The sequence below is a fragment of the Chelonia mydas genome, chromosome 4 (genome assembly GCF_015237465.2).
Source record: "Chelonia mydas isolate rCheMyd1 chromosome 4, rCheMyd1.pri.v2, whole genome shotgun sequence".
Taxonomy (NCBI): domain Eukaryota; kingdom Metazoa; phylum Chordata; order Testudines; family Cheloniidae; genus Chelonia; species Chelonia mydas.
Genome location: NC_057852.1, coordinates 120,314,266 through 120,386,354, shown reverse-complemented (window position 1 = coordinate 120,386,354; position 72,089 = coordinate 120,314,266). Strand labels below are relative to the sequence as shown.

General features: G+C 41.8%; 1 long non-coding RNA gene across 1 annotated transcript; it reads right to left on the bottom strand.

Moving 5' to 3' along the window:
* Nucleotides 1-48,030: 48,030 nt before the first annotated feature.
* LOC122465588 lies at nucleotides 48,031-62,042 on the bottom strand. Its single transcript, XR_006290531.1, has 3 exons — nucleotides 61,937-62,042; nucleotides 61,778-61,853; nucleotides 48,031-48,513 (listed from the first exon to the last, which is right to left on the bottom strand). It is a non-coding gene; the product is annotated as an uncharacterized LOC122465588 (long non-coding RNA).
* Nucleotides 62,043-72,089: the final 10,047 nt, after the last annotated feature.

Below are 72,089 nucleotides of genomic sequence, written 5' to 3'. Positions count from 1 at the left end.
AAACCCTTAAGCTAGCGGACTGGGAGCGGTTGGGCCAGACATTGCACAAAGAGCCTCGGGCGCCCGTGCAGGCTTTACATGCCTGACACCTCTGCCGCGACGCGATACAGCGTGTCGCCTCAGAAAGGCCCTCCCTCGCACCAACAGAGAGGCTGGTGATCTCGCCACTCCCGTCCGCTCCTGCAGCCATCCCCCCTCCTGGTGATGCGACACAGTGTGTCGCCTCGGAAAGACCCTCTCCCGTGCCAATAGAGGGGCTGCCGATCTCGCCACCCCAATCCGCTCCTGTAGCCATCCCTCCCCCTGCTTCGCCCCCAGTGCCTCAATTACTGCCTCCTCCTTTGTCTTCCCCTCTGGAGCCGGTGAGTGGTCACCGTCCCCCCGTGGGGCCCCATGCTCCGGGGCCCCCCGGGGGGTCATCCGTATCTGCTCAGGGGCTTTTGCTGGTGCAACAAATGGTTCACGCAGCGAAGACTCGCCCAGATCTTACAGCAGAGGAATTAGCTGATCTGGTCTCAGTTTGCCCGGCGACCTGGCAGGATGATGGCCAGGGCAACCAGCTTGCAAACTGGGTCAGTTTGCGTTACTCGGTGATCAGAGAGGTAAAGAAAGCGATTCGCGAGTTCGGCCTCACTAGCACGTATGTACGTGGTCTCCTTGAAGGGCTAGGTACTGGGTACACCCTGGTCCCTGAAGATTGGAAGGCGCTGTTGCGCATGATGCTGACGCCCAGTCAGTATGTTATTTGGCTTAGTGAGTATTGGCAGATGGCGGAACGCCAAGCCCAGGTATATATAGCGCAAGGTGTCACTTATGAGCAGTTAGCAGGGGAGGGCCCGTTTGCTACCGTTCAGATGCAGTCTCAACTCCAGCAGTCTGTCTTCCCCATTATTTCTGCCTGCGCGCAGCATGCTTTCCGGAAGATCCTGGATTCAGGCAAGCCTACCAAAAGCTTTGCCAGTATCCGTCAAGGTGCATCAGAGTCCTTTATGGATTTTACCAACAGATTGCAGGAGGCTATCCTCCGACAGGTGGATAACCCTGCGGCAGCTCAGGAGATTCTGTTAAAAATGGCGGTTGAAAATGCGAACGAGGATTGCCGCCGTGCTCTCCAGGCGGCACAAGCCGCTGGCGTTCTAGAGCTGTCGGACATGCTGCGGGCGTGCCAAAACATCGGCACACAAGCACATAAATCTGGAGTTCTGGCCGCCACCCTGCGGAAAAGCGGGAAGGAGGGGAAGCGTTGTTATCGCTGTGGTAAGGAGGGTCACTTTCAGCGGGAGTGCCGCTCATCGACGGCGCCCGCCCGCCCCTCAAAGAAGTGCCCCAAGTGTCGGAAGGGTTATCACTGGGCTAATCAGTGTCGTAGCGGGTCGGGAAACCGCATGACGGGTCCCCCCCAAACCCAGGGCCAAACGGGGGTGTTCCCCACTCAGACAACTGTTCCTCTGCCTTAAAATCCATAGACTCCATGAGGGCGGCGACTGCCGGAAGTGCAGGGCTTGATTTGATTATGCAGGAGGACGCTGATTTTCAGTTGCCGGGGGAGGTTTGCCTCCTACACAGGTGACAGGACCTACACAGGTGACGGGACCTCTCCCTGCCGGATTTGTGGGTCTGGTTCTCCCTCACTCACACGCTGGGAAACAGGGTTTTTTTGTCATCCCAGGGGTCATTGACACCATTTACACCGGCGTTATTAAGGTTCAGGTGTGGACCCATCTTCCGCAGTTGCTCCCGCGTGGACGGTCAATTGCACAATTGATTTTAGTCCCCTATCAGGTGCCAGCCGCAGAGGATCGAGCCCGGGGCAGAGGCGGCTTTGGATCGACGCTGTCTCAGTCGCTGCCTCACTACACGTCCTCTCAATTTGTTGCTCTAACAATGTTGCTCCGCCCTTCGAAACCTCAGTTAACACTTCTTTTAAATAATTTTCCTTTTACAGGGCTGGTGGACACTGGAGCTGACGTTACGGTGATTCGTGATCAGGACTGGGCGGTCAGTTGGCCAACAGTTCCTTCTAAAGAGCTGTGGGGGATCGGGGTTAGCAAACCCGGGCGCCAAAGTTTGTCTTGGTTCACAGTCTCTAAACCAGGAGGCCGTGCCCTTGCTACAATCCGCCCTTTTGTGCTCCCTGTCCACCTCAATATTTGGGGCCGTGACTTACTTGTAAAGCTGGACACCACCCTCGATATTAATATATAATGGCCCAAAACCCTCCCCCACCCACCTTGCCCTCCGCATTACCATTGGTGTGGCAAACCTTAGAGCCCGTATGGACTGACCAGTGGCCCCTCCCCCTAGAAAAGCTGAAAGCACTTCATTTACTTGTACAACAACATTTGCATGCACAGCGCTTGGAGAGCTTCACTACTCCTTGGAATTAGCTGCTGTTATTTTGGCCTTTCAATGTTTTGCTGATTGTCCCTTTAATTTGATTGTGGACACGCATTATGTTTATCAGGTAATTGATCATTTACCCCTTGCCCTCATTACCCCTCAGATTGATGCGGACCTACTCCGCCAGTTTTTGTCCTTACAGTATCTCCTCACCACTCGTAATTTCCCTTATTTTGTTGCTCATATTCGCAGTCATACCCCTCTGCCTGGGCTACTCACTGAGGGCAATGCGCGCGCTGATCACGCGTTACGTGGTCAGGTAAATTCCCTTTTTTCTGACCCCATCGAAAGCCATTCCTTTTTTCATCAGTCTGCCTCTGTTTTGGCCCGACAGTTTCACATTCCTGCTGATTATGCACGTTCTATTGTTCGTTCCTGCCCCCGCTGTGCCGCTGCTGCCCCTACCTTTTCTTATGCCGTTAACCCCAGAGGTACCGCAGCGAATCAGCTCTGGCAAATGGATGTCACTCACGTGCCACAATTCCGCCCCTATTCGTTTTTACATGTTTCCATTGATACCTATTCGGGATTCCTCTGGGCGACCCCACAGCGTGGGGAAGCCACTCCCAAAGTTATTCACCATTTGCTAGCCTGTTTTGCTGTTATGGGTCGCCCGAGCCAGATAAAAACAGATAATTCCCCAGCCTATTGCTCCACAGCCCTCTCCACCTTTTGTGCCCAATGGGACGTCCGTCTCAAACACGGGATCCCTTATAATTCCACAGGCCAAGCTATTGTTGAACGTGCAAATCGCACGCTAAAAACCTTGCTTGATAAACAATTAAAACAAGGGGAGCTGCGTCTCCGAATCTTAGGAGACATTCAGCAACAATTGCATGTCCTTTTGTTTACTTTAAATAATTTAACACTGAATACAGATCAGCAGACCCCGCGGATTGGCATTTTCATAAGTCCGAGGTACTGGAAAGACCGCGTGTCTATTACCGTCAGCTGCCCGATCCGCAATGGTTGGGCCCAGTACCTTTAATTACTTGGGGTTGGGGATATGCTGCTGTGTCTCTCCCTGCAGGACCGTTGTGGGTTCTGGCCCGGTGTGTGTGACCGGCACTGAAACAGCATGGCGTGGCACCAGGGACTGTCGAACCCCATACCGGAGTTTCAGCTGACCTTGGAGGAGAACGCGGTGCCTCCCGGGTCGACAATGGCGGGACGGAGACGGAGGAGATGTAGCGTCCCAAGCCAGCCCGTGACATGGGGAGCAGTGAAAGCATTGGTCGCCGCGGCTCAACAAAGACTGGCAGCAAACCAACAGCCAGAGACTCCTGAGACTCTGTTTGTGGCCATTCTCGCCCAAATCACTGCTAATTCTGTATTGATTGTGTGCCTTATGTGCCTGCTATTTCCTGTAGGGGTTGACTCGGGAGGGCCTCCTCCGTTACGGGCCCGAATGACATATAACCTATGGGAAAGATTGGCTTCAATAGCAAATGTTACCCACTTTTGTTTATCTGATTTTGTAACAGCTGAAGAATTGTTAGGTACGTGCCTTATTACAGTATGTCATCACCCTGAGGAAATAGGGAATGAGATGATGCTCACTGCTTACGCGAACCTCTCTTCCCAGTACTCTAGCATGGCTAATTGGGGCCCGGCCAACTACACTTTACCTTCTTGGGCTTATTTTTTGCTGTTGCTGTGTGCAATGTATTTCCTTTTTGTTAAGGCTTTGTCGAGACCCTCCCTGGCAGGCTCCACGAGTTATGACCTTGTCTGTCCGGGAGTTAATGGCTTGCAAAAGCAAATTGATGGCTACCATGAGATGGCCGAGCACAAATAAACAAAAAAGGAGGGGATGAAGGATTCATGCAGGGTTCATGCACTTGGCAACATTCAGGGCACACCCTGAGTGTTGTGTAGGAGCAGTGCACACACGGCTCCTCTCAAGGGCATGAACCTTGGAAACTCGCCCCGATGACATGAACCGTGGGAAGCCTCCCAGAACTGGGCTCAAGGCCTGAGAGCAAGGAGTGCGGTAGATAGAAATTGGTAAATAAGAATATTAAACAAAGCTAGTGTATTCCTTTTATCTGTTGGAGTATGTAATGTGCAGGAGGGGGGACAGAATAAAAGAGAGGGTGGAAAGCTGACAAGGCAGACCAGCCTGCTTGCTTGCTTAAAGCCTTGTTCTGTCTTGTATTTGGACCGCAACATGACTCATTAGTGTGCATGCCAGCTACTTTTTCATACATTGATTTATTACACCAGATATCCTTTGATTTCTTTCTACTAGTGTAACAATGGTTTCATATCGCTAGGTTATTTTCAGTTGGTATCATTTATAGAGCTGGGCAAATAACTGATTTTTCAGTGTGCTGGCAGTCCCAAAATAAAAATAAAAAATATTTTGTGTCAAACAGCTACCATAAATTCTGAAAAATTTCAGCAAATCAAAAAAGTCGATACAAATTTTGTATTGGGTCTTATGAAATGTTTTTTTTCTTGGGCATTTTAAAAATAAAATTAAAGGCAATCAAAGGCTAAATCCACAGAGTGGCTGGAGGCAGAATCAGTAGTAGTGATGTCTCCCTTATAACATTTAGCTCAGTGGTTATGACACTCATCTGGGATGGGTGAGACCAAGGTGTAATTCCCTTTGCCAGAGCAGGGATTCAAACCAAGGCCTTGCACATCCCATGTGAGTGCCATAACCACTGGGTTAAAGGCAAGCACCAACTCCAGTTGTTGTTTTGTGAATAGGGCCTCTTGTGACTCTAGCTTGCACTCCCTCACCAAATATTTGGGGCTGAAACTCTTTGGCAAAGTCATGACAAATTTGTAAATAATTTTGGGTTGACTGAAACCGCATTTTTTGGCCCCAAAAAATTGTCTAGCTCTAATCATTTAACTACATAATGTCAGATAATGAAGTAAGCAGCTAGGCACAGCTGAAGTTATGTGCCTTCCCTTTGAAGCAAAAAGATATAGGGACCAAAAAAGGAAAAGATCCTCTCTTTACACATCCAGAATAAGATGCACGGGACTGTCAATCCTGCTCCCTCTCCACATGCTTAAATAAAATAGGAAACACTGTCCTTATTTTTAAAGCATATTATAGGTAATACAGGTCTCCAGGGAGATGCATGTAGCTTTGATGCTAAAGTAATGTATATTCTGGTAGCATAGCATGTCAGGTGTCAAATTACTCTTCAAAAGGATTTTAGATGTTCTCCAAAGCCAGGATTTCCCATGATTTACTCTTGCAGACAAGCAAAACATCCTATCTCAAATCCCCGCATTTCTGTGCATTCCCCCTTAACAGTATCCTGCAGAGAGGAGAGAGCCTCCTGTTTCATTTAAAGCATTTATTATTTGGCATATGCAAAGCGGTTGACCGAAATTCGTGATAATCCTCGAATTCGGTCTGCTAGTCAGATCATCCGTTTTTCCAGACCACAGACAAGCTGCATCTGGGTACTTACAGGGGACGAATCATGAACCCTGATCCATTGTCCCCCATTTATAGCATTCATGTTATCCTTATGACCTGGTATAAACAGAGAATGCTCCAAAATGAGTGATTTCTGAACAGTAGAAACCCTGGTTTCTATAAACAGCACAAGAGACCTACAATCTGTGCCTTTCTCAAGTAAATACAATGTGCAGCATGTCAGTGACTTTGTTGTGTCAATTATCAATTTGTTGGTGACATTTATATTGCATCTTATAACCACATGATATTAATTCTTCCTAACTAGAGGAGAAGGTCCTAGACATCATGTATTTAAATAGATTAAAGTTTCTGGGTTGGATTCTCTTCTGAGATCCATCCACATTGCAGCACTCAAGTGGTGCAAATGGGCAGCAGAGTTCTCTTCTTGGAGGGAAACTCCTTGCTTGCACAAGTAGGGTGACCAGATGTCCCGATTTTATAGGGACAGTCCCGATTTTTGTGTCTTTTTCTTATATAGGCTCCTATTACCCCCCACCCCTTCCCGATTTTTCACATTTGCTGTCTGGTCACCCTATGCACAAGTATGCTGCCACCAGGCCTAGCACTGCCTCCTGGCATGGGGACATGTCAGGGGCTGGCTGGGAAAGAGGGCACAGCAGAGCTCCATTCTTCCATGCCAATCTTTTAATGGCATAGGGTCCATTAAGGACCATATGTCACACTGTGGCATTTTAGAGCTACCCTGCAGCAGCTCAAAGTGGCACTGGAGGTGGGGAATCAAGGAGACAAAACTAGCTCCCTAGTACCCGTGCCTCCCCTCGCGAATCCTAAACAGAGCTCTGGCAGAAGGGAATCTAGCCTCATTTTTTCAAGGCCAGCCCCCGTTAGAGGTAAATCACGGTTATTCTCTTTCCCTGGGGCCATAGCAATGTTAGGATTTCACTGTTACTTTCATGAACTTGAACTCACATTTTCTGTCTACAATTTTATAATTCAGTGAAGCTAGAACTACTGTCATTGTGATGATCATAGTGCTGCAGCGAACTGTTATTTTAGGCTATAGTTTCCCAGCTCTCTGTTGTATTCTACCAAGACTTCTCCTCTTATAATAAAAAAAACTTAAGTCCTCTAATCATTTAATTCTGGTGTTTTAATATGTCATAAAGATGCTTTAAAACTTACAACCAACCATTGTAAACTTTGAGTTATTTATTTTATTCCTTCCACTTGAAAAATGGAAGAGTTTTTAGTGTACTCTAAACACAAGCAACATGTTTGAATCATGAAACAATGGGCTGATGCTGGGCCATTATTAAAGACTATTCTTCAAACCTTGTTACATATTTTAAAGCTGTAGAAACTTTGGTTGAGGCTTTGATCGAAGTAACTTCACTTGTTCCTAATAAGGAGCAGAGTTCTGGTATGATCAGCTTGAAAGAAAAAAAATCAACATGAGGTACAATCCTGTTAACAAGAGAGAGTGTGCTGAGCAAGAAATAGGTCTTGTTTGGCAATCCAGTCAAGGAGGGATGTGATGCCAGCCACAAAGGGATCAGACTTAGACCGCTTGATCCTCCACTCCTTAGGGGCAGTGTTGTCAAGATAGTGCTTTTGGAAATGCAACTCCAGCTTACCGTAGGCCAGGATGCTGACTCACCAGCTGGGGATGGAAGAATAATGTCTCTTCACATCCCTTTTTTCTGGGCTTGGTTCATCTCCAAAACATAAATGCAACACCAGAGTAAATTAACTGAAACTATGGAGTACTAATCACCCGAGGCCCAGGGATGAAAGTAAAATTAAATTCTTACCGGTGTCCGTGGAAGGGGCATGGCCTTGGGCAGAAGGGGCATGGCCTTGGGCAGAAGGGGTGGGGCTGGGGGTCAGCCTCCCCCAGCCAGCCCATCCGCGCTGCCTGTTCCCCATACTGGCCCACTTTCACCTCTGCCAAGGCCTTACCAACTTCAACCAGTTGGCAGGTGAGATGACATAGACTTCCTTTTCAGTAGGTCTTCCTGGCTATACAGAAGGGACCCAGGGCTTCACTGTCTCTCCTCTCCCTACTTAAGAATCAGGAAGCCCTTTAACTAGCTTTCTGTTAGTCATGTTTGCTCCTAGTCGTGTGCCCAGGGCAGACGTGAAAGTAAGCCGATCCGGTCCAGTACTGCATACTGATAAGAGCCGGTACACAGCTGATGGTACTGGCAGGGCTGATGATGAGTGGGGCCAAAAGGGGCAGCTTCCCCGGGCCCGGCAATTCTAAAGGGCCTGGGGCTCCCAGCAGAGGCTGGAGCCCCTGGCCCTTTAAATTGCCACCAGAGCCCCGGGGCTCGCAGTTGCCGCCGCTGCTAGCACTACCCCGGGGCTCCAGCAGTGATTTAAAGGGCCGGAGCCCCAGGGTAGCACTAGCTGAGGCAGTGACCGGGAGCCCCGGGCCCTTTAAATCACTGCCGGAGGCCAGGCAGCGCTGAAGGGCTGGCTGGGGGAGACTGGCTCCAGCCCCACCCCTTCTGCCTGAGACCCCGCCCTTTCCGGTTGAGCCGCCCCCCAACCTTGCTCAGGACCCCGGCCGCCCTGCATACGGGTAAGTCCCTTAAGTTACTTTCACCCCTGGCCCAAAGTCACTCTCCCTAGCTATGGCTGTTTGTGCCCCTTCCCCAGTTGATCTTCCCCATTCCCAGACACTGCCCACTGGAAGGTGTCTTGTGGTACCTGTAATCACTACTTGTGATCTATTAATTTGGTTATAGGATAGAGTGTGCATAGATAAGAATCAGATTCATGGCACTTTACCTGGGAGTGTAAGTTCTTCTAGGGAAAAGTAAAATTTAAATGCAGTTTCTGCTTTGACATGAGTGGGATTTTCATGTGAAACAGCACTTTTCTAGAAGTGAGCTGACTTCACAGGGAGAAGAAAAGAGTCTCATTTTAAGTTGCACACATGTATTGAGTCACACATCACGGGTGGGAAAAGACCTCTGTGGTCATCTGGATCATCCTAGCCCAGTTCAGGAGAATTCTCAACAGTATATTCTCCAGTATTTGGTTCAGTTAAGGTTTTTAGTAGGTGAGAAATACGGCTTTCATTTAATCTCTCTGGAGATTATTGCACCATATAATAGCTCTACAACAATTAGCCATTCTTTCCCACACCTCCCAATCTTCAGTCTATATTTTCCTTTGATAAATTGCATTCCACAGATCCTAGTACATGCTGCTAAGTTGTTTAACTAGTGATAGGCTAAAATCAGAACCATGGATCCGTAACCATCTGAACTTCAGGCTGGTGTAAGATACGAGATCTACAAAACAAGTGAAGTATGATATTTCTGACTTCAGTGGTGGTTGAGCTACAATATTTTATAAGCTCCTCAGGGCAGGGTCTGTTTCTTACATTGTATTTGAGGTCCTGACCCTGACTGAGGCCTCTGAGCTCTCCCTCTAGACAAATAAGGCTTGCAAAGTTTCTGGACAGAACATCTGTTTGTTTTACACACACAAATTAAAAATGGTGAACTGATTTCCATTTATCTTCAACAAACTATATCGACTCAAGCATTAGGGAAAGCATGAGACAGTCCAGCCCAAAAGGAATTAGGGAGTCATGAGAAACTGAAGAGGCCTAACATGGAATCTGAGTTCCAGTCTTCACTAGTGTGGGGTATGAGACAGTCTGGTGATTTTGCATGCTCATACGCAGAGTGTCTATAATGTTCTAAGGGTAATGATTTCACTGTGGTGCTGGAAGTAAGTTGTCAACTGAGGAAGATTTAGTTTTCACTAATGTTAGAGGGAGCTATGTTGCAAAATGTCTTCAGATCATGATAAGAGTTTGCCTCCTAGTGTTTTTGCATTAGCTCCCCTTTGTGAAGGTTAGGCACTGAAAAAAAAAATCATTGTTTTTCAGTGAATTGGCAGGTAGCTTCCCTAAAACATAACTTCAGCTTAATTGCTTTTGAAAAATGACTTGGTGTGTTCTGATATTTTGTGAGACACTAAATGATGTGGAAGATCCATTAGAGATCCCACTGAGATGTGAGCAACATCCGAGGACCATGCAAGTAGCTATGTACTTGTTAATTTCCAGTCTTTAAGGCATGAGCTTTAAAAGCTTTCACATGTACAATATTTCACATGAAATTACATTTCATAAATAAATACTGCAAGCTGATAGTGCTTTGGCTGCAAAATAATTCAAAACAAAAACGCTTTGTGGTTCCTAGATCATCTTCTAGCAGACATAATCTATGCAGGGCTTTTTTTTGAAGCTGGAGGTAATAAGGTTAGCCTCTAGGATAAGGGAATATAAAATACGGCTGCTGGCACTAAGGACCTCGTTCTTTCTCTGAAAGACAGAGTGGGGGAAGAACCTCAGCATGTAAACTTTCACCTGACTTTCTCCTTCCTCAGTGCAAGTTGATAGCTGGAAGGCACTAAAAGTATGATCAGAAGGAAATGCCATTTGTTAAACTAGGAAAGTTTTAACCTGCAGATTGAAACTGAATACAAATATGAGGGGGAAGGACTTCAAAGGATGAGAATCAAGTGATAGTTTAACTGTGCACTGATATGGTAAGTTTTATCAGAGGATTCCAAAATGCTGTATAGACTTGAAGGTTCTCACAACGCAACTCTTAGATCCTCAGCTGCCCCTGGAAGTACAGGTGGCACTAGTGGGAAAAACCACCTTCTTTCCATCAGTACCTTGTTAAACATCTGCGACCATTTCTCTCATCCGTGGCCATGTGATCTATAACATTCTTATGTACTGTTTGCATAGCACGATAGGCACACATACTGCTTTACAGATAAAAACAGGAAGACAAGACCCCATCTTCAGAAGCCTACAATCAGAGGCCCTGATTCTGCAAACTCTTAAGCACATGTGTAAGTTTTTGCAGGATTGGGGCCTATAAGTTCAGCAACCCCCCAATTCTGGATGTCAAGCACTGTTCATCTCAGTAAAGGTCTGAGGACTGGGCAAAAGAGGAATACAAATATGAACATAATTACTACAGTATGTATTGTCGAGAGCTGGCATACAACTTAAAAGTGCTTTTTCTACTAAATAGCAGAGGATTCTTTTGCCAGAACTCCACCAGCGAGCACTCTTGTTACCCAGAATGACTCTTGGACTAAGCTCCAAATCCTTGAGTTCAATATGCTATATAAATCTGCCCTAAATCCAGCTCTCTCAGCAGCTAGAGGATTTCTCCTGTGCATGGGGATCCTTGGATAGCTGCTCCTATGCCATCATCCATCCTTTCCTCCAGTTAGGAAGCTTTGCGAGCGCTATCACATACCATTGCAACTTCGCACCATCAGGCTGCACTGACTTGAACCTTAGGATTGGCAAGCAAGTTTGTGTTCAAAGGCACCTCCAAGTCACCTTTGCACCCCATCTCTTCTTTGTTGCCCCAAGCACTCCTCAGCCAATATTTGGAAGGATCACACAGCCCATTATACACTAAATTCAATCTTGCAAGGTGCTGAACAGCTACACTTCCTGTTTATTTAGGGTTGCCAATTTTGGTTGGACGTATTCCTAGAGGTTTCATCACCTGACAATCTTTAATTAAAGGTTAATCATTAATTCCTAGAGACTCCAGGACAATCCTGGAGGGCTGGCAACCCTATGTCTACTTCCGCCTCTAAGCCACACTCTTTAGCTTATGAACTCTTTCACTGCATTCTGAGGTACTTCAGCCTTTGGTCTTCCTCCAGCACTGAACAAGATCTTCCTCTGGCTGCAGCTTGAGAGCGCTGAATGATACGCTATATGGGTAGCTTGAGGGTTTGGGGGGTGGGGTGGAAAAAGGACTTTGGGAAGAAAATGCAAGGAAGGAAATTTCTGAACTTTAAGGTGGTAAACGCTTTTTATGAATTGAAAACAAATAAGGAGAGGATTAGAGCTAAGACTGAGGAAAGTGTATGTTTGATTACGGGCAGGGATTAAAGATAACCTGATGCCTCACAGAAAATTAAAAAAAAAAAAGTTTGACTTTGAAACAATTCTGCTCTTTTCTCAGTCTTTGTTAATTGACAGCCTGACTAGGCATGTATGGGCATAAACACAAAGAAATTGGTTGATCTTATTTCCCATTGCCTCTAAATCAGTCCTGAGCTGTTGCAATGATTTCCTCATTGTTAAACTTCAGAATAAGGCTGAGCATAGTAACATCAGTTTATGTACTTGAAAGAGTGCCAGTAATAACAACCTAGAACTAACTATATCGAGGGTCTTAAGAAATCATAACCCTATAGCTTGACAGGTTTCATTGTTTTCCTTACCTTACCTTAAGGAAGATTTCATACACTGCCTGGGTTATAATTAGGCATGGCAGAATCTAATTTTTTTTTATAATTTCAATGGACAATATCAATATTTAAGCTTTTTTGTCAAAAAAAAGGAATGATTTGAAGTATTATAGTTGTGGGAAATTATGGGGGGTGTCAGAAAGTGAGGAGGTCAGATAATTATTTAATGACACATGGACATTCAAAAAGTTAAAGCTTTAACACAAACTGTCAGCATCACATGCCAAAATATACAAAATAAATATCCTTAAATCAAACTATAATGGTTTTCAAGCAGCATTTTTCTTACTTTGCCTATCTGTAAATTTTGATGATCATTGATGGAAATATTTGTCATTTGTGTGTGTTCAGTAAAATCAACATTTACCAACAAAAATCTAACCTTTCCAAGCCTAGTTATAACCACAGTTATATTCATTCTTGTGGGCAGTTGAAATCAGTGGCCAAATTTCTATTAAATTCACTAGGCAGGATTGAGCCCTGATATCATTTTCTTATTAGCATGTATTATGTGGGTTTTGGTAGTGCCTGGAATATGCTGGGCACTTTCTGAACACAAAGGAAAACACAGTCCTATCCCAAAGAGCTTCATTTAAAAAAAGTCATTATGTTCAATACATATATTTGAATTAAAATACTTGTACTAGAGCATTACCTTTGAAACGTTCAGTATAAACATTAGTTTATTCTTGTGACGGGTTGGATAACAGAAAACCCTGTGGGAACTGCCAACTGATGTGCTTAGACTACCTCTGAGCCGTTTCCCCTGCCAGCATGGGACTTCAGAACACTGCCTGGTTTGAGCCAGACACGCTTGCTTGCTGCAAACACAGACCCAGGTCTGAATCATGTCCCCTGAACGCTGCAGGCTTAACTGAAAACAGCTTAAGAAGTGTTCCTGTGTCTAACTCTCAGATGCCCAGTACCCAATGGGGTCCAAACCCCAAATAAATCTGCTTTACCCTGTATAAAGCTTATACAGGGTAAACTCATAAGTAGTTCACCCTCTGTAAAACTGATAGAGAGATATGCACAGCTGTTTGCCCTTCCCCCCCCCCGGTATTCATACATACTCTGGATTAATTAATAAGTAAAAAATGATTTTATTAAATACAAAAAGTAGGATTTAAGTGGTTCTAAGTAGTAACAGACAGAACAAAGTGAATTACCAAGCACAATAAAACAAAACACGTAAGTCTAAACCTAATACAGTAAGAAGCTGAATACAGATAAAATCTCACCCTCAGAGATTTTCCAATAAGCTTCTTTTACAGACTAGCCTCCTTCTAGTCTGAGTCCAGCAATCACTCAGACCCCTGTGGTTATCGTCCTATGTTCCAGTTTCTTTCAGGTATTCTTTGGGGGTGGAGAGGCTATCTCTTGATCCAGCTGAAGACAAAATGGAGGGGTCTCCCAGGGGTTTAAATAGACCTCTCTTGTGGATGGACACCCCTCCTCCCCCTGTGTGGAATCTCAGCTACAAGATGGAGTTTTGGAGTCACATGGACAAGTCACATGTCCATGCATGACTCAGAACTTACAGGTAGCAGCCATTGTTTACATGCTACCTTGAACATCCTCAAGTAGACTTCTTATGTGGATTGGAGCCTTCCAAGATCCATTGTCCATTAAGTGTTTCTTGATCGGGCACCTAACTTGCAAATTCCTTTCTAAAGAAGCTGCCCAAATGCCTTACGAAGGCTACTTAAAATCAAACAAGTACACAGCCAATATTCATAACTTCGAATACAAAAATGATAAATGCATACAAATAGGATGAATACATTCAGTAGATCATAACCTTTGCAGAGATATGTTACATGGCATATGTAGCATAAAACATATTCCAGTTATGTCATATTTACATTCATAAGCATATTTCCATAAAGCATCATAAGGTGCAACATCACAATTCTAACAGCCTTTTTGCAGGAAGTAGGTATTATTCCACCCCATGCGCGCGCGTGCGCGCACACACACACACACACACACACACACACACTTTACAAATGGGAAAACTGATGAGAGGTTATGGTCCAGATTTTAAGAAGTGGCATCTAGACTTTGGTGTCTCAAACTTTAGGATATGTCTACACCGCAGTTAAAAACCCGCATCTAGCTAATTTGGGCTCACCAGGATGCTTCATTGCAGTGTAGACTTCCAGGCTCGGGCTGCAGCCTGAGCTCTGGGATCCTACCACCTAGCACAGTCCTAGAGCCTGGGCTCCACCCTGAGCCTGGACATCTGCACTAAATGAAACAGCCTCACAGCCCAAGCCCTGGGAGCCTAAGTCCTTGGTATGGACCAGCTACTGTTTTTTTAATTGCAGAGTAGACACTTAGGTGCCCATGTCCAGATGTACAGAGTCTGATTCTCAGAGGGATTAAGGATCCAGCTGAAGTCAACTGGAGCATCTTAGCACTTCTGAAATTAGGCTCAAGGTATCTCAAGTTCAAAAATGAAGTCATACTTGAAAATCTTGGCTGAAAGGATGATGTCTGTGGCACAACTGGGGTCAGAACTTGCTACTTCCCAACTTCTAAACCTACATTTGTCTCTTCAAACCATATTGCTTCCAAATTAGCCTATACTGTGCCTTCCAAATCACAGTAGACACTCCAGATTTATGAGGATTGTTTAGTAGCTTTTCAAAAATATACTAAAAAGCTGGAACAAAATAGCTACTTTTTTTAAAAAATGTTCTTTGTTAAAATTTAAAGATGCAAAAACAAAACTGCAGCAAGACATTTAAAATATCTAGTTCCACTATTACTGCTCAGGAAAGGGAATGCAAATGTGGAAGCATGTTATTGCTTTTAGCTTGTTTTATTTCTCTCATTCATTTAGATACAGGAATGGCCTCACAAAAAATTACTGTAAAACAACCAACTTAAAAACAGGATACTTATTTCTTAAAATCCTATGTGCTTTTCCCTGTTCATTGCCTCTTCGAAATCATTATCCTCTGCAGGGGACATCATAGATGGTTACTGTGAAAAATCCTACTATATTGAATCATATCAGAGAGTAGCACCCCAAAAGAGACTATCTGGGTCTCCCAGACAAGCATCAGGACCAGAACTCAGATGGGAAGGAGCAAAGAAGCTTTAATAAGAAGAAAGATCTTGTTATCCTCTAACTGTCCTTTGGAATAATGAAGAAGGAAAGGCTGCCAGCTTTGACAGGCCAACTGCAGAGATAGAAGTGGAGTGAGACCAAACAAAGGCATTTGATCTGAGTAGGAATGCAATTTGTAAAGCACTGATGAGTACAGTCTTTTTAATTTTTTTTTCAGAACAATGGATCTGGAGTAGACCTGTGAGAAACACTGATGGGTAATTGTTTTTTGAGCGTCAGTTCAGTAACTCTGCACCAGCTGCCAAGGCACAAAATGACATCAAACTAGCTAGAGACATAAAGGGTAACAAGAAAACATTCTACAAATACATTAGAAGCAAGAGAAGACCAAGGACAGGGTAGACCAGTTACTCAATGAGGGAGAAAAAACAACAGAAAATGTGGAAATGGCAAAGGTGCTTAATGACTTCTTTGTTTCGGTTTTCGCCAAGAAGGTTGGTGGTGATTGGATGTCCCATATAGTGAATGCCAGTGAAAATGAGGTAGGATCAGAGGCTAAAATAGGAAAAGAACACGTAAAAAATTATTTAGACAAATTAGATGTCTTGAAATCACCAGGGCCTGATGAAATGCATCCTAGAATACTCAAGGAGCTGACTGAGGAGATATCTGAGCCATTAGCGATTATCTTTGACAAGTCATAGAAGACGGGAGAGATTCCAGAAGACTGGAAAAGGGGAAATATAGTGCCAACCTATAAAAAGGGAAATAAGGACAACCTAAGGAATAAAAGACCAGTCAGTTTAAGTTCTGTACGTGGAAAGATAATGGAGCAAATAATTAAGCAATCAATTTGCAAACATCTAGAAGAAAATAAGGTGATAAGTAACAGTCAGCATGGATTTGTCAAGAATAAATCATGTCAAACCAACCAGATAGCTTTCTTCGACAGGGTAACAAGTCTTGTGGATGGCGGGAAGCGGTAGACGCGGTATATCTTGACGTTAGTAAAACTTTTGATACTGTGTTGCATGACCTTCTCATAAACAAACTAGGGAAATGCAACCTAGATGGAGCTACTATAATGTGGGTGCAAAACTGGTTGGAAAACCATTTCCAGAAAGTAGTTATCAGTGGTTTACAGTCATGCTGGAAGGGCATAACGAGTGGGGTCCTGCAGGGATAAAGTTCTGAGTCCAGTTCTGTTCAATATCTTCATTAATGATTGAGATAATGGCATAGAGAGAGTATACTTATAAAGTTTGCAGACAATACCACGCTGGGAGGGGTTGCAAGTGCTTTGGAGGATAGGATTAAAATTCAAAATGATCTGGACAAACTGGAGAAATGGTCTGAAGTAAATAGGATTACATTCAATAAGGACAAATGCAAAGTACTCCATTTAGGAAGGAACAATCAGTTGCACACATACAAAATGGGAAATGACTGCCAACGAAGGAGTTCGGTGGAAAGGGATCTGGGAGTCATAGTGGACCACAAGCTAAATATGAGTCAACAGTGTAACTGTTGCAAAAAAAGTGAACATCATTCTGCGATGTCTTAGCAGGACACATGTAGTAATTCTTCCACTCTACTCTGCACTGATTAGGCCACAACTGGAACATTGTGTCCAGTTCTGGGTGCCACATTTCAGGAAAGATGTGGACAAATTGGAGAAAGTCCAGAGAAGAGTAACAAAAATGATTAAAGGTCTAGAAAACATGACCTATGAGGGAAGATTGAAAAAATTGGGTTTATTTAGTCTGGAAAAGAGAAGACTGAGAGGAGACATGATAACAGTTTTCAAGTATCTAAAATGTTGTTACAAGGAGGAGGGAGAAGAATTGTTCTTCTTAACCTATGAGGATAGGACAAGAGGCAATGAGCTTAAATTGCAGCAAGGGAGGTTTAGGTTGGACGTTAGGAAAAACTTGCTAACTGTCAGGGTTGTTAAGCACTGGAATAAATTGCCTAGAGAGGTTGTGGAATCTCCATCATTGGAGATTTAAGAGCAGGTTAGACAAACACTGTCAGGAATGGTCTAGATAATACTTAGTCCTGCCATGAGTCCAGGGGACTGGACTAGATGACCCCTCGAGGTCCCTTCTAGTCCTATGATTCTGTGAAACACTGATGGAAACTACCGGCCCTGAAGCCACATTTCCCTCCCAAAAGGTTCCTCCGTAAGATGATGAACCCTGCAGTGTGCCCTCAGGTCAATTAATTCCAACAATGGACTGGGTAGTCAATGTCAAAGGATTGTTTCTTGACCATAGGCTATACAAGGGCTTCTTTGAGAAGAGCAAGCAGCCTGCCCTCCTTAAAGGAGGCATTGAAAGTTTCTATTGATGGTGGGGAGCCCGGGTATGTGTATGTGTCATGTACATCCCTCTTGTAGCCCCAAAGATTCCTATCCTTGTTTTCCTTGGTTTACACTAGAAATTATTCTAAACACATCCTGGACCCAAACACCCTTGAGCTCTGGGAAAGTTTGGATCATCTAGGTCTGAGTTTTTTTGGCAAGTCACATCAGAACTCTGACCCACACATTCCAGAACTTTGGATTTGGATCTGAATTTTGCAGCTCGGACCCATCTCTACTTTACACCCACACCACATGCCCTAGCTAATGATAACTTACTTACTAAATGGAGAGAGGCATTTATTGTAATAAAGGCAAAGAACACTTTAACTTTGTTTAATAGGATCGCAAGGTCATACCTACATATGAGTGAGGAGCTGTCACAGGGATCAAAAGCAATCAGCTATAAAGGAGAACTGTTTCCATATTTGATGCCAGATTCTTATCTGACAGATTGAAGATTTATCAAAAATGTATAAGGCATGAAACCAAAGTTCAACACTACACAGAATTTAATAGGTCTGTATTTATTCTGATACAGTGTTCTTGAGACACTATGGAGCACATGTCCAGCTGGTGTTAACTGTGTGGCTCCATTGACGTCAAATGAAATATGACAATTCGCACAAGTTAATCGTGATCTTACATATAAAGCATGCCTTGTAAGGTATCAAGGGAAAGGTTATGATCTGCTGAAAATCATTTTTCTATCCATACATGTGTATCATTAATGCATATGAAGTTATGAGAATTGTGTAGTATGATAGTCACTAAAATATGCTGTAAATTGGGGGAATCAGCCAGATATTAGCTCCCCAGAGGCAACAGCAAGGAAAGCAACCAGTGCCCGGGCGGGGTGTCAAACAACCCATCAACAGCCATTGTCCAGCAAGGGAGCTACAATGCAATGACTCACCTGCATGAGGCCACACCAGGGGAATTGCTCAACCTTGCTTGGATAGACTCAGTAAGGCTTACCTGACTCTGGGGGTTGGGGGGAGAGCTTACTTGACTCTGGGGGGCAAAGCCAAAAGGGAGGAAAGGACATGATAAAAGGAAGAGACGTACCACCACCAAGCAACTGAAGCGCTGATCAAAGGGGAGAGCCTAACTGAAGAGCAACCAGCCAGCCTGTGGTGAGAAGCATTTAAGTTTGTAAGAGTATTGAAAGTATTAAGATCAGCATAGAATGCGTTTTGCTTTTATTTTATTTGACCAAATCTGACTTGTTATGTTTTGAGTTATAATCACTTAAAATCTATCTTTATAGTTAATAAATTTGTTTATTCTACCTGAAGCAGTGCATTTGGTTTGAAGTGTGTCGGAGGCTCCCCTTGGGATAACAAGCCTGGTACATATCAATTTCTTTGTTAAATTGATGAACTTATATAAGTTTGCAGCACCCAGTGGGCATAACTGGACACTGCAAGACAGAGGTTCCGAGGGTTGTGTCTGGGACTGGAGATATTTTCTAGTGTCATTCGGTTGCAAGTAGTTGGGAGTAGCTTACATGCCAGAGGCTGTGTGTGAACAGCCCAGGAGTGGGGGTTCTCACAGCAGAGCAGGGTAAGGCTGGCTCCCAGAGTCAAGGATTGGGGTGACCTAGCAGATCACCGGTCCGGATAACACCAGAGGGGAACGTCACAATCACATGTGATATCTTAACTCTGGGGTTCTCAACCTTTTTGTTTCTGAGCCCCCCCCCCCCCCCCCCCAACATGCTATAAAAACTCCACGGCTCACCTGTGCCATAACAACTAGCTTTATGCATATAAAAGTCAAGACCAGCATTAGAGGGTAGCAAGCAGGGCAATTGCCTGGGGCCCCATGCCACAGGGCCCCCCAGGAAGCTAAGTTGCTTAGGCTTTGGCTTCAGTCCCAGGTGGAAGGGCTCAAGGGACTTCAGCTTTCTGCCCTGGGCCCTAGCGAGTCTAATACTGGCCCTGCTTGGCAGACCCCCGAAACCTGCTCACGGCCCCCCAGGGGGAGTCAAACCCTGGCCTCGAAGGATGGCAAAGAGCAATTCTTTACTTCATAAGTAGACAGCAGAAATTTGGCCCTCCGTAAGGCTTGTGTGGAATTCAAACCCCTTCCCGTGGGAAACATTCAGTCACATTGCTCCTCAGTTCTTTAACCTTTATTATCATAAATCTCAGTAGTATTTACCCATCAAACTTCTTTAAAACAGGTATTTTTGCAAGACAGCAGATTCTTTGTGTCTGTTTGTGTATAAGCTATTGGGATATAATTGCTTTGCAGTTACCTGTGTCCAATCCTCATTACTTAATTTGCTCCTAGCAGTTAGCTAATCTGACCTTGCTACAGGGTAGAGAAAACAGCTACCACTGACTCATTTGAATTCTTTGGGAGGCAAAAATAGAGCCCAGAAACAACCTTAAGAGAAAAACAACATTTATTATAGGAGTCATGGTATTCCCCACGTAAATTACTTAGTCTCTTATATATAGTTGAAATATACAATTTATAGTGCTAAAAACTTGTCTATTTTTATATACCTACTGTGTTAGTAAAGCTAATAAGTATGTGAGAAAACTTAACATTGCTTTGTCTTCTCTTTAATCTACTTTTTAAATTACAGTATATACTTAAGGTTATGAACAATGTGTCTAATGTGTCTTCACTCTTTACCTTAGAAACAGTGGAGGCTGGTGACATCTGAAAGTGGGTAGGCCAAACAGATAAGTGAAGATACAATATACTCAAAGCCCATTTATTATACTTTGTGATTCTAAACCAGGTCCCTTGCTTTGTCTGACCCTAAAAAGCCATCAACTACTTAGAAAAGCAAGCATATTTGTTTCAAGAGTAAAATGTCCTTTAGAGATTCATCAGACTTCCTTTTCTTCTGCATGCAAGCACCTCTCTTTGCTAAGCACCCAAGTGCTTCTCAATGTCTCATAAAAATGAACAGGTAAATGAATAATTATGTGGCAATTGTCTAATTGTATCTGTCTGATATTTAATACTGTTTCTTGTCAAGTAATTCCTATCCAAGTATTACATACAACTGCTCCTGTGTTTTGTCATTTCTGCTGAAATAGAGACAAGAGCCAGTGCCCCACTTCTGCTCAGGAAATGCTACATTTATTTCCAGACAAACTGCAGCCATATACTTTCAGCCAAAATAATCTGTATTTCAAATTGAGTATAATGAGAATGAACAGAGCAAGGTGTCCAGGAGTGTGCATGTCTCCTCTGTAGCAGGCTGCATCCAAACAAAGCAATTGAGGGAATTTGGTTCATTTAGATTGTAAGAATCTACCCAGTGGTTATAATTATCTTACTTATGTTCTCTTAGATAGTCAATATCAGTTACCATAGAATAGGTCAGAAAGCACATACTGTATTGAACAGGTCAAATTCATCCCTGGTTAACCTCCATTGAAGTCATGACTTTCAATTTTGAGAGTCTGGTTTTCCCCCCCCCGCCCCCAATAATCTCAGAATGTAAGGATTTGCTACTTCTTAGAATGAACTTTGAACTATCTTCATGCTCCCTGACTAGCCAGCCCTTTAAACCTCACTTTCTTCTCCACATAAGTCACTTTTTCTAGTATTCTGAAAAGTTACAACTTTCTTCTATACCTTTCAGCTTCAGTAAAAACTTCCAGAGAACCTGTAAGTTCTAATACATTCAGTAAATATTTTAAGAACATTATTGCTCTTTTATGAACAACGAGCAAACCTTATTATATATTTAGATGCTCTAGAACCATGTATCATTTGCATTTAATACCTACTGTCTTTATGGTGACTATATATATTATAAACCCCAAGTTTTTCTATCATATTAAAAATATTTAGTATGGACTTCAGTCAGAAATATAAATAATAATTTCACACATATTAAACATAGAATAAGGGTTAGTCTACAAACAGTTGTTGTACCTCTAACTATACCAGTTAAATTCATGGGAATAAGCTACACCAATATAAGCATCTTCATATCAGTATAATTATTCCCATACGAGGGGGTTGTACTTCTTTAGCCATGGGCATTCATCCATGAAAGCTCCTGCTCCAATACGTCTGTTAGTCTATAAGGTGCCACAGGACCCTTGGCCGCTTTTACAGATCCAGCCTAACATGGCTACCCCTCTGTACTTAAACCAATATAGTTATAGTGGTACAAAGAGTGTGTAAATAAGCCCTAATAGAAACCACAGTGATAAGAAGCCAGAGTACCAAGCCTCTGAGCTTATGTAACACATGCAGCCAGAGCCTCAGCTGCCATAGGTGGTCATAGTTCAAATGAACTAGGACAATTTATACAACCTGATGATCTAGCACACTGCATTCTACTTGGAAGAGCAGGGTATTGTAGAGTGCTTTCAGTAATATCATGAGTGAATGGGAGAAGGTGACCAATTACCTTGCAGGGTCCTAGAGCCCAGACTCCTTCCCAAGCCTGGAAGTCTGCATTGCAATGAAACAGCCCCTTAGCATGAGCCCCTTAGCTCAAGTCAGTTGACACAGGCAAGTGGCAGGTGTCTAACTGCAGTGTAAACATACCCTATAAGTCATCAAACAGGAAAGGAACATTAATTAATGTAGAAATGCTGGCTTCCTAAGGTGGTGTTAGGTCCTGCAAACCAAGAAGAACCAAATGAGTCATTATGAAACATCAAGAAAGCTTATGCTCAAATAAATTGGTTAGTCTCTAAGGTGCCACAAGTCCTCCTTTTCTTTTATCAAGAACAAAGACTTTGTTGATTACTCCTCCCCACACGCCCACAAAGAGGAGACGTGCAGGTGGACTTGTCCTATCGGTTTGAACACTGTGGAAAAAGAATACAAATCCTTGACAAGAAGGAAGTGTACCTTCATGTTGCTTGAAGTCTGAGGTGTGAAGAGATCCCCAGCTGATTGGCCTGGGTTAGCCCAAGAGGTCTTAAAGAGCTTGAATATTCCAGCAGCTTCTATTACCTCTTGGAATCTGAGACTGAAAGTTATTTATGTGTGTCTGTTTACCTTCTTTAACCTTTTAAATAGCTCTCATTTCTTTTTCCTAATTAACTAATCTTTAGTACATTTATTACAGGATTGGCTACAATCATTGTCTTTGATGAGAGATCTAGGATGCAACTGACCTGGGGTAAGTGACTTGTCCTTTGGGACTGGGAGTAACCTGAACATTGTTGTGATTTTTGGTGTAAGCGACCATCTATTACAAAGACAAGCTTGTCTGGGTGGCAAGATAGACCAGAGTATAGAATCACAGAATATCAGGGTTGGAAGAGATCTCACAAGGTCATCCAGTCCAACCCCTGCTCAAAGCAGGACCTAATCCCCAACTAAATCATCCCAAAGTCTAGATCCATCCTCTTTGGAACCTCCTTTCAGGTAGTGGAAAGCAGCTATCAAATTCCCCCTCATTCTTCTCTTCTGCAGACTAAATAATCCCCGTTCCCTGAGCCTCTCTTCATAAGTCATGTGCTCCAGCCCCCTAATCATTTTTGTTGCCCTTCGCTGGACTCTCTCCAATTTCTCCACATCCTTCTTGTAGTGTGGGGCCCAAAACTGGACACAGTATTCCAGACGAGGCTTCACCAATGCTGAATAGAGGGGAACGATCACGTCCCTCAATCTGCTGGCAATGCTCCTACTTATACATCCCAAAATGCCATTAGCTTTCTTGGCAACAAGGGCACACTGTTGACTTATATCCAGATTCTCATCCACTGTAACCCCTAGGTCCTTTTCTGCAGAACTCTTGCCTAGCCACTTGGTCCCTAGTGTGTAGTAGTGCATGGGATTCTTCCTTCCTAAGTGCAGGACTCTGCACTTGTCCTTGTTGAACCTCATCAGATTTTATTTGGCCCAATCCTCTAATTTGTCTAGGTCTCTCTGTATCCTATCCCTACTCCCCAGCGAATCTACCTCTCCTCCCAGTTTAGTGTCATCTGCAAACTTGCTGAGGGTGCAATCCACGCCATCTTCCAGATTATTAATGAAGATATTGAACAAAACCAGCCCCAGGACTGACCCTGGGGGCACTCCGCTTGATACCGGTTGCCAACTAGACATGGAGCCATTGATCACTACCCATTGAGACTGATGATCTAGCCAGCTTTCTATCCACCTTAGAGTCCATTCATCCAGCCCATACTTCTTTAACATGCTAGCAAGAATACTGTGGGAGGTCGTATCAAAAGCTTTGCTAAAGTCAAGGAATAACACGTCCACTGCTTTCCCGCCATCCACAGAGCCAGTATGCAATGGGACTGTCCGTGACTACATGCTAAAATTGTTATAGTGCTTGAGGAGCTCACACTTGATATTTGGTTGGTGAAATCTAAGTAGAGCACACACAACCAATTTGGGGTTTGTGCCCTGCTTTAAACAGTCTGCCCCGAGGGTGGCCACTCCAGGCAGCTTGTCATGTGAACTACGATACTATATGGGAACGAAGGCATGATGAACTTTAAGTGCTGCTACTAACAGTTGTAACAGACAGAATGAGAGTGTCTATATCAGTGGTGGGCAACCTGCGGCACGTCAGGGTAATCCGCTGGTGTTTACATTGACCATGCTGCAGGCAGCCGTGCCTGTGGATGGTCAATGTAAACAAACTGTTTCGTGGCCCGCCGGCAGATTACCTTGACGAGCCGCATGCGGCCCGCGGGTCGCAGGTTGTGCGCCACTGGTCTATACTATACTGTGTCAGCTGATGGAATGGGAAGATGGAGAGATAGGAAGGATTAATCAAACTAGTGAAACAAAAGTTTTGCTCCCGTCTCTCAAACTGAAAGAAAGCTAAATATTTTCTAGAACCCAACTCCCCCCAAGACTTCACCCAGTTTCAAGCAGGAGTAGAAGTTGCAATCAAGAGAATGAAAGTTATACTATCAAAGTTTACGTGTTAACTATTTAAAATAATATTCTGTTTCTCGAAGTTGGTATTAGACAAAGAAAGATAGAAAAGATTAATGATACTTAGACTCAAGAGACATATGTGGATTACAATCATGAGGCTACTGCTGACTTACACAGTTTTTGTGCTGTTTTAAGGGAAATATAATGTTCTAGAATGGCATGGATACTGTTTCAAAATGAACTTTAGAAATGATGAAAAACTTGAGTATTTATCCAATAAGCTCAATGCCAGTTTTGATAAGGGTCACAGCAGCAGACTGGAATAATAAAATACTTAGTGATTTTGTTCTTTGATGCTCTTCCATAGTGAAAGAAGTCCCTGAACTGAAAGTGTATCATAAAAGACTAAGTAGTCAGAATTGTACAGAGGAAATGTACAGACTGCAGAATGACCTACAGAGCAGATAAATCTTGGGACTTTATTAAAGATTGTTTAATGTTTTTAAGCCTTTGCTTATGGGGCACTGAATTATCTGTCCCAGAGGCAATTTAGAAGAATATCTCTAAGTAATGCAAACCGCTATCCAATACTAGGAACCCATCATAAAGACACTAATCAAAAATGCCACATTGTACTCAGAGGTAAAGTGAAATGATCAAAGTAGGAAATATTTTACAGACTAGCCCTGGCCAAGCCAAAACAGCACACTACATACAGTTTTCCCAAGGTGAAATAAAATGTGTTTATTTTTTAATCAATCATTCTGTAGAGTGAAAAACTCAAGGGGAAAATGATTGAATTTTAATAGACAAAGGCTTCATTGTTTTTCTCACTATTATAAATGAAGAGATTCAGACATTAGAAATGGAAAAACCTTGCCAACAAGATCCCCACAATATCTAATCCACACATTATATGAAAGCTGAGATATCATTTGTATCGTATGTCATGTCACATCAGCAGTTTGCATTTCTAAAGCATTTTGTCATATTTTATCTATGCTCTGTACATAAATGTCAGAAAGACATGGATTTAGAGTTGTCTGAAATTTTTGTGTTTGAAAATATGATGAAATTTGGCCATTATTCTAAAATGGTAGACACAATAATGTTTGAAACGTTATTTTGACTTTCTCAAAATTTTCAGTTTTTTGATGAAACCTTGTTTTTGTTTTCACTGTTTAGGTCCCTCCAATTTTTCCCTTTTCAATTTTGATTGGTGAGCTTAATTACATGGTGGAAATTCTTAAATTCTTCTTTTTAAAAACTAACATTTTCTATTTTGAAATTGGAAAAATTGCTTTAGAGAATTAAGAATTTCAAAAAAGAAAAAAGTGATCGGTCCAGTCTGAAAACCAGCAAAAACAAAATCATCTTCAAAATTGTTGATAATTTGGCTGGAATTTCCCCCCACCCACCTGAACATCTGTACTGACACATGTCCAAAGAGGCAGTCAATTCTCCATCGTGCGTTTAGACATAGGATTTGTTTTCCTTTGGCCCATATCCAGTAGTTTTAAATGTCTCAGGCAATGGAGGTACATTTCTGCCTCTCTCATCATCCACCTGCCCCCACACAATGTGATGGGATGGAGTAAGTGCGTGAAATTCGGTAGAAGCCAGCAAAATTGCATTTCCTTACACTAGAGTTTCACTTGGTTCCAGCAGAACACAAATGAAAGATGGGCTGTAGCTGATAACCATTCCAAAATCTGAAGGCAAGGAGAAAAGCCTGTGGTATCTCCCCATCCATCTTAGGTACTTACATGGCACAGTCATGAATATATTTATTCTTGTAGCATCCCTGTGATGGAGGGAAGTGTTATTATCTCCATTATACAGGAACCCAGGTGAACAAAGGTACTTAGGCATTGAAACCTCAGAGTTAAGCACCTAAAGGCTCAGTTTTAGGATCCACTGTGATCCACAAAATTCCCACCTAGTCCTGGAGGTGCCTAAACTCACTCGGTGCTTACGTTTCTGCTTCTAGAACATGCACTGCTGTATCACTCAAAATACCGGGGCATTGGTCTCCCACCTAAGCCTCAGAGCTATCCATGAACTGGGGGAAGACAGGTATTCATCCACCTAACTCACATGTGGGGCCTGATCCAGTAGGCATGCTCTGAGGCCTCTGTGACTGAATGTAGACCTGTATTCACACCCCACACATCATTGTAATAATTTTTGTACAAAATATGCCTTTTGAGAGATCATTTGAAAACTAATAACTTGCTGGTCAATAATATCATGGTGAAAGGTATGTAGCAACAACATACGTAAAGTTATGAACATAAGCTGAAATTATGACTGAAATGTGTTTACCAGATAAGCCTGGGAAGGGGGTAAATCTGTTCCTGAAAGACAAAGGACAAGCTAATGTCTCTATCCAGGTGTCATCAAAGTTGATTGGCAATCACCTATCAAGTGGCCATTCTTTGACAATGAAGGGATGCTGGAACAGATCAATGTGCATGTTAGTAAACAGCATGGAAGGTCTTTCACCATGAGACTCCATGTCTCCATCCTCATATTGGGAAGGAACTTTTTCTAGAGGTAACTCTCAGGAAAATGCATTTCAAAGGGTGCTGGACTAAAAGAGAGAGGGGCAAAAATATCCCAGGGTCTCTCTCTCTTTCACCTAAGAAGACAAAGGAACCAGACTTTGGAGTTTGGGAGGAGTTCTGACCTGAGAATTTGGTTAGCCCTGTTGTTGGGAACACGTGGTAAGGATTTTACCTAGAACCAAGTCTAGTTTGTTAAGTTTTAGCTACTAGAAAGCATTTTATCTTTATTTCTCTTGTAACCATTTCTGTCATTAATGCCTTATGCTTGAACTCACTTGAACTCTCTCTCTTTGTAGTTAAAGTAGCAGGCTGTTAGATATTGACCCAGGGGGAATGGGCATATAATATTTTAACTGTCCAGGAGACTGGGAGTGTGTTGGAGTCAGCCTGCAAGTAGTAACCGAGGCTGCTGGAAGACAGAGTGTGGCTGGCATGTTGTTGACAGGCTCCTGGGGTCAGAGTGCTGGACCAGGACTGTAGATATATGCAGACATTCAAGGTGTGACCTGCCTGCTGTTTGGCTGTTTGTTAGTAGCCCAGGTTGGGATCTACATCAGCAAAGTTAAGTGAGGTACCCAAGGTTGCAGGGCAGGTGGTGACACAATCCCTCACTAGTCTGGATTGCATGCTGGAATGTGACAGCCACCTACTTGATTGGGTCCCATTCAAAATGTGGGAGGGGGTGGTGATGGTGCCCACCTTATAACCTTTAGCCAAGTGGTTAGAGCACTCCCCGGGGATGAAAGACACCTGGGTTCAACTCTGCTTAAAAGGAAGAAATGTCTTTTCTTTTTGATATCAGGCCTGATCACTTCTAGGAATATGTTAAAACCAAAGGAGAATTCAGATATTCAATGGTAATTTTGAGTGTCATAGAATATCAGGGTTGAAAGGGACCTCATCTAGTCTAACCCCCTGCTCAAAGCAGGACCAATCCCCAATTTTTGCCCCAGATCCCTAAATGGCCCCCTGAAGGATTGAACTCATAGCCCTGGGTTTAGCAGGCCAATGCTCAACCCACTGAGCTATCCTTCCCCCTTTAGACTTGTCTTGTCAAGCCTAAAGCACTTCGAGATAAGCTAAATATTTTGATAAAATATGGTGACCTGAAACTTACCGCTGCACTGAAAAAAAAAATGGCATTTCCAAAATGCTAAATGTTCAAAATCAGGATCAGGCAAAACCCCAATACAATGATGTCACATTACTTGTGTATGGATATTTCTGTGACCCAATATCACCCTGATTTTAAGAACTTAAAGATCAGTATTAAGAATGAAGCCCAAAACATAAAAACAGACCATTCCTAATTTTTCAAAAGTGACTAGTGATTTTAGGTTCCTTCATTTTGGGTGCCCAACTTGAGACACCAAAGAGGGGTCCGATCCTCAGGAATGTGGGTGCTCAGTACTTTCTGAAAAAACAGGTCCCTTTGAGCTGGGCACCCAAAAGTTGAAGCACCCAGAATAACTAGGCACTTTTGAAAATCTTGGTCTATAAATTTGAAGCTATAGAGATTCCAGGAAGAGGAACGAAAAAGCAGTTCTAATCATTCAAAGGGAAAGTTTGCCTTGCACTAAGACCCTTTCCTCAAAGGCCTCAGTAATAATACTGCATAGCTTCTGGTTCTACTTTATCTTCTGTATTCTGCTGCTGATATTAGACTTGGTATTTTGTTTTCAACTTTCTGATTTATAAACCTTCTGTGAAGCTTCATATGTAAACTTCACTGCCCTTTAAAATTCTAGCTTATTTGACTATAGATTTTCAAGTGCCTAAGCCTAGCAACAGAATAACATTTTGTTAACTTCGGAATTATCAGTTCAAGACTACTTTTTTCCCCATGGTCAAGAGACTCTTTTCTGTGGAATAATCAGAATCTCCAATGATTTATGATAAGCTTCTGCATAACTGCAAGACATTGTAAACCACTTCTTGTTGTCGGAGGGCATAGATGAAATCCCAGATTCTTTCCACAAAGCTTCTGCCTTTTCAAGATTATGATCAAGAGCTTGGCAATTTTTATTTTGTTTATAGCCATTCTCCTTAAAGAGCACTTTACAAAGACTAGTCCCACTTTGCATTGTTAACAAAAAGATGCTAAGGTCTTCAGGGATGGTCTAGGTTTACTTGGTCCTGCCCAGTGCAAGATTCTGAACTTGATGACCTTAAGAATCCTTCCAGCCCTACATTTCTATTATTCCATTTCCTTGGGGTACCTAAACAAAAAATTAAAAAACTCAAATCCTAATCCCATTCATATTAGTAGCAAAAATTCCACGGGCAGGATTAGGCACTGTCTTTTTTATTTTCCTATATTAAGATGCATGTATATAGTTCACCATAGTTTATAGCTGTGCTTTGTGAGATTTTACAATTTAGAAACTATGGGCCAAATTCAGAAGATTCTAAATCAGTGCAATTTATACTTTCTTCTGATCCCCCTCAATGCATATGTTACATCAGGCTAGACTCCCTCAATTTAGAGTCATAGAGATTAAGGCCAGAAGGGACCACCGGATCATCTAGTCTGATCTCCTGTATATCACGAGCCACCAACACTACCCAGCACACGCATACTAAACCCAACTACCAAACTCAGACCAAATTATTATAGCTCAGAGGAGACTAAACTATTTGACTTACTAAGACTCACACCCACTTACCAACATGTAACTTACACGCCTCCTCACTCCTCATTTTGGGTAAAATTTTCAAAAGCGTCTGACTTTCAATGGGGTTTAGGCTCCCTACGTCACTTAGAGCCAGATTTTCAAAAGCATTTAGGTGCCTAACGATGCAGGTTGGTGTCTAGTGGGATTTTCAGAAGTACCTAGATACCTAATTCCCATTGATTTCCCAATGAATGATGCAAGGACTATTAGCAGAGAGCAGTTCTAATGGGCAATGACGGCCTGAAACATACCAAAGAAGTTGGGCTTCTCAGCTGTTCCAATGGTTCTTTAAGAATGGATTGCTTCACTCAACACAGAATTTCAAATTCTGAAAATTGAAATCTTCATGAATCTGCCATGGCGGGAGAAAAAAATAGAATAAATACAGGGGCTTCATGATCTTCAGACGCAAAATTGGATTTGGGTTGACGGTTGGACAACGGTTTGATCTCTCAGTTGCCTCTTCCTGTTTCATTTTCCTCTGATACTTTTTTGTCTAGACTGGGGTGCTATTAGAGATGCAGAGAGGATGGGGTGGATCAAGTGAGCTTACTAATCAGTTAGAATCTACAGCATCTCAAAGCCTGTACTACTGTCCCATTATTATTATTCAATATGATGGCTGTGTCTTATAACACACCCGTGCTTGTGGCTCCATGGAGGAGATACCAACTGATGTTCCCAGTGGGCCGTGGAACCAGGCGAGAGTACAGGCTGGCCCAGCGGGGTCCTTTGCCCTACTCAGGTGACTGCAAGTCCCAGATTGGTATTGGGGAGGGACACAAGGGTGAGGAAGTGGATAGAATGAAGCACAAGCATGTATAGATCTTTTCTGGGCACAGTTCAAAGGCAGACCAGATGGATGCTGTGCAGTCAGCTTGGGTGGCATGTTGGGAGCAGCCAGGGAGATTCACAGAGCAGGGACTGGATGATGAGTTCAGAAGGGCTAGCAGTGAGGGGTGGATGCTCTGCACAGGACCCGCTTAAGGAAAATGAGAGAAGCAGGAGGCAAGGTTACCTTCACCTCCTGGAGCACACAAAAGGAGACATGCGGAGTGGGCAGCCTCATGTGCTGAACAAGAGGCAAGGTGTCCACACAACTCCCTTTGACTGTAGTCCAGGAGGTCTCTGCTTCTGCTGGTGCAGCCAGGCCCAACCTCCGGGGCACTAAGGGGGACTCCATCACCTGCCCAAATAGATGGGGGTTGTGTAGCAGGGGTTCTGCAAAGAGATTTTCCCCCTTGGTGGTCACAATGGACTCACTCGCTGAGACTAGCTTCTGGGGTCTGAAGAGGTCCTGGTAAAAAAGTGGCACAAGTCTTGGAATAGATAAAATTGCTGCTGGTTGTATCGAAGGCAGCAGAAGAAGGCATGAGCCAACACACTCCATGCCAGACTGCAGTATAAAGGAACCTCTGCAGGGTTGGAGGAGGAAGGCATGGACCTGGCTGTGGATATGGACCAGGTCCTGTCTGCCCTTCCCCCGGGGGAAGGCTCAGGACACCCATAGAGACCTAGTGCAGCCCTGGCTAGAAAAAACTCCAGGATCTTTTTCTTGAGGCTGGTCAGGGTTCCTGAGGGTGGGCTAAAGTGTTTAATTGATGCCAGTGCATGGACAAGGCCAGTTGGTTGAGCATCAGTACCCGTCCCTAAAGAAAAAAAACACTGGAGTTGCCCCATCTACTTCCACAGCTGGTCAGAAACCCTGGCCTCTAGATTGCTCCAGTTCTCAAGAGAGGAGGGATTGGTGGTAGAAATGTACATGTCCAAATAAATCAGCAGACCTGTACCCCACCAGATGGCACAGACTGTGGGTGGGAGGGAACCCACATGCCACTCATCCCTGACCATCAGACCAGAGCTCTTGATGCAGTTGATCTGTGAGGAGAAGCCACGAAATAGACAGCTTGGCAAGCCTCCACCCATGCCCGGTCTCCCAAGTCCTGGGCTATGAGGAACACATCATTGTCACCGACAGGACCACCCACAAGTCCAGATCATGAAGCACCAAACCCATCATCCTCTTGTGGAGGAGAAAGAGGAAGGGCTTGATAGTGATGGGATAGAGCTGGCTGAACTGGGGGCAGTCTTGGCTGAAGGTGACAGGTGCAGTCAAGGCCCAGTTAAGCTTGATCAGACACTCCACAGAGGCATACAGCATCTGCAGAAACCCCTCAAAGTGGAGCATGAAGCTGGACGCCACAGAGTGCTCATGAAATACCTGTAATCCATCCTGTCAAACACCTTCTCCTGATCCAAGGACAGGTGAGCAAGTGACAGGACCCATTCTACATACTAGATGGAATAGATCCTGGACCAGATAGAGGTTGTCAAAGACGGTCTGGCCCTGGACAGTCTGGCCCTGGGTCTGGTGGGGTGAATCACGTTGTCTAGCACAGACCTGAGCCGCAGCGAGATGGATTTCACTACGACTTTGTAGTCTGTGCTGAGGAACAAAACTGAGTGCCAAAATTTAGCCAAGATTTTCCAGAACACTTCAGCCTGAGGCAGACACATAGCATGTAAAACTTTAGCCTGAATGGTTAATGTCTGACAAAGTTGTAAACAACTGAAAACAGGATCTTGAAAGTCAAACAACTTTAATAATAGGCAGCACCACCAGCCTCACTTATGACATATATGACTCTGAGTTCCCCATGTGGTAATTTTGTTCTTCAGTCTACTTTTATCGAGTTTTGTCTAAATTCTTATAATAGAACCCATCATCGTAACATCTATATGTTTTCCCCGTATGGGATCCAACTCTCCTCTCACATCAGTTTTACATAGGAGTAACTAAACTGAAATATGTGGAGTTTCTCCTGATTGAACTACCATAAATGAGAGGAGAATTAGACACTTACATTATTGGAGTCTAAGTCTTTACATGATTTAACTAAGCAGACTCCTTCGTGTCTATTCTATTAGGCCAAAGGACTTTCATGTTCCATCTTGTAATTGTAAAGTATTTATCTCTGCTGCAGTAAAAGCTATTTGATATAATTTTATATTTGTCAGTTTCAACTTTTATTGTTTAAAGCATCACATAACTTGATTAATTTTAATCGGGGCTTTATTTTGTTACAAATAGGATGAGTTTGCTTTCAATATTTACAAAGAAACCATTGGCAGCATTTAGGAACAAGTATTAAATGAATTACGGTGCTGTTACCATCTTTATAACATGAACCCTATCCATAGATTTGAATTTAGCAGTCCCCAGTTCACTGATCCTTCACAAATTTTTGGAATGATCTAGTCTTCAAATATCTGTGGCCTCATTTTTCAATCCTTTATTTTTACTGGTTCCTGAGTAGTTCATTTTTATTAAAAACCAAGTACACTGCAAGTGCATAATGTTTTCCATAATCTCAGTGTCAACATTTGTTGTTACATAAATTTACAGTGATTACAAATCACATGTAGGTATAATACCTCATAATGAGCTATAGCAGGCATGCTTCTCTGGTCCCGATTAATGTTGTAGCCGCTCAGTTCCTATCTTCCACTCCCCCAGAATTTGCAGCTTTTATTTTGGTATCAAATAAAGTCTCACTTTGGTTTCCTTCTGTGTGGTCTCCACAAGTTGATTCTAGAAAAACACCCAAATGGAAACGCTGACCTGAACACCCCCAAACTCTGAATCCTTCTTCTATCTCTATTACATCTACCAGTACCATAATAGCTAATATCAGTGTTGGCTTCAGGATTCGAAAGCAATGAATCACAAGAGCTTTTGGGGGTTTGTTTTGGTCCTGGTAGGGTTTTCCAGCAGCTTGTACCAGACCGTGCCTTTCCCTTGTGCTGCGCGCAATGTGGAGGGCAGACATTATTGGGCCAACTACTGTACCTTGAAGATGCTTCCAACTGGATTGTAGGCATGGGGACAGGGGAAAGATTGACTTGACAATTCTGAAGTTGATACCTCTCTAGAGAGCCCTGGAGTGGAACTTATGGGCCATTTCCCAGAAGACAGCAACAATGAGTGGAAGCTGCTGGGGAACTAGGAATGGATGAAGTAAGGGGCCTAGTGAGTAGAGACAGGGAGGTGGGAAACTGCCACTTCATTTCTGATGCCAGATCAAGCGTTGGACTGTGGACTGCTGACAATACTAAGATAGAAGTCCAAACCCCAAATTTTAACTGGGACAGCATTCAGATTTGGTATGGACAGCACATATCTAGCTGATGTTTCATTTCCTTCCTTTTCTTGAATGTTCCAGAAGTTGAATCTTTCTCTACACCTTCCAGAAACTGTTGCTAGAGAATGGTTTGAACTTAAACTTGGATCCATCAAGCTGAGATGTCTCCCTTCCTAAGAAGGTGTGGGATTAATCTGGATGCATTTATTCTACTGTATCAGCTATGTAGAGATATTCCATGATAGAGAGAGAAGCTTCTTTCTTGGACATCTGCTCAGTTTGCAGTGACAGGTGAGGTGAAAATTGAAGGAGGCACAAAGACAGTGGTGGGCAACCTGGGTAATCCGCTGGCGGGCCGCAAGACAGTTTATATTGATGGTCCACAGGCACGGCCGCCCGCAGCCCCCAGTGGCCATGGTTCACTGTTCTCCGCCAATGGTAGCTACAGAAAGCATGTCCCTGCGGCCCACGCCACTTCCCGCAGCTCCCATTGGCCAGGAATGGTGAACCATGGCCACTGGGAGCTGCGGGCGGCCATGCCTGTGGACCGTCAATACAAACAAACTGTCTTGCAGCCCACCAGCGGATTACCCTGATGGGCCGCAGGTTGCCCACCACTGCACAAAGATGAACATTTGGCCATTGTGCTGTTTTTAACTGCTTCATGCACACATCACTGTTCTGGTGTTTCCAGCTCTGTGACAGAATAACCTATCAGCTGCAGAGCAATTATTCAGCTTCGTGAAGGCTACGTCCTTGCCCAGTTGTTTCTGCAGAAAAGAGCACCTCCCACATATACCTTTTGGGAGCAGCAGGTTCTGTATGGCCTTTCCCCTTCCCCACCCACATGAGCTTGGAGAAGAAAGAAATGCCTGGGAGGAGCCACCTGGATACTCAAGCTAGCAGGAGCAGAGACCAGCAGCTGTTGAAGGGGTCTTTGAACATGAATTACTAGAGCCCTGCAAATCTGTGGATAATGGCTTGATGTCCGCTGACCATTTTTGTGGATAGTGAATCGGATGCAGATACAACCATGAAGGGCTCTACTCACCGATGGCGCCTGGCCCACGGTGTCCATCTCGAGCTCGGGCAGCCCAGGGGGCATAATGCACTCAGGGCCAGGGGCCAGTGGCTGGGGCTGGGTGGCAAGTCGGAATTGGTGTTGTCCAGCACCCGCTCGCCGTGCTGCTTCCTCTCCAGCAGCTCAGGCCCCTCGGGCAGTGCCAGCATCCCCACCATGCCGAGCAGCACTGGCCATGCTCCCAGTCCCAGGCCTGGCCCACCAGCTCCTGGGCAGCAGGGCCCGCCCCCAGCCCCAGGGATTGGAGCAGGCCCCTCTGCACCACTGTAATGCAACTCACGAGCCCCCAGGAGCAGCAAGCGATGCGACACTCCTTTCCCCCAGCCCCCTCTCTGCACCACTCCTTCTCTTCAAGACTCCGTCCCCACGCTGCCCCTTACCCCCAGTCTCCACCCTTGCATTGCCTTTTCCCTGAAAGACCCTACCCCACACTCGCTCCCTTTCCTTCCTCCCCCGTCCCTAGCCTGTGTGAGGTGGCTTGCTGCTGCGGGTGCAGATGCAGATACAGGTAAAAGATGGCTAGTGGATCGCAGGTCTGATCGTGGGTTGATCTTGGCCAGTGCAGATCAGATGTGACTCTACATTTTTGTATCCCCGCACTGCTACCTTATCAGTAGCAGTCTGCCGTCTGCTTAAAGCTTAAAGCAAAACCAAAAGTAACAGAACTACCAATAAAAGAAGAAAAGGAGTACTTGTGGCACCTTAGAGACTAACAAATTTATTTGAGCATAAGCTTTCGTGAGCTACAGCTCACTTCATCGGATGCATTCAGATAAATTTGTTAGTCTCTAAGGTGCCACAAGTACTCCTTTTCTTTTTGCGACTACAGACTAACATGGCTGCTACTCTGAAACCTGTAAATAAAAGAAGCACTCTTTGCAGATGATTGTGCCCTCCTAGCACACACAGAGGATGATCCCCGGTGCATCGTAGATCACTTTGCTGAAGCATCAAAATTGTTTGGCCTCACAATCAACCTGGAGAAAACAGTGCTGTTGCACCAATCATCTTCACCGCTCTGTGCCATATCCCCTAGCATATCCATTCGTGGAAACCAACTAAAGCAAGTTGACAGTTTTACCTATCTCAGCAGCAATGTCTCCCATGATGGATCTCTTGGGAAAGGAAAGTATTTAACAAAGTCCTGAAAACCCACAATATAACCCTCTCAACAAAAATAGAAGTTTATAATTCTTTTGTGCTCACATCTCTCCTCTATGACTGAGAGACCTGGACACCATACAAATGGCATATCAAACAGATAGAGGCCTTCCATATACAGTCTCTGCACACCATTATGGGGATCCACTAGCAGGACAAAATTATCAACCTGGTGGTTCTTCAAAAGTAAAATGCCATAAGCATTGAGGCCATGCTGATAAAAACCCAACTATGCTGAGTTGGACACATCATTAGGATGCCTGAATACTGACTCCCCAGAAAAAATGTTCTATGGAGAATTGGCACAAGGACAGGGGAATCAAGGCCGCCCAAGAAAGCACTAGAAGGACAGCATACACTTTGGTGCAATAAAACTGAATGAACTTGAGAAGGCTGTGTTAAATAGATCAGCATGGCAACACCCAGCACTCAGAGCTTTTCAAGCCTTTGAAGAGGGCAGAAATAATCGATTGTTAGCTGCAAGGGAAACACGTCATACTACTTCTATAGCTACCAAGATGCTCACCAATTAATTTGTCTGTCCAATCTGCTCACAAGCATGCGTGTCACGCTTTGGACTTCAAAGTCACTCCAGAATCCATAAAAAGAGAGAGCATGAAAAGGTCATTGTCGAACCATCGGACTACCCACAAGCAGACTGCCATCTACAGCTTTCACTTGGAAAAGTCTTTCTCCTCTGCCTACAATTACTGGGCTGGTTAGGTATGGGAGCGTTTCTTGGTACCTACCCACACACACCCCCTAGAGGCTGTGGCTCATCCCAGAGGGGCAGAAGCAATTCTGAGATGGCATGTAATGCTTGCTATAGAAATTGCAAGATTTATTTGGACACTGCAACTAACAACTCCAGCACACGCTAGGGTTGCCAGTTTTGCTTGGATGTATTCCTGGAGGTTTCATAACATGACAATCTTTAATTAAAGATTAATTCCTTGAAATTCAGGATAATCCTGGAGGGTTGCCAAACCTAGCACACACACACAGGCCTGAACTTCCTTCAAACACCCCCCATCAGAAATACTTGTCCAAACAAAATAACTTTGTGCTAAGATACAGCACCATCTACTGGTGGAGTTGCTGTCTGTGCTGACCATACAGAAGTTAGGCGATGTGTCTGGACCCTGCTTTGGACAGAAAACAAAACTGGTTTTGTGTGCAACATCATCAGCAGGAGAGGAACTGCCTTTGTCCCCTTCTCTGCTAATAAACAGATGTGGTTCTGCTTTTATCAAGCTCATGCTTGTGTCATTATTCTGAGGACTCTGATTTCTTATAGGTGCAAATGCATGAATAAAGAGACCATGAAATTCTGCTAATCATCTTTGTGCAGTGCCCAGAACAATGGGGCCTTGGCTGCTAGGTGGTGCCATAATAAATAGCTTTATTTAATAATAATGATTTTTGGCTAAGTGTTTATAAATTGAACCCAGTAAGTGATTGACTCTGAAGATGGTCTTCTTCATATAATAGTAGACTACAACCAGGAACTTACAAAACACCTGTCACACATTTCAGGTACATGCTGTTATGAAATTAGTCGTATCATTTCTGCTTATCCAGCTCATACTATAACTGTAAATACTTCACATAGCTCAATGCTTCTAACCCCTTGACTTGCAATACACCCTTAAGTGACAGACTCAGTGGTAATGTGGTATGCAAACCAAAACATTCAAATCTATTGAGCAATGACAGTAATAATAATAAAAAAATACTATGAAACTACAAGTTACAAAATGGAATGATTTCCTTTTCTTAAATTTATCTGTGCATAGCCCTGATTTACAATATTCTTCGTGCAGCACCACAGTAAAATATAAAAATAAATCAATATTCATTCAGAGAGCTCATGCAGCTCTCTTCCTCTTGCTGGTATTCATACTGGCTATCATTTCCTTCTCTCCTGTCAAAGGGACCCCATGCAGTTTTACATCTGCTGCTGGTACAGAGTCATGAGGCAAATCTGGCCAGTTTAATCTCTGGTGTAAACACATTGGCAAGGGATAAATTTGGCCCACAAACTTTAAATTACTTGTTCTCCGTGAAAGATAACTGTATGCTAATCCTTCCGGCAGAGAAGATGTATTAGAATTAACTGATTTATTTTTAAAGTGTAGGGGACCTCCACCCATACAGAGGCAGTGAAACTGTTTCACACTGCAGTTAATGTGAAAAGTAGAGGTGGATCTGATTGTAAAAGTCTGCCTCTGGATCCAAACTTTCCTGAAATCTGAAGGACTGGTAGAAGAAGCCGAGGTTTTGTATTTATTTTTTGGCCAGTGATAGAGATGGTTGTCCGCTGAATTCAAATTCATATCCAAATTTCCCAAAAGTTCAAGGATGTTTGGCTCCAGATCCTCAACTAATGTAAATTGGCCTAGCTCTATTGATTTCAAATAGCTACATCAGTTTACACTAGCCAAGGTTCAAGACAGGTGTTTTGGTTTGTGATGGTTTTAAATTAAGAGTATATAACTTTTCCTTTAGGCTGGATGAAAGCATGAAAGTGTAGAAGCCTTGTGGTGGAAAGCTAAAAGGAAATAATTTCTCCAATATGTTATTCTAAGGGAATTCTCATTCTGAAAATGAAGGAGTATTCCATGTCTAACACTTGCAGAATGTGTAATTCCAGTGTGCCTGTAGAAAGAGCTCTTGGAACTCTAGTGTGATTTTTCTTTTATTATAGAACCAGAACACACCACAGATATCATCCCCGCCGCCCCCCCCCAAAAGCGTCGACTTACAGGTAAAACGTCTCCTTCTTTCTTTTGAACATACATTTCATCTAGATTCTCCACTACCAGCCTCTTCTCCTCTGCTGTTTACTCCTGTGGCCGCTGGGGGTGGGGGCACATCACTTCACACGCTGCCTCTCTGCATTCACCACCCCCACAGCTCCCATTGGCCACAGTTCCCCATTCCTGGCCAATGGGAACTACGGGGTCAGTGCTTGCAGGCAGCAGCAGCCCGCGGAGAGAGACCCCTGCGCACCCCTCCCCCAGGGCCGCGGGGGTGTGCTGGCTCCTTTTGGGAGTGGTGTGGGGCTGGGACAGGCAGGGAACCTGCCTGAGCGGCAGCTCTACTACACTGCCAGACTTTTCGCAGCTGGAGATCGCAATCAACCAGTTGGTCACCACTGACCTAATTGGCCAGCCCACCCAGTTGATTGCAAGGAGCCTACAGGTCTGCATTTAAGCTCAGCAGCAGTGACAGGTTGCTGGGTGAGAAACACTTACTCCTGCAGCTGGGATATCAGCCTTGTTCCCAGCCGTGCCCCTGGCTGGTTCCAGACTGCTTCAGCTCTGCACCCTTGTCCAGTTCCTGACTCCAGCTCTGACCCTTGGCTTGTTTCCTCGTTCCTGACTGCTTTGCTCTAACTTCCTGTTTCTGGCTCCAACCATTATGCCAGACCCCAGCTCTAACCTGTGGGCCAGCCTCTGGCTCTAACCACTAAATCAGACCGCTCACACCCTGGTCCCTGACACCCATTGACTACAGATGGTTTTGTGTTTGAGGGCAAAGTTAGGCTATGGACGTTAATTACTCTAATATTCCTTGTTTCTTTTACAGGAAATCTGTTGTCATTCAGTAAAATTCCTCCACCAGAACATAAGGGATTTTAAAGGCCAAGAAATTCATTTTACACATATACAAAGACTGTATTACAATACTGACGAAAACATTGAAGAAAAACATATTTAATTGATTTAAAATTACACTCTGGTTGCAACTAATTTAATTAGTATGTCTGTATTCAATAATTAGCACTTTGTAAATGAATCTCCGATGATGTAAATTGTTTTTATATTGCTGTGAAAGTGAATTACTCTCAGACAACCCTTCCCAAAACACAGGTTATAAGATGTTGTAATGCTTAACAAATCATTTTTGTTGTTGCCTAAAATACCAAAAGACACTGAATTCAGGTGACGCTGGATGAGTTCTGTCCTGGGGCAAGTACACCCCATCCCTCTTCTGGGGGCAAGGCAAGAGTGATGTAGCCCCATGGCTATGTCCACCTGACCACCCTCCCTCTCAAGGCTGTGTGGCCTGGCAGCCAGAGTCAATACGGCTGCCCTCTCTCGCAGGGCTGTGCAGATTAGCAGCCAGAGTCAATATGGCTATTCTCTTTAGGGGGGCTCTCCACCCTATCAGCCAGAGGGGGCCAGGGTAGGGGTACCCGGACCCTTCCTATTCTACTGGGTTCCAGCCCAGGGCCTTGTCAGCAACGTGTGCATTCACCAAAAGAAACACACTGACTTATTGCTTGATTCTACAACTGGATCAATGTCTAGTTCCCCTGGGCTACTTCATACCATACCTTCCAAAGCAGTGGTTTGAGTGTCTCCAGGTTCCTCGGTCTGCGCTGCTCCCTGCAACTTCGACCTCTCTTGGGCATCTACAGGCACCTGGTTATCTGCCTGGGTCTTGGCGCCTCTGGCTTCAACGGTCCGGGGCTTCAGCAGCTCCCAGGCTGGAGCCTGCAATATGCATCCCACCTCCTTTGCAGTCAGCCTAGAGTGAACTGTACTACTGTACCCTTTTATACTGCTGTTCCAATTGGAGCACACCCAGCAGGGGTGAAGGGGCATGGCTTCCTTGACCCACAGTGTGGTGTTAACCCTTCCTTGTCCAGTGCAGGGTGAGTACATCCCGTCATAGGTCCCTTTAATATTTTTACAACAATTACAAAGCAAACCTGATTCTGCATTCACTGGTATTTTATATATATATATATATACACACACACACACACACACACACACACCATCTCTCTGTTCCTCCTCCTTGCATTTCATACTTGCTCCTGTGCACAGTCCCAAAATTAGAACATGTTCCAGAAATGCAGTAAGAATTAGTTTCAAATGAAGTTTGTCTTTCCAAAGACACATACTCAATATGTGGCATGAAAAACTACATACTTGTCTGGCTCTTCGCTGTGATAGCTTCTGTCTTCTAGAATGATGATTCGTTTTAGTATGCTGCAGGCTGAAACTGACACTATAAATCACTGTCATATAGTTTCCAGTTTGCATGATAGTCTATGGAAATTAGTAGACCTGGTTAGGAATTTTCCATCAGAATGGTTTCCCAGTGAAAAATGCCCTTTTTTGTAAAATTTCCATGGGAAAATTTCAGTTTTGCCAAAAAAATTAGATTTTCCATTTCTAGTTCTTCTGCCTGCAAGAAGAAAGGGAAATTGACAACAGCCTTCTAGGCAGACAGCCAGGAAGCCAAAAAAAATTGGTTTCAATTTTCCTGAAACGTAATTTTTCTGGAATTTCCTTCCTAGGAAAAATTTCCAGTTTTTGACTTTTAATCCCAATTGGGCATGATTTAAAAAAAAAAAAAAAAAAAAAAAAAAACGCATCCCCTCACCCCACAGGAAAGGATTTCCATTTTTGGCCAGATCTAAAACTTATTTCACACAGAAATAGGTGTCATAAAGGTGGACCATTTGTTTTTCTAATGAGCTTTCTTGGCCCTGATCTACATATGGTTTTGTACTAATTCAACTATTTGGGATAAGTGTGTGATAGAACTAATTTGGGAAAAAAGTCACACCCCCAATCCAAATAGACCAATCAGTACAACCCCTACTGTGGATGCAGTTATGCAGACATAATGGTGCCTTATACAATTATAGCTTATTCCTGTAAATGGAAGGGAATAAGCTATACTGGTGTACGCACTTTCATACAGTTATAACTGAATTCACCCCAATTAGGTGTTGTAGCATTTTAATAACATCTGTTTGAAACATGTATATTTAAACCAGTAAAAAAGTGTGTGTAGATAAGCCTTAGCCTAGAGATGCTTAGAAATTTTTCATCAAAACAGTTTTCCATGAGAAAATGCCATTTTGAAAAACAGATTTTTAAATTAAATCATATAGATTTTAATGAAATCCTCCCCAAAATACCAAATATTTTTGAAATTAAAAAAAATGGAAAATTTGTTTCAGAACAATTTTGAAATTTATTTTTTGTTTTTATGTTACTTTTTATTTTTACATTATTTCATGACAAGTCATATTATGATGAGTTGAAAAATTTTGTATTTTTAAAATCCTTCAGAGCATCTTATTTCCTTAATAAAAGTGTCTCCTCTTTGAACACTTTGAACAAGAAAATAAGGTAAATACTCAGTGAACTAATTAGAAGAGCTGCTATTGTTAGTATCCTAGAAAAATTATTCCAGGCAAATACAAGGATATTAAACAGCTGCTCCTCTAATTACTACACTGAGTGCTTATCTGCTTTTCTTATTCAAATTTTCAAAGTCTAAAACTGTTTCATTACAACATAAACAGGAGATCCTTTGATATATTAAAATATTATAAGAATGAAAAGACAAATTTGAAATGAAAATTTTGTTTTGAAACAGCATTTTCAAAAGAGTTTTGTCTGAATTTGTTTTGTGGGAAATTTCAAAAAATATTTGCTTTTGTTCTAATTCAAAACAAAAACAAATTTCAAAATGTCCAATTTTTCCATGAAATAGAAATTCCAAGTTTTGACTAGCTCTAGACAAGGCCTTACTCACTATGTTTGTATTAATAAGTCTCATTCGAACCATTGTAAGTAACATACAATTCCTGAAACAAGTGATGGTCTTAAACTAAAATACTGGATTGAACATCCTCAAGCCATTATATAGAAAATTTCAGATCCAACCTCTGCAGTTTTGGTGTATCTCTACCTGAGGTCTGTCAAAGACTGGAATGGGGTGAAAAGTAGAGGTGGGTGGGAATTTTCCTTTAGAACAATTTTCCAATGCAGCAAAGAATCAAACTTTGCTGCATTGGAAAATGCAGCAAAGAATCAAACTTTGCCATTGTAAAATTCTGATTTTGCCACAAAGTACTGATTTTCCATTGGAAAAATCAAATTGAAATATTTAATTTGGGGTCAGTTTGACCCAAACTGGAATATTTCATTTTTGAACTAGCGCATCATGTTTAATGTCAAATCAATTAACAACAGTTAAATTGCATTCCCTTGTGTCACATTACCTTAAAGGGGGTTCCAACCCTCATTCTCTTCTATGGGCCAAGCTCCCTAGAGGACTACATCTTCTATAATGTGTGTGGGGCATCATGGGAATCACATGACTTGAGTGCATGTGGGAGATATAGTCTGGCCAGGGAGAAAATGAGGGCGAGAACTACAACTCCCATAAGGCAATGTGCCATAGGAAAATGCACTTTAAGATTGAAATGGCTCTAAAGGAAATGTTCCAGGTCATTTCAAAAAACTGAAGCAAAACATTTTTATTTGGAAAATGTCAAAATATTTCATTTCGATTGAAAATATAAAAATGAAATGTTTAGAAATTTCCAAATCAAAATCTGTTTCCAATTTCCATTCCATTAAAATCTCAACTTTTAACACAAGTTTTGAAATGTTGGAATTTCCCTCAGCACAGAAATTCCAAATTTCACTCAGCTCTAATAAAAAATTACTGATGGTTTATGCCCCATTCCTGCAAAGATGTATCTGCTTAACTTCACACACTGTGACTAGTTCCACTGATATTCATAAAGTTGCTACATGCAGGATTGAAGCCTTACTTATGTTAAAAGTGCAAATGTTTGTGAAATTCATAGAAATTGCTGAGAAGTTGACATGATCTCTTTTTGTAGCATTAAACATTCCATCTGCCTTCATTTTGATGTACAACTCCCAGATTTCAGTGAAAGTTAGTTTTGCTTTTTTCTTCTGTGCCCCAGATGAACTCATCCTACAACTCTCTCAATTGATCCTCCTCCTCAATCTCTTCTATAACTCCTTGTGAGCCTGAATGTAGCCATGTGTCATCACTGAATCTCTATGCTGATCACTGAGCTTCCCAGGGCCACTAGCTTATCTCTGAGTGTCAATGTTCAGTATTACAGCTTAATGACAGTGTTCAGTGTATTGTTTAATACTATTTCACAGGAGTAGTCTCATTGAAATCAATGGGACCACTCATGTAGTAAAGTACTACTTAATGTGAGTAAGACTATTCAGAATCTGGCTCTTTGAACCAGATTCTGCCACTCTTACTCACGGTGAGCACTATTTTTCTCTACAAATGGCTTCTTTGAAAGGCATGCGACTATTTTAGGAGTAAAGCACTATACAATGTGAGTAAGGGTAGAAGATTCTACCCCATAGATGAGACATGTTTTCTCCCAAAGAGTTTACAATAGGTTATATTGTACCAATGAGAAAAACTTTTTGAAACATGAGGATTGAAGAAGATGGGCACCAGTGTGGATGACACTGACTGGTGAATAACAAAAATAAATCTTTGTGGGGTTTCAAGACTGAGGTGGACAGAGAATATGAACATTATGAGATGATTGTTCTGTGCTATGTTACAATGTCAGAGAATAGTTCTTCACTAGACTAGGTTCTAGTCTTGATGTCTTGTATTTATTATATAAGGAAAAAAATAGCAAAAGCAGACAGCAAGAAGTGAAATCAAGTTTGTATCAGAGCCACTCCAACTTGGTCTTTAGAGGCAAAACCTGAATGATAGTTATTTTACCTCTTCTCTCTTTCGTCTGTTTAAGTATTGTAACATTTCTAGATAAAATCCTAGTTGCAGGCCAAAAATTAACATAAAACAAGGCTTCTATATGCAAAATATATATTTGCATTAAAGACTCCAAATAGCAGAACAGGGATTAACCGTTGCTATAGAAACTAACCGTTGGAGTTGTTGACTAGAAGATCTTTAGGAGCTACACAATTAAGCAGAAGCTAAGAAGTGATTCAGAAAACATCTGTGTCATATGATGATGGTGTCCTTACTTTCCCTAGCACTTTTATCAGGGGAAGATGGGGTCATGGACATCTTCTGGTGTCACTTTGGAAGCAACAATAAACACTTTAAATGATTGTGACCTGAGATTATGATGACATGGTCTTATATAGGTAGGGGTAAGAAATACTCCAATATATCAATGTAGGAAAAATACCTGTACGTTTCTCAGCAGAGCTGACCAGATGTGTAAATTCCCATTCTATAGGAAATTCAAAAATAAAAATAAATCATTCTGGAATGGAACAAAAAATGAAATGTTGAAATTTCTCACCGAACAGCAAATCCAAGTTTGTTTTAAAAAAGCCAAAATGACATTTGATTTTGACTTTTTTGAAATGGGTCCTGAAGCTGCCCAGAGACCTGGAAGCTCAGGTTGAGAGCCAGGTACCTCAGGAAACCTGTGAACCAGGACTCTGGAAGCTTTCTCTGGAACAGTCTACCTGGTGAGGTGGCCCAGCATTGCTAAGGAAGTTGCTAATGAAGTTGGAAGAGCTAGCAGGAAACCATGCAGGTTTCCAACAGATTGCAACCATTGCAGTCTCCTTTGGGCCATAAGACTTTGGTCTAATTTCTGTTGTTGGGTTTAGTGTTTGGGGACTGGGTGGTGTTGGTGGCTTATGATATATAGAACATAAGACTGTATGAGCTGGTGGACCATTCTGGCTTTAAACTCTATGACTACTTAACATAGGCCTTCATCCTGCATCAAATCCACTAGTGCAGAAACATGTGTCCAGGCAGACATCTCATTGACTTCAGTGGTACTGCATATGATTGCAGAAGTTGACATTGGCATATCCCAAAGCAGGACGAGAGCCATAGTCAGTGCTCAGATACCACAGTCAGGGGCTCTATATAAGAACAGAGAGATAGTTTAGAATGGAGGGTGGGGATAAATAAATAGAAAAATCATGTATTGGGTGCCTTACTTTAGTCACACAAGTCCACAGACTAAGGCCCAGTCATGCAAACACTTACCTACATGCTTAACTTTACCCACATCGTTTGTCCCCTTTGACTTCAAACAAATGTATAACAAAAATAAATTCCTTTGACTTCAGTTTGGACTATTGACATGTGTAAAGTTAAGCACGTTCATAAGAGTTTTCAGGAAAGAGTCTCTGGCACCGCAAACCAGAATTTCAGAGAAAACAGACAATTTTCAAATCTTCAAAGAGACATTGTATTAATTAACACATCATTTGGGCCATATTTTATACTTAGAAGGCAAAGAGAACATAATATGTTGCCGTTATCGACAAGAACAAAGAGCTGAGCTTTCACCACATATACTATTACACGTGTTTGGAATTAGGAGTGTTTCTGAGATAAATAACAGTTTTGAGTACCTAAGTGGAGTATGGAAATTATAATGAAACACATATTGCCAAAGAATAGAAATGGGCGATCAACTAAGTTAAGTCATAGAGTGAGAAGAACTCTGTTCGAAACCAGGGAAGAAACACAGGAGGTTGAGCGCTTGGGGAGCTGAAAGAAGAGTTTGGAACATATTGCTGCTAATAGCACAGAAAGCTGAAAGAAGAGGAATAAGATTTTCAATAGAAAATTAACCTTTAAGATACCTTTTCTAACATCAAAGCACAAGGAAATTGTGATTATTATTATGTATTTTATTTTAAAAGTTGGGAAAGAGGGAGATGTGGAACAAATCTTTAAAATCTGATAAAATGCAAATGAAAATGTTCAACTCGTCTGGAAAAGTTTATGGAGAGAGGAGAAAAGGTGAAACCTTAAAATGAAATTGGCTGGTTCTTTCCACTATGAATTGGAGGTAGGATTGTGATGGGGATGATGGCTTCATCTTTTCCAGACGGATCAAGTGAGCTGTGCTGCTTTGATGGCATGATATACAGTGCAGTAGAATGGGATACTAACGTTACACATTATCCTATAAGATTCCTACGGTAGTGGCCCTAATGATCTTACTACTGTGTTTTGGACCATTAATGTTCAATACTTATAAAGTATACTCAATACTCAATAAAGGTGGAGAGGAAGCTTGGAAGGGGATTTCAGTCTTAATCCCGACTCTATAAAAGTCAACAGAAACTTTACAAGTTCATTTCCGCAGGAGCAGGAGCAGTCCCACAGATGTTAGGAATAGAAAAGACCTATGGTCTTATTGTCAGTTCCTCTGCTGATGCATGCTTGTGCCACATACTCTAGTGTTTTGCCCACTTTGGACTATTAAAATGTGATTTAACCCTACTAAATGTGCAATATGGAGCAATCCTGCCATGGATTGTCATGGAGATCCGATCCCAATCCCAAATTGCCATAGTCCAAATGTGCTATTTCAGTGATACTCAGACCTGAGTGGTTCCGGAGCCAAATTAGCAATCAACATTATTCAAAAGAGCCACAGTAGTGTGAATTCATTGTTTCATATGATTCTCACAGCAAAATGACTGGCCAAGTATTAATATTTTATCAACTATTACTATTGGTTAATAACATAGTAAAAACATGCTGATTGGTTAATAACTTAGATTGGTTAATAATTAAATCACACAGTGTTTTAATATCATGTGCTGCAAAGAGCCATGCCTCAGTCTGAATATCACTGTGCTATCCAGTCTTTCCTAAAGACAAACCTCTTTCCTGCATGAAAGAAATGACAATCACATTTAAGAACACAGGGTAATGGACTGGATAGACCACAGGCCTGATCAACTATGGCAGTTCTTATCTGACAGATAGTAGCCAGTACCAGATGCTTAAGAAGAAGGTTTAAGAACCCGCCAGTAAGCTGATATAAGGTAATCTGCCCACCAGGGGAGTTTACTCTTACCCCTAACAGGTAGAGATAAGCTTAAGGCCTGATTCATGAGATTTATCTAAAGTAACTCACTCAGTCTCCCAGATTATTTTATCTTTCTGTGTTTATCTTTTAGACTGCAAGCTCTGTTGTGTTAATTTAGATAGAATGTATGGGTTAATGGTGTTATCATAACCCATTTACTATCCAATATTAAACAAGTTAAGGTTTTGGTAGACAGAGACCTTAGCCTTCTTAGTACCATGGCAAACACACCATTAAAATACTTTTAACCTTTTATTAAAGATAGAAAGAAAGAAAAACAATTAAAGCATTTGAAATGTAAAGTGTTAAATAAGGCTTTCATTTTAATGATATTTCTTGTTCCCTCTCCCTGTAGCTGGAGAGAGCTTTTAAAAGGAAAACCTCCTTGTTTGACAGTCTCTCAGATGGTATTAAAGATGGTAATGTTCCTTTCACGTAAAAAAAGAGACGTTCGTTGAGATAAGCTGGAGATGTTGTTATTGCTGTTGTTGTTAAAGCCTGAAACTGTTCTTTTGGGGAAAAGAGAAGAAGTTTCTTGAGATGGGCCAGAGCTGTTATTATTGTTGCTGCTGCCAAAGTCTGATCCTATTTCATCCCCGATGGTGTTTGGGATTCAGCTGGAGTGAGTAGAGGTGGTGATGTTATTTGGGTCCCGCTCTTTGGCCCAGTCTGGTCAGGACATTTCTGAGGATTAGAACAAAGAAGGTCTAGGATTCCAGGTGATGCTGGGGTTGGCAGCCAGGATGGTGAAACTTGCTTCAGTAGCCTCTATCTTTTCGCCTTATTCTCCCCCCCCAGTTTTTCTTTCTTTCTTTAAGACCTGCAAAGGGAATGATGAGAAGAATAGACCATCCTGTCATTATTTTGTCCACCAGTTAGGCCTATGTTCAACACACCAATTTTGGTTAATTTTTGATTTCACATCTTTTGTGTTTACCAAGCATGATTTTAACATAGTCCTTGAATTATAGTAATGTTGCTTTTTTTTTTGGTTTGGAATAATTTTGTCTCCGTCTGATTATCTTTGCACTGTTCATAACATTCATTATTAAAAGCAATGTGACCTCCATCAACATTTGTTATTACAGGTTATTGTAATATTTTATAAACGTTCATGTATCTTTTACAATTAAGCTTACAATTATGGTAAATTTGTAGGCCCAATTATTACAATTCTCTGTGGCAGGGACTGCCTTTATGTCTCTGCCTTGTACAAAACTCAGCATGTAATCAATTATTAATAAATAGTAATAATTTAACCAGATAAACTATGGTCTTTTCCATCTCTAATGTATGTGGATTCAGTTTTGTTCCTTGTGGGTATGAAATGGTAAAACTCCTTCTCTTGGCTTGCACAGAAGGAGATCAAACCCTGTAGATGTAATTCTACAAGCAGCCATCTAGCTCAAAAGGTACTATAACAAAGCACAGCATTATATCCCAAGGTTACAAGAGCAGTGTACCATTGTAATCATTACCTTGTGTTCTCTATAAACTTTTCTGGGTTACTATTAGCTGGTGGGAAGTTTTACCAGCCAGGGAAGGGAAATAAAGCTCCAAGCTTCAGACCTTTTAAGGCCTTTTTCTCAGAGCTGTGTTATTTATCCAGTAAGGTAAGGGGTCACAAATCAACTGAAAAACACTGGACAATAATGCCCAGACTTGTGTCCCATCAGTCAGTCCAGCTTCCATTTCCTATTATACTCGGCCCCCAGCTGGCACCTGTTAACCTTTTACATACTGCAGCACCTTTACCTTTTTACAGTTATCTTGACATAGCTAGAAGGTCCCCACCTTGAACCTGCTGAAACCCATGCTTCAGTTTCCCTTTGCCCTTACTGAATGTAATATCAGAACATCTGTTACCAAAATCCCCTTGGAGGTGGATCAGGCCTTCACTTAGTTCAGAACACAAAAGCCAACAATGAAAGCACTGAACAAAGTATTGCCTTTGAGTATGAAGTTGGTTTGCTTCCTGTTATGTTTTTGTCACCCTGTTTTTGTCACTTTTGTCCTGTTTTTCTGTCACTCTGGCTGATTTTCTCTTTTAATTACCCATTATTGAGTTTCAGCTCTACCCTCTGGCACTTTGATTTGCTTTACTGTTTCACTTGACATATTTGAATGATATGCAGCTCGTTGTTACAGTCCTGTTTGTTTCCGTGCTCCTTATACAATTACAAAGCACATCTTTGCATAAACAGTGAGCAGCTGCTCTAAGATTCTTTCAGGACCTTTTCAAGATTTTTTTCCCCTTAATGTTTTGTGCAGTCAATGCTGGGTCCTTCTATTCAGAGTTAATGTAGAGAAAGACCCAGTCTGCCAATTATTCAGGCTGAGACCATGCTTTTGAAAGAAAATCCCATGGAGGTTTGGAAGACTTTTACCAACTGGTGCAATTTTTGTCAGAAGAAAGGGGGAAATGGGTCTACACACAACTGCAGTGTGATGCTTCTGGTTCTAAAGCATGAGCCTCTACTATCTGCGCTAAAAGGCCCAGGTCTGTGAGCAGAGGCAGTAGCAGAATTATAAACTTCTGTAGTCCAGCCACTAGAGGGGGGTAGAGAGAGACAGTCTGTGTCCATATGGGTAATGGACTCAGTCGCTGTTCCCTTCCCCACCCTTACACACTCCTTTCCTCCGACTCCACCGAAGGCCCTGATTATTGTTAATAATGCTGCAGCGCTGATGTTGTGCCCTTTCATGTACCCAAGTGCTCCAAGTGGAAGGCTGCTGTACCCCCCACCCCCAAGCACAACTGGGGAAGGCTCCAGAAGGCATAGTGCCTCTTTCTCGGGGCCATGCCCCTACGTGGTTACTGGCATCTGAGTCTTAGTTACTATCATTAGTTAAATCATGCAAATATTTGATAAATTAGTCTAACATATTTTACATCAAGTTTCAAAATAATTAAATTGAAAATAGTGCTCTAGATACTTTATCATCATCATAAAAACATACAGAACTCAATGAGTTAAAAAGGTTATCAAAGGATTTATGCAAAGCCAAACTCTCATGTTTCTTCATTATTTAGATTTTTCTTTTTTATAAACTCTGGGCCTGATCCTGCACCACATTCTTCCTCAGGCAGAACTTCCATGTAAGCCCTTCAACTGAGCTCAGAACTGGCTGGTAATTGCCTTTTTTCTTTTCATTTTGTATTCTATGGTATTTTTTTTTCTGGCTTTGTATCATAGTGTTCAGAACTGTACTAGGAGTGGACATTTTGTGTTCCTTTGGAGCAGATTCATAGATTCCAAGGCCAGAAGGGACCATTATAATAATCTAGTCTGACCTCCAGTCTAAAACAGTCTATAGACCTTCCGCAAAATAATTCCTAGAGCAGAACTTTTAGAAAAATATCCAATCTTGATTTTAAAATGATCAGTGATAAAGAATCCACCATGAACTTTGGTAAATTGCTTGAATGGTTAATCAGCCTCACAATTAAAAATAAGAACATAAGACAGCCAAACTGGGTCAGACCAATGATCCATCTTGCCCAGTGTCTTGTCTTCCAGCAGTGGCCAGTGCCAGATACTTAAGAGGGAATGAATAGAACAGGGCAATTATTGAGTGATCCACCCCCTGACAGGCCTATAATTACCTGGGACATCCCATTTACCCTTTTTAAAAACTGGCACATTAGCTTTCTTCCAGAACTTCCCAAATGCTCCAAGTCTTAATGAAAATCAACATTAATGGTCCAGTAAGTGCCACAACCAGTTCTTTTAAAACTCTTAAGGTTTTAAACTTTAAACTCTTAAAACTAACTTTAGCATCCTCCAAAGATACTAGTGGAATACTAGTGTTATCATCACCATATGATAAGACTACAACATCTGTTTTTACCCCAGATATAGAACAGAAATATTTATTAAATCTTTCTTCCTTTTCTGCATCATTATCGGTAATTCTTCCATTCCCATCTTGTGATGGACCAATACCATTTTCAGGATACTTTTTGTTCCTAATATATTTTTAAAAACTCCTTTTCACTATCCTTAATTCTGCTGGTCATCGATTTCTCCTTGTGTCCCTTTGCTTTCCTTATCAATTTTCTACAATTCCTAACTTTCCCTCTAAGCCAGGTTGTTTTTTAAAGCTAGCTCAGCCTTCTTCCTCAATTTTGGGCATCTAGTAAGATGTTCTTAAATTATTCCCAATGATCATTCATATTTTCCTGATTGAATTATCCCCCTCCCCCAGCTGACTTGACTCCTAATTGTTTTCAGCTTTGTGAAATTGGCCCCATTAAAGCACCAAGTATATTACATTACTGGTCTGGATGTTATTCCACTTTCACATTATAAATGTGATCAATTCATGATTACTTGTAGTGAAGCTACCATTAATTTTTAGTGATCAGTTCCTCTTTTTCTGTTAGGACAAGGTCTAATAAAGAATTCCTGTGTTGGCTGCAACTCTTTTTGAATTAGAAAATTGTCATGTATAATGTTTATAAATTACAAGGATATTTTAGTACTGGCAGCAGGAGATTTCCAGCATATGTCAATCAAAGTTAATCAAATTGCAGTCCCTAGGTGCATAAGGAGATGGTCATCCTGTTCCCCGTTGTGATTTGGTGGTCTGTAGCAGACACCAACTAATATCCCATCTTGTGCTTTATTAGTAAAATGATCTATAAGCATTCAAGATCGTTTTCTTCTGAGTTATCAGTGACTCAGGTAATGCCATTTTTAACATAGGAGAGTGCCACTCCCTCCTCCCCTTTTGCCCACTCAATCCTTCCTAAATAGGTTAAACCATTGCTTTTAACATTTTAATTGTGAGCATCATCCCACCAGGTTTCAATAATACTAATTAGATCAAATTTATGCTCATAAATGAGCAATTTCAGTTCCTCTTGTTTGTCACCCAGGCTCCTAGCATTGGTAAGGTGAATTGCATCACTTGGTGCTTCTCAAGTAAGGGCCAAAAGAAGGCAGGATCATTGTCTCTATGTAGAGTCATACAGTTTAAGGCCAAAAGAGATGATTAGATTGTCTAGGCTGAGCTCTTGTATATCACAGGCCACCAACATCAAGCAGCACTCACAAACTAAACCCAGAAACCAAAATTAGATCAAAGTATTACAGTCATCAAGAGACTAAACTGTTTTGTGCCACAGGCAGAGAACAGAAGGGACTGAGGTGCATCAATGCCTAGTGTCCCTGAAATGGCAGGGAACTGAATAAGTGAGATATATGCAAAACAGTCCTGGCAAGTGACTTGCACCGTATGCTGCTGAGGAAGGTGAAACCTCCCCAACTTCACCGCAAATCTGATCTTGGAGAAAATTCCTTCCCAATCACAGTTAGACCATAGGTTCCCAGACTGTAGATCGTGACCTCAAGTAGGGTCAAGCCATTAGCAGATGAGGTTGTGAGTCCAATAGGCCAGATTCAACCCGTGAGATGATGCCATCTGCCCGCAAATATATCTGGACCTGCTCCACAAATGCCACATCAGGAGGCCACCGTTATGAGCTACAAAATGGCAGCCTGCGCACAGCATGACCTCACCCGTACCGTGCATGTGAGGGCGGGTGGTGTGGACATCGCCATTTTGTAGTTCAAAACGGCAGCCTCCTGGTACGGCATTTGTGGAGCAGGTCCAGACACATTAGTTGTGTGAGGGCGGCTGTGCGGATGCCTATTTGGCCATTTGCACCATCTACATGTGCAAGCATCAGGCTGAGGGACTTGAATGGAGAAGATCCTTCCTTATCTGTGGGCAGCAGCCTCATCAACAGGGCATCCTCTCTGCTTGAGCTGGTAGGAGCCTGTGCTAGCTTTTCCTGAGATGGGACTCTGCAGTGGCTTGTAAGCTCCTTAACACAGGTCCCATACTTTCTTTTATGCCTCCCTAAATGCCTGTTGGCACTCAAGGATAAAGAATCATTGTAAGTCACTGTTTCTGTGCTGCTCTAGTATCACCGCACAGGGCCTCCCTAATTCCTAGCCTCATTTGCTTAACAGTGAATTCCTTTTTCTGATTTGTGATAATAGGCACAAAGGACTCATTTTTATCCAGAGTATTTCCTTCAGCCTCCAGCAGTGAGTCTAGCAATGAAGTTCTGAATGAAAAACAAGAGTGCAAGAAACATGCTCGCAAATACAATGAGGCTTTCTTTGATTATGGCTTCACCAGTGTTTTGGTCAAGAACAAAGAGAGGCCAAAATGCCTGCTATGTCACACGAAAGCATGAGGCCTAATAAACTTACTCGCCCCTTGGAAACCCTTCACAAGAAACACATAGGAAAACCAAGATCACTTTTTCAGCACCGGGAAGAACAACTTTCATGTCAACAATTGCAACTCAAGAAAGCCATATCCATTTCTGACCAAGCTCAAAAGGTATCATTTGAGGTGAGTTACCACATTGCACAGGCCAATTGTTGTAAACACTTCGATTTTGCCAGCTGCAGTCAATGTGGTGAAAGTAATGTGTGAAGAAACTGAGGCAAACACACTCAAAGCCAAACCACTCTCCAACAACACAGTGAAGTGAAGGGCTGAAGTGATAGCAGCATATGAGGAAAACACACTGGTTTAGCATTTGAAAAACATGGATGCTTTTGCTCTTCAAGTTGATGTGAGCACTGAGGATCGTGACGCACATTTCTTGGCTTTTGTGAAATACACATGGGAGGGTGAAATTCTTGAAGACATTCTGTTCTGTCTCCTTCCCATATGTGAAACAGCATATGGAATGTTCAGTGTGCCACATGGCTACATGCAAGACAAAAATATACCATGTGATTGCATGGTGGGCTTTTGTACAGATGGAGCTCTGTCTATGGCAAGCTGCAAAGCAGGTCTGCATGCCTTGGTGAAGAAAGTAGCTCCATCTGCTGTGTGGACCCACTGAATAATTCACAGAGAACTGGCATCTAAAGCTCTGAGCCCAGGGCTATGTAAAGATTTGGAGCAGGTCTCATCTATTGTGAACTAAAGCAATACTCAACCTCTTCGCACACATCTGTTTGCAAAACTGTGTGAAGAAATGGGGTTTAATCATGACATATTGTTGTTCCACACTGAAATTCATTGACTACCAAGAGGAAAAGTACTGGGATGATTTTTTGAACTGAGAGACAGGCTGCATGCCTATGCAATGGACTGCAAAAACAGTGACTTCTTCAGTTTTCTATGTGACCAAATAAAGATGTGCCTTCTTGCCTATGTCACAGACATATATGGGAAACAGAATGAATTGAATACAGGTCTGCAAAGAAAGAACACCCACATCTTTCACCTGATTGACTGAATCACAGGATTCATGAAGAACATGGTCTTCAATAGATTATTCTTCCAGAAAACACACTATGAATCCTTACCACAGCTTTGCAAGTTCCTGGCTGACAATGAAATTTTTCAGCCTACCACACAAGTGATGACTGAACATCTCAGCCAGTTGGGGAGGAACAGTTTGGATCCTTTTCCCCCGACTTGAACATGACAAAATATAGTTGGATGCAAAACCCTTTCAGTGCAAACCCAATGCCATTAATTTGCCAGCAGTTGAAATCAAACAGCTTATCGAAATTTCCTGAGATCGATTCTTGTGAGGCACATATGGAGAACTTTCTGTCCCCGAGTTCTGGTTCATTGTCAAGAATGAATATCCTGCATCCTCAACACATACCTTAAAACTAATAGTGCTTTTGTGAACATGTATTTGTGTGACGCTGGATTCACCTCATTTGTGTCTACCAAGTCTTGGTATCAACCTACCATTGATGTCACACTGGAAATTAGATGTGCAATTTCTACCACACCACTGGACTTAGAGAAGCTCCGTTGCAGCATACAAGCCCATATATCACATTAGAGAGCATTACATAACATACTTAATATGTAAATTCCTTGGATTCCTTAGTCGTTATGTTCCTTTGTTGTTGTCAGACTTCACAGAAAACAGTAAAATCTCAAAATGTGGTCATGGAGGCACTAAGTTCAGGAACCTCTGAGTACATCAGCAACATCCACCACCAAGCACTTGAGAGAGAGATTGTTCGGTGCTATCTCAGAGCACTGACCCATCCCAGCCAGTTCACCATCTCTGGTGTTTCAGAGGAAGGAGAGGAAAAACAACAACAGAATACATTAGAGGTGGGGGAAATTCCTTCCTGACCTCTTCAGGTGGCGCTCTGACCCCTGAAGCATGAGATTATGAGGAACATAAGATCTAAAGAGCAAGAGACTCTCAGGGCAGCTGAGCCCTACCATGATAAGGCCCTACCAGCACAAGCAACCTAATCAGACAATCCCACAAATAAATTTGTCCAGTTCTCACTAAAAACTAATTAAGTTGTTTGCCCCCACAGCTCCTAAAGGTTAGAGACCTTCTTCTAATTTCCAGCCTGAACTCATTCATGGCCAGTTTATACTCATTTGTTCTTGTGCCAATGTTGCCTATTCGAGTTCTTCACCCTCCCTGGTATTTACCTTCCTGATGTATTTATACATACCAATCATATGCCCTCTGAAACTTCATTTTGCTAGGCTAAGCACACCAACCTCCTCCAGTTTCCTCTCATAGGACAGGCCCTCCATTCCTTTAATCATCCACGTAGCTCTTCTCCACACCAGTTCCAGTTTGAATTGTTTTTGAACATGGGTGACTAGCATTGTATACAGTATTCCACATGAGGTCTTACCAGTGTCTTGTACAATGGCACCAGTACTTCTCCAGCTCTACCAAAAAGGGCTCACCTGACACATCCTAGCATCATATTTGCCTTTTCCATAGCTGCACCACATTGGTGGCTCATAGTCATCGTGTGATTGACCCCCACACTCAGATCTCTCTCCTCCTCTGTCACTTCCAGCTGATGAGCCCCCAGCTTGTAGCAAAAATTCTTATTATTAGACCCTAAGTGCATGACCTTGCACTTTGTACTATGGAATTTCATCCCATTTCTGTCAGTCCAGTCTTCAAGATCATCCAGATCTTCCTATATAATATTCCAATCCTCCTCCTGTATTGAAGATGCCTCCCATCAAATTTATCACCATCAAATTTCATTAGCCTGCTCCCACTTTTTTTGCTAAGGCCATTAATAAAAATGTTGGATAAGATTGTTCTCAAGACCGATGCTTGAGAAACTTCACTAGTAACCTCCCCTCAGTCTGATAGTTCATCTTTCAGCACAACCTCCTGCCTTCTCCCAATGGCTAGTTCCTTTTTCACCTTAAAATTATTGTACTACTCCCTGTTTACTCTAATTTAAATGAGTAATTTCCCATGTGGTATCATGTCAAATGCTTTGCTGAAGTCCAAGTATATTAGATATACCACATTTCCCTTATTTTAAAAATGAGATATTTTCTCAAAGAAGAAAATCAGATTAGTCCGGCATGATATCTTTGGTAAACCCATGTTGCATTACATCCACTTTTCCTTTTACCTCCATGAATTTAATTATTCATTCCTTCACTATTTGTTCTAAAGCCTTGTATACTACTGACATCAGGATAACAGGTCTGCAATTGTCCAAATTACTTTTTTCCCCTTTCTTTAACGTAGGTATGATGTTAGCTATTCTCCAGTCATATGGTACTACCCTTGCTACTGGACTAACAATTTTATATTCCAATTCTTTCAGTATTTTTAGGTGGAAATTATCTGGTCCTCCTGGTTTGAACACATTAAACTATTTGAGTTTCCCTTTTACTTCAGATGTGGTAATTTCCATTTCTATACACTTTTTTCCCCCCCATCAGCCATCCTACCTTTATGCCCATATTATTATCCTTACTGAAAATTGAGGCAAAGCATTCATTTATTTTTGGGCCATACTAGAGTATCATTAATCTCCTCCCTATCCACGGTACATAGTGACTCAACCTCATCCTTCCTTATTCTTTTATATAACTAAAAAACCTCTTATTATTTATTCTAATTTTATGTAATCTGACTCCACTCAGCTGGACCACTCTCCTTACAGTTCTATCCTCAAACACTTCTCTTTCATGCAGCAAAGGGGAGGGTGGATTTAGAAACTCCTCTGTTACTATGGCGATGCAGAACTGTCTTGTACACTACAGTGGGACTTAGAGCAGAGGTTCTCACAACAAATTTTTTGGTTGCCTCAGAATGCGGCCATCAACTCTTGCTGATGGCCACGCTTACACTTTTTCCTAAACTAACTAACTAACTTTAGGAAAAAACAAATAAATATACATATATACATGTCCAAATCATTGTAATTTATTTATGTTGGGTTTTTTTTTCAGACTCAGTATTAAAAATAACGTACAGTGGTCTGTATTCTTTACTGGACCTAAACAGAACAGAAACACAAATAAGGTGCTTTGCATGTTCTTGTCTTTTTGTTGTTGTTTCTTTTGCTTTTTTTGGTTGCTTTTTTAAAAAACTTGCTAGATAGTAAGTCTGCTGCTGTGAAAAGTGATATTTGTATGTTTGTTAATATCACTTTTCACAGCAGACTTACTCAGCCTCAGCAAGTCCTGGGAGAAATTAAACCCTGGATGGGGAGGGGGGCAGGGAGGCCGCAGGGCCCAGGGACGACGGTGTGGACGGTGAGCCTGGGACCAGAGCCTGCTACCGCATGTATGGAGCCCAAAGCCCTGCGGCTGAAGTCTGCCCCTGGGAAAGTGGGGAATTCACCAGCTGCCTGCACGTCCAGCTTTTGTGTCTCCAGAGGGGGGCAGGGCCCAATCCCCACTGGTGGCCTGGGAGAGGGGACACTGCTTCCCCCCTCCCAAATCACCTGGCCGCAAGAAAAGCCCCTGGTGGCTGCATTTGAGAAACAGTGACTTATGTTGACTTGGCTGGGTCTCCATGGTAACAGAGGAGTGTCCAAACACTGTTCTTCTAGAGGCCTAGTTAGGGAAAGCTTGGAGTTAGTAGTGAAATCTCATTTCAGCCAACCATGGTTGACCTGTTTACATGGCCATTGTGCATGGAAAGCTGACATGTGATGGATAGGGAGGAGATATCTTTAATCACTAAAAGTGCATGCAGAGGACTTCTACAGTGGCATCAGCCAGTCACTGTAAACTGAGCTGATTAAGCACCTCAGGGCAGAGGCACTAGACACAAGAATACATATGTTCTGGCCATTTATCTGGTGTAACACTGAACTGGAACCGGGCCAGCATGCCAAGGCATAAGGTTTTTTTGAAATATTTCTTTATATATCTACTGCAGCTCTGTCTGCTAAGTCAAATCCGTCGGTTTAGCAAGGAAAAAGCTGTCAGTTCTGATGCATGATTGTTTTTTCCTCTCAAGCTGGAAATGAACACGTCAGTGTGCTGTTATCAGGAGATCTCTCTCTGATGGCCAGGAGTCAGTGACAGGTGTGAGAGGGCAGCAGCTGAAGTGGTGGTAGCATTCTCCCTTTTAGCTCTGTCCACGTGGTGGTTGAAAACATGAGCTTCATCCAGCTTTCATTAAAATCAACAGGCATTTTTCCGCTTTTATAGGGGGACATCAAGAGGAGTTATTTCCATTGATTTCAATAGGGTTTGGATTAGGCCCCATGTTTGCAACAAATTGTGTTAAAACACAGTTCTTGTTAGCACAGTTTCCAGAACCAGTGTAAATGGAGATTGTTTTTTTCAGGGTAATACGTGATATAACCTTGCTAAATGGATGACTACATGTATTCCATCACCAATGGCTGTCAGAAAAATCTCTTCCACTCTGGTTAGGGAACTATTACAGACCCATGTTAGCAACAGTAAGGACTCAATACAGTTGTAATTAGCTCAGTTTCAAACATCATGGGGTCAGAGCCCAACATACATTTTTTGGATACATTTAAATAATCTGTAGCGTTTGTGACATTGGAAGCTCTGGTACTTGCTGTAACTATTTTCTTACAGTCTGATAATATTTAATACTGAATAATCTTTCTACAGAATTTTTAAACCAGCCCTATATCAATGTTCAGCAAGGATATAATTCCTAATTAAATTCCATAAAATGGTTTAAATATTCTTTAAAATGGACACTCTGTGGGTTTTCAGGTTATTTTATATAGAAATCTTCTGCGTTTTCTCTAGAGCCACAGAGTACAAAATGATTGTGTTTTTTTCCAATCATGTTAGTTCAACTGAGCTCATGTAACATGACTGAAAAACCCATTAAGATGTAGGTTAACCAGTCAGAGGCCATATTATCTGTGTTGTAGCCTGGGCTATCATCCTAGGCTACAACAAGGGCTGTAAATATGCCTTCAGATACATTAGCCTGCATATTGACAGGGCTTTTCAATCATGTTACACTAACTCAAATGAGCTAACATGATTGAAAAAAGACATCCTTTTTGGCCATCAGCCTTAATGGATTCATCCCTATTACATTCTAAAAGACTTTCATTAAGGTTAGGTTTCCTGGTGATTTTTCACTTTCTCATTCAGCTGCAGCACCCTATGGCAACAGATTAGGAGATGAGACTTCACCGAAGTAAACCTGGAAAAAAAAATGGCTTTCCTAATATAACCTTTGGGTGGGCTAGAGTTCTCTTCATTGCCCTTCTCCAGTGCCTAAAAAGCCCCATCTCCTACAGAAAAGTAGCTGGAGACCCAGAATTCAGTCAAAGGATTTTCAGCAAGGATTGCACAGGGACAATCTCTCCACATTCAAGTCCCAAAAGGAACTAAAGAAATGAATTTAATTAATTAACAACTTTACAAAATCTTAGGATAAAGAAACAATTCATAACAGTAATAACAATGTGTACAACATGGCTATTTTATAATCCACTTACATTATACAATTACACGTAAACATAAATAAAGAAAACAAATTATATCTAATCGGGCCAGTCCCCACAGAAACACAGTGAGAAGAAACTGAGAGTTCCCAAAAGCTTAGGCCAAGTTCACCTGAGTCTCAGTTACAGTTTTTGATCACCAAATCCATACAGTCTGAGTCAAAAACAACATCTTCCCTCCTCTTGCTTGTAGGAATCTTCAGTTGGAATCCATGTAGACTCTTCCTCTGCTGAAATCACTGCTAGCCAGTCAGCTAACTGATTAACCACTCAGTTAAGTATATAGATTTTAAAAAAATGTTACAAGAAAATACAAAACCAAGAAGAGCAAAATATAAATGACTCTTTCCCCATTGCTACATTTAAAGAAAAGTTGGTGAAATTGACTAGTTGAGACAATTTAACTAGGACAGTTTGGCTAAATTCAAAACCGTCAAAACATACAATTAAAATAGAAGTTACTTTCCCCTCCCAATTTCCCCCTGCTATAATTAGCATTGCCCATGCTTCCCTGTTGGAGGGCTAACAATATCACTGACCTGCTGCAAAATGCTTCAGAGTTAGGGACAACAGCCTGCTTTCTGCTCCTGGACTCAGGTTCTCCCAACTCACACATGGCACATGGCCTTCTGCAAAGCAGCTGCCCTGACTACTTGCCCTCATAAAGTCTGACCCCAGCAACTGGGAACCTATGGGAGCATACCCAAAACTACCACACCCAACATCCAGAAGCTTCTGGATGTGGAGTGCTAAATCTACCTAGCACCAATGACCTTAGGGTGACCAGACGTCCCGGCTTTGGCCACTCCAGCGTTTTTGCGGGGGGGGGGAGGGGGGGGAGATGGGGATGTTGCGCTTCGGCAACTCCGCTCCGGCTGCCTTTTTTTTTTTTTTTTTGCTTCCCCCATGTGTCCCGATATTTTGTCCGTTTCATCCGGTTACCCAGACACAACTCACTCCTCCCTCTGTCCTCCACTGTGGGTCTCTTAAAGAGATATCTCTCTATTAGGCACATGGGTTACACTAACACATTGCTAAGAAAGAAAAAAATATATAGACGGGATAATATATTGCCACACCTTTCGCTCTCATTATTCAGTCTTCCTGTTTTTCTTTGAACAGGGCTGCTTGGAGAGCTTTTAAATGACAAAATATGGCTAGGATTAGTTTGGTCATGTTTCTGATACTGTACTGTATACAGTAATATACATGGCATTATATCCATTTTAGGACTTTTTTATAAAAAGCTTATTTTGGAATTCAGTTGAACAGACTATGGGAGGATAAAGCAAAGATCAAGGAACTCATAACATTTAAAAATATTAGTAGTACCTGGTGTTGTATCTCTGTGGTCTTATGGGATGTCATGGTAAGTTTATTGGTCAACTAGCACAAGCAAGCACAGACTCTAGAAAAATGAGAGCAAGGACAAGATCATTCAGCAAAGGAACAAGTCTTTTAATGCTGAAAAGCAGGGCACAGGCAGCTCACCTTCCTGATACTGTATTGCTGTCACCTGCAGACACTTTCAAACAGATCTCAGAAGTACTTCCTGAGCCAGAGGTCCTCTTTAGATTGGGGGATGTCTGTGTCACCCTGCCAGCAAAATAACTGTTTCAGCAATAAACAGATTTGTGGTGATTTTAAATAGCAAGCACTGATTTCTGCCTTCAGATGTGTGAATCTCTGTCTCTCAGAATTAGATGGAGCTATGCTTCTGCATCAGAAGGCAGATTTAGGAAACTTAATTCTGCAGAATTCAGTCTATTAGACATCATTCCCCCTGTTTTCATTGTGTATTCCTTCTTACTAAGATGGGAAAACTTAACAATGCAGCAGAGAAATCAGTACATTTTTAGAGCATTATTCAGCACAACGTCTGGGAAATGTGCAGAAGATACAAATCTCTAAATAATACAGAGTAGACCTATTAAAGTACAAGATAATTTCTCTTGAACTAAAAGGATTGGTATACTAATCTTCCCAGTGTGATCTTCATTTGACATATGTGGAAGCCAACGTTAATGTGTCAGGAGGCTTGTTAATCTCTAGGGGAAATGATAAATTGACAGTTTGATAGAAATTGCTAACTTTAGTGCAGACTATTTCCCATGTCATTGTCATATATAAAGTGTTGGTCATAATGGGTAGGATTAGGAAAGAAAAGCAATAAGCAGCAAAAGCAAGTAATTCAAACCACAGGTTTTAATCACAAGTTTTAAAGCATCTGAAAAACATCAGAGAATTTACTTTTTATACCACAACATGGTTCTAATTCCCAGTGTACAGAACTGCAGTACTTAGAAATGCATTTAATTCCAGTGCTTAGAACAGTATTGTTTCAATTTAATTTTGGGGGACTGAGAAGAGTTTATATAGGTCATACAGTCCTCCAATAAACCAGGGGTCTGATTGTTTTGGGGTTTTTCAATTAAAAAAACTGTGTGTGCTCAGTCAGTTGTATCTCAGTGTTTTGTGTATACGCTTTTCACCGTTGCAACAGTACATCTAAAAAACTTAATGCAATTGTAAAGAAAATCCCATCAAGCAAAAAAATATAGTACAATGTAAAATGGGGACTTTTGCAAAAAATTGTTAAAAAGTAGCACTTCTCTTTTGCCATCCTGCTCCACAAGACACACTAGGTTTTGTTTCAGTTCAAAAAAGCATTTTAGGTGGTTTCAATACTGTCAAATATTGTAGGAGGAAAATAAACCTCCCACCACACCTCAATTCCTTATTTTCTTAAACTTTTCAGGCCTGAATCACCACCATGTGACTTCAGTTTTCAATGGAGTTAAACTGACAAGAATCTGGAACAATTCAGTGGAGAACCAGGCCTATTTTCCTGAAAAGTGATTAACCTTACGCTTCCTAGCACATCCTTTAAAACAATGTTACTTTCCAAATAAAAATGGAGTGTAACATTCTGTTTGAAAAAGAGGTGCACTTTGCCAATGCCTAAATGAATTTCCAAGGCCATACTTTAAGTCTCTGCACCATAAATTATTGCATTTGAAAGACATGTATATTTAATTTGATAAAGAAGCAGTTTTCAGACTGATTAGCTGTAAGAGATGAGTTAACCAGTTTAGATAAAATGAGCCCCCCGACCCCGAGCCCTGAAACATCACCTACTATTTTCAGAACTGGACTTGAACTGACCCCATATTGAAAATCTGAATAAACGTCTCTTCATTGGTTTGTGATTGGGGCCAGAGTCAGAGTAGCCAACAAATGCAATCTTTCCAGTCTGGAAGAAGGGATATTTTAGCAGTATCTGTTCTTACAAGCTGTCCAATCCAACAGATCTGGAGAAAAGTGGGCCCAAGCCACAAAGCTGGTTTTGGTTGCAGAGTTAGGTGGCAACCATCATGTTTGTGGCTGAATCTGGATTCCCTCCAGTATTCAGGTAATGTTCAGATGATGCCATTGAAGTAAATGGGAATTTTGCCATTGACTTCAACAGGGGCAAAGACTTCATCCCCAGTGTTTTGATTAGGATACAGTAATTTACTTATCACAACTTTTGGATGTGTTTATAAATAAACCCAAACTCTTTCTTGCCCTTCTATTATTCTGATTAGAGACTATCTGGGACCATAATACTCAGGCTATCTGGCTACTAACAGAAATCACCAAACTCTGAAACTCTTGAATGGTATCGGCAAGAGACAAAATCAAGCCATGGGTCTGTATTCTGTTGTTGATCCACTAAACCATCAAGCTCCTAGATCACTCCAGTATTGTTTATGAAAAAAACCCCAAACAGAAAAGATATCTAACTTACGAAGAATATTTATGATTTTTAGATGTATACATTAGTCTGCTAATATATGTTCTGTCTATTCAGATGCATTTTCACACTAATAATAGTTTTAACATTAAGGAAAATGTGGGATAATTACATAGATTTTGTTTTCACTGCTTCTATTGAAGTAACCAGTTTCTGAGCCACGATGTTTTTCAATTGAAACTTTAACCACAAATCTTCACAATGAACTATTACAAAGTGTGACAGCAAAGAACGCCATTCCATGAGCATGAAAATGGTTTCTTACCAAATGAGTCTGACATGATCAAGAAATCCTGGATTATTTTGACAATAGCTGTATTTTCTTTTTCACTAATACCTGGGTTTCTGTTTATAATTATATGAATAACAACTGTATTTATACTGACAGAATAAACAAATATAGAAATGTTGATTCGGTAAAGATACTGGGAGGATGTAACATTTCAGACTGTTTGCGCTTAATTTCCACTGCAGAGCTCTTTCCCTTATTTGCTAAATGCTCAGCTGCTGGTAACTTTGGAGAAATGATCAGTTATAATGATGATACTTATCCAAACGTTTTTAACAGAATTGCCACATACTGCTAAATCTCTGGGAACAGTCCCTTTCCCTCCTCCCCCCATTCTTATCACTTCTCCTCTAATTTTTACTTATTGTTGTTTATAACTCCACAGTGCAAAAGTCTCAACAGGGTGCTGTACAAATACACAGTAAGAGGCAATCCCTACACCCCAAAATTTACAATCTAAATAGACAAGACAAAGTGAGAGTAAGGTAGTATTATCCCCATTTCAGAGATGGAGAAATGAGGCGCAGAGAGAAATAGGGTCAGAATCTCTGCTCCGCCAAATTTGTTTTGCATCTTCCTCCTTTGACAGCTGCCATCCTCCCTGGCATAAGAGTGAAAAGAGTGCAGAGCAGGGACTGGCTGGGATGTGGTAGACCTGAGCTCTACTATGTATGTCTGATCCTCTGCTGGCATGAAAGCTGCTATGGAGATTACATCAAGGACAGAAGTTAGAGTAGGCCCTGTGATGATCTAACTTCTGCTGGGACTGGGCAGCCAAAACCTGCCAACTGCAGCCACCACTTTGCTGTTCAGACAGCAATTGGGGCGTAAATGATTTACCCAAAATCATAGAGAAAATCTGTAACAGAGCAGGAAACTGAACCTAGATCGTCTAAGTCACAATCCAGTACCTTAACAGCAAGACCACGCTTCATGGGCACCGCCATGTTTACCTTTGTTGACCAGTGACCCAAGTGACTGGCAGGTATAGGTTGCCTAATAGAGGTGCTCTATAACAAAAGTTCCAACAAAATTGTACTGGAAACTTTTGGGATACTTTATATTAGATGCTTCCTAAAAGGGCTTGCCAATTGCAAGTGGTCCTTAGTGCATATTTTTCTCTACTTATTTGTGGTCACAGAACAGACAAACACTTAGCTCAGCCTCAAACTGGAGTGAAGCAACTCTGACCCTGCACCAAACCAACTACACAATGATGTCCTCTTTTCCTCTCAATACATTAATTTCTTCATAGAACTTCATAGGTTTCCCAGGACAGAACGGACCTTTGGTATAACACAGGTCTTAAAACTTCCCTGAAAAAATCCTAGAATAGATCTTCGAGAAAAACCTCCAATCTTGATTGAAAAATGTTCAGTGATGGAGAATCCACCATGACCCTTAGTAAGTTGTTTCAATAGTTAATTACTCTCACTGTTTACAACTTATTTCCAGTCTGAATTTGTCTAGCTTCAACTTCCAGACATTGGATTGTGTTATATCTTTGCCTGCTCGACTCAAGAGCCCATTATTAAATATTTGTTCCCCCTGTAGGTACTCAAACTGTAATCAAGTCACTCCTTTAACCTTCTCTTTGTTAAACTGAATAAACTGAGCTCTTTGGTTCTATCACTACATGACTGATTCTGATTAATCATTCTTGTGGCTCTTCTCTGAACTCTCTCCAATTTATTAATGTCCTTCTTGAACTGTGGACACCAGAAGTGGACACAGTATTCCAAGAGTGGTCACAGGAGTGCTAAACACAAAGACAAAACAACCTCTTCACTCCTACTAAAAACTCCTCTGTTTATGTATCCAATTATCACATTAGCCCTTTCAACCATAATATCATACCGGGAGCTCATTTTCACCTGATTATCCACCACAACCCCCAAATCTTTTTCATAGTTACTTCATCCCAGGTTACAGTCCCGCACCATGTAAGTACGGACTACATTCTTTGTTCCTAAATGTCCACATTTACATTTAGCTCTATTCATAGAATCATAGAATATCAGGGTTGGAAGGGACCTCAGGAGGTTATCTAGTCCAACCCCCTGCTCAAAGCAGGACCAATCCCCAACTAAATCATCCCAGCCAGGGCTTTGTCAAGCCTGACCTTAAAAACTTCTAAGGAAGGAGATTTCACCACTTCCCTAGGTAACGTATTCCAGTGTTTCACCGCCCTCCTAGTGAAAAAGTTTTTCCTAATATCCAACCTAAACCTCCCCCACTGCAACTTGAGACCATTACTCCTCGTTCTGTCATCTGCTACCACTGAGAACAGTCTAGTTCCATCCTCTTTGGAACCCCCTTTCAGGTAGTTGAAAGCAGTTATCAAATCCCCCCTCATTCTTCTCTTCCGCAGATTAAACAATCCCAGTTCCCTCATTCTTTCCTCATAAGTCATAGAAACATAGAATCTCAGAGTTGGAAGGGACCTCTGGAGGCCATCTAGTCCAACCCCCTGCCCAGAGCAGGACCAATCCCAACTAAATCATCCCAGCCAGGGCTTTGTCAAGCCTGACCTTAAAAACTTCTAAGGAAGAGGATTCCACCACCTCCCCAGGTAACGCATTCCAGTGTTTCACCACCCTCCTAGTGAAAAAGTTTTTCCTAATATCCAACCTAAATCTCCCCCACTGCAACTTGAGACCATTACTCCTTGTCCTGTCATCTGCTATCACTGAGAATAGTCTAGATCCATCCTCTTTGGATCCACCTTCCAGGTAGTTAAAAGCAGCTATCAAATCCCCCCTCATTCTTCTCTTCTGTAGACTAAACAATCCCAGTTCCCTCAGCCTCTCCTCATAAGTCATATGTTCCCTAATCATTTTTGTTGCCCTTCGCTGGACTCTCTCCAATTTCTCCACATCCTTCTTGTAGTGTGGGGCCCAAAACTGGACACAGTACTCAAGATGAGGCCTCACCAATGTCGAATAGAGGGGAACGATCACGTCCCTCGATCTGCTGGCAGTGCCCCTACTTATACACCCCCAAAATGCCATTGGCCTTCTTGGCTACAAGGGCACACTGTTGACTCATATCCAGCTACTCGTCCACTGTCACCCCTAGGTCCTTCTCTGCAGAACTCCTGCCTAGCCATTCGGTCCCTAGTCCGTAGTGGTGCATTGGATTCTTCTGTCCTAAGTGCAGGACTCTGCACTTGTCCTTGTTGAACCTCATCAGATTTCTTTTGGCCCAATCCTCCAATTTGTCTAGGTCCCTCTGTATCCTATCCCTACCCTCCAGGGTATCTATCTCTCCTCCCAGTTTAGTATCACTATTAAAATGCATATTGTTTGCTTGTGCCCAACTTGCTAAGTGATCCAGATCACTCTAACTATGACCTGGCCTCTTCATTATATACCACTCTCCTAATTTTTGTGTCATCTGCAAACTTTATCGGTGAGGATTTTGTTTTCTTCCAAGTAATTGATAAAAATGTTAAGTAGTGTAAAACTGAGAACCCAGTCCCTGCAGGACCCACTAGGAGCACACCTTCTTGATAAGAACATAAGAATGGCCATACTGGGTCAGACCAAAGGTCCATCCAGCCCAGTATCCTGTCTGCTGACAGTGGCCAATGCCAGGTGCCCCAGAGGGAGTGAACCTAACAGGTAATGATCAAGTGATCTCTCTCCTGCCATACCTCTTCACCCTCTGACAAACAGAGGCTGGGGACACCATTCCTTACCCATCCTGGCTAATAGCCATTAATGGACTTAACCTCCATGAATTTATTTAGTTCTCTTTTAAACCCTGTTATAGTCCTAGCCTTCACAACCTCCTCAGGCAAGGAGTTCCACAGCTTGACTGTGCACTGTGTGAAGAACTTCCTTTTATTTGTTTTAAACCTGCTGCCCATTAATGGCCATCTTGATGATGATTCCGCATTTGCAATTACATTTTGAGACCTATCAGCTAGTCAGTTTTTAATCTAATATGTGCCACAATATTTTTATATCCTTTTAGTTTTTTAATCAAAATATCATGTGGTACAAAGTCAAATGGCTTACAAAGGTCTAAGTATATTATGGAGATAATAATTCTATTACCTTTATCACAGAAGACTAAGTGAATTAAACTGTAGCTGTAGAACTGTAGAAAAAGTATGTTGAAAAATTGTACAGGATTCAGAAAAGAACTACAAGAATGATTTGAGGTCTGGAAAACATATTTTACTATGAGAGACTTAAGGAGCTCAATCAATATAGCTTATTGAAGAGAAACTCAGAGGGTGGCTTGATCATTATGATCTATAACTATCTAAACATGGAGGATATATCTGATACTACAGCAGTATTTAATCTAGCAGATTACTCTTGTATAATTTATTATACCATGTGAGGAAGGGGGCAGAATCGGACTTACAATGTATTAAAATAGAACTAGATAAGTGGCTGATTTCAATTAAATGGCTGAAAATTTAACCTAGAAAAATTCAACCTGTGAATAAGATGCAACATTTTTAACTATGAGTTTAATTAACCATTGGAACAGTTTACCAAATGATATGATATATTCTCCGTCATTTGAAGTCTTTAGTTTAAGATTAGATGCCTTCCTAAAAATATGCTCTAACTCAATCAAAAATTATTGGGCTTAATGAAGGAATTAATATGAAATTCATGAAATGTCATGACCTGTGTTATGCAGGAAGTCAGATTAGCTGATCACAGTGATCCCTGCTGGCCTTAAAAAAAATCCATGGATCATCTATATCTATTATTTTTGTTATTTTAAAAAAAATGGACACATTTCATGGAACTGGGAGAATAAATTATTTTTTCTAACTTATTTTAAGGTGGAAGGCTTTTAATCGCTGCAGCAAATACAGAAAAATATTGGAGACCATTGCAGTTTTGCATTTTCCCAAGCTTTTTAATGTGCTTTTCATTGACTAAACTGCAAATTTTGGGACAATATGAGAAAACTATACAAGAATTGTTTGAGAGAGAGAGAGATGAGGAAAGTAAAGCTTTAAAAATCATATAAAGTACTTATGACTCTGAAGGTGACAGAGAAAACAATGAAAACTTGAACCAGAACTTGAGTGACATAGACTGGAATTGCCGTTGGACTTATTATTTTTTCAACTTGTTCAACTGCAGTATCAATTAAGGGAGCCCAAATGAAAACTCTGTGTAGTACTGTGTGACTCCTGTCAAATGACATTATATGGATTCCAATAATTACTCTTTTTGGAGTCAGCTAGATATAAGAGAGATCTCCTTTTCATGAAAAGGAGTAAATTCTGGTGAGTTTCTTTTAGGTGCACTTCAGGTAAGGGGGTGCAGGAAACCTCTTCTCTTCTTGCACAACAATCAGGCAGAATGTACTTAGGTGTTATTGTGACAGAGGCCTCGACATATATAAACAGAACACAGCCCGTCGTGCTCATGGACCAATGTGGATAGGAGATGGAGGGGTGGAGCCAGTAAGCACATCTGGCAATATACCACAATCATAGGGTGATGGCCAGATTCTCACCCTCTGCTTCAGCTAGCAGACTGCACTGGGGGCAATCTGCCCACTCATTTCTAAAGCAGCAGCAAGCACCACTGACTCTACTTCTTCCCGGATTCCCTGAGAAATTCTTTCTGTGCCTACTCTACACAAGCAGAATAGTCTGAGCACCCATCACTTGGCTGCTCTTTCAGGGGATATGCAAGCACTGGCCTGTAGTATGTAATGGTAGCTCTCACTGATCACTTCTGGTTTATGTTGAATGACTGTATGTAAATTAACAGTGTTGCGCTATTAAATTGGATGTACTGCATGTTCTTGGTGGTGGTGGAGTTACCCTTGGTTGAAATATACAGGAGTGTGCCCAAGTGAGACTGCAGGATCAAGTTCCTATATTGGGATATAACCCTTGTTTTGTTAATAGCTGAATGAAGAAGGTTTCTGCAATCTGGGATACAATATCAACAGATAAAATGACAGCTCATTTAAGAGAAAAATAGTCACAATTTTTGGCTATTTAGATAGCCATTTTCAGACATGCAGAACAGGGTCCTTCAAGAGCAGCTGGGATTTCCAAGGCATTGTATTAGTTATTAATAATAAATAATAATAATTATATATGCCTGATTAACTAGAGACCTGACAGGCAGAAATATGTTTCTTTTTTAGAATATGAATAATTTTGCATAATTTTAAAGTGTATTTTATGTGAAAACTTGCAAGAGTTTATAGTTAAGAGTCATGAATTTAAAAATTGTTTATATCCTTCCTCATGGTGAATCATACCTTATTCCATGAGTAGGTTTTATTGAAATCAGTGAGAATACTTGTGGAGCAAGCTACTACTCAGTGTGAATAAAGGTACAGCACTCTGCCCCCCAGAAAAAGAACTTTCCTTTTCCTTTCTTCAAAAGGAGTATTAAAACCCTAAAACAGACCTTTTGGCCCTGAAATGACATTCTGTGCTATACTGCATTATCTTTCTTTAGTGTAGTAAAGAGCAGCAGCTAAGACAAAGTCATTCCTGAAACAACAGCACCCTGAATTTGGCATTTCAAAAGGAAACAGCTTTTATTTTAAAATAAGAACTGCTGTACTACAAATGAACTTTATAGGACTTTAAATTTCAGGCAGGGTTTGTGAAATCCGATGTCATATTAATATAGCAATGTCATTCTGGTGGTATATCAACATGACACTGAGCACTAGGAATACTATCTTCAGCCTAAATCTCTGTGGCTTTTATTGCAAAACAATACATTTTTAATTAAAAAGGAGTATTTAGAAAGATTAAGCAAGGAGATGCAGGATTATGAAGTCTCTCAAATGAATTGATTTGAATTTTAGTGCAAATATTCATGCATTCTACACAGTGTAGACTAGGAGGAACCAACTTGGTTTTCATAAATAATTATTCCCTCAGATTGTGTACACTATTTTATAATTTATATTTAGATACTTTGAATTGTATTGCTTTCATGCTGTAGACTTTTTATACCACTCCATAAGCTTGGAGTGGCCTTCTGATTAATGTAAATCAGGCTCCCTCAGTCTCCTCCTTCTCATAATTCCTAGACACACCAAGTCCATGAATTACTTTGGCCTTAAGATCACCCAGCATTCTGTGTTACTTACTGAAGTATATTTAAATTGTAAACTTGTTGAGGCAGGGACTCTGTGTCATAATGCATGGGCTAACTTTCAGGATAACACCTGGTATAAATGTTAAACACACCTTCCACAAATGATGATTCAGACCAGCAATCATCAGCTCGTGATGACTGGTGTATGAAGAAAGTCTATAGCTTTGTATTGTGAAAAAGAGAGTTTACACCAGAGGTGAAAGTAAGCCGGTATGCCCTGGTACGGCATACCGGCAAGAGACGGTGCACCTTACTGGGGCAGCCTGGCTTCTCCAGGCAGTGCCGGCTCTAGGCACCAGCAAAACAAGCAGGTGCTTGGGGCGGCACATTTCAGGGGTGGCATTCCGGTGCCGGCCATGCTGCCCCTAGAAATGTGCCCCCAGCTCGCCTCCGCTCCACCTCTGCCTGCTCCCCTGAGCACGCTGCCACCGCTCCGTTTCTCCC